This window comes from Triticum urartu, chromosome 3 (assembly GCF_003073215.2).
Source record: "Triticum urartu cultivar G1812 chromosome 3, Tu2.1, whole genome shotgun sequence".
NCBI lineage: Eukaryota > Viridiplantae > Streptophyta > Magnoliopsida > Poales > Poaceae > Triticum > Triticum urartu.
Genome location: NC_053024.1, coordinates 201,280,798 through 201,352,886, shown reverse-complemented (window position 1 = coordinate 201,352,886; position 72,089 = coordinate 201,280,798). Strand labels below are relative to the sequence as shown.

At 42.9% G+C, this 72,089-nt stretch overlaps 1 protein-coding gene and 1 long non-coding RNA gene across 2 annotated transcripts; both read right to left on the bottom strand.

Moving 5' to 3' along the window:
• Window positions 1–16,686: 16,686 nt before the first annotated feature.
• LOC125548263 lies at window positions 16,687–18,730 on the bottom strand. The gene is made up of 2 exons (XR_007300961.1): window positions 17,503–18,730; window positions 16,687–16,850 (listed from the first exon to the last, which is right to left on the bottom strand). It is a non-coding gene; the product is annotated as an uncharacterized LOC125548263 (long non-coding RNA).
• Window positions 18,731–40,474: 21,744 nt separating this feature from the next.
• LOC125543592 (histone-lysine N-methyltransferase SETD1B-like) lies at window positions 40,475–47,388 on the bottom strand. The gene is made up of 2 exons (XM_048706976.1): window positions 46,509–47,388; window positions 40,475–41,132 (listed from the first exon to the last, which is right to left on the bottom strand). Exons 1-2 carry the CDS (start codon window positions 47,263–47,265, stop codon window positions 41,047–41,049), a joined length of 843 nt encoding a protein of 280 aa, XP_048562933.1. The 5' UTR covers window positions 47,266–47,388; the 3' UTR covers window positions 40,475–41,046.
• Between the last annotated feature and the right edge of the window lie 24,701 nt (window positions 47,389–72,089).

The window sequence follows — 72,089 nt, the reverse complement described above, 5'->3', positions numbered from 1 at the left end:
GTGTCTCCTATTAAATCTTTGTTTTGCAATATGAATCTTGATAATGATGGGACTTAAGATGGTCCACCTTTACCTAGAAGGCGTTCCAAAAATTCGGAGTCTTTAGATCTTGATGCTAAAATTGTCAAAAGTGGGATTGAAGAGGTTAAAACTTTAAATAGTAATGAACCCACTATTTTTGTATTTCAAGGAATTTAATTATGATAATTGCTCTTTTATAGATTGTATTTCCTTGTTGCAATCCGTGCTAAATTCTCCTCATGCTTATAGTCAAAATAAAGCTTTCACTAAACATATCGTTGATGCTTTGATGCAATCTTATGGAGAAAAACTTGAGTTGGAAGTTTCTATCCCTAGAAAACTTTATGATGAGTGGGAACCTACAATAAAAATTAAAATTAAAGATCATGAGTGCTATGCCTTGTGTGATTTGGGTGATAGTGTTTCCACGATTCCAAAAGCTTTGTGTGATTTGCTAGGTTTTCGTGATTTTGATGATTGTTCTTTAAACTTGCACCTTACGGATTCCACTATTAAGAAACCTATGGGAAGAATTAATGATGTTCTTATTGTTGCAAATAGGAACTATGTGCCCATAGATTTCATTGTTCTTGATATAGATTGCAATCCTTCATGTCCTATTATTCTTGGTAGACCTTTTCTTAGAACGATTGGTGCAATTATTGATATGAAGGAAGGGAATATTAGATTCCAATTTCCGTTAAGGAAAGGCATGGAAAAATTCCCTAGAAAGAAAATTAAATTACCATATGAATCTATTATGAGAGCCACTTATGGATTTCCTACCAAAGATGGCAATACCTAGATCTATCTTCACTTTTATGCCTAGCTAGGGGCGTTAAACGATAGCGCTTGTTGGGAGGCAACCCAATTTTATTTTTATTCCTTTCTTTTTGCTCCTGTTTAGTAATAAATAATTTATCTAGACTCTGTTCTGGTTGTGTTTTTTGTGTTTAATTAGTGTTTGTGCCAAGTAGAACCGTTGGGAAGACTTGGGGAAAGTCTTTTTGATCTTGCTGTAGAAAACAGAAACTTTAGCGCTCACGAGAATCGCTGCCATTTTTATTTGGAAGGTTTTATTTAGTTAATTATTTTTTAATATGATTAATAGATAAATTACTCACCTCCAGCAATTTATTTTAGAATTTTTGGGGTTCCAGAACTTGCGTTAGCTACATATTACTACAGACTGTTATGTTTTTGACAGATTCTGTTTTTCTTGTGTTGTTTGCTTATTTTGATGAATCTATGGCTAGTAAAAGAGTTTATAAACCATAGGTAAGTTGGAATACATTAGTTTTAACACCATTATAAATAAAGAATTATTTCATTACAGTACCTTGAAGTGGTGTTTTGTTTTCTTTCGCTAACGGAGCTCATGAGATTTTCTATTTTGAGTTTTGTGTTGTGAAGTTTTCAAGTTTTGGGTAAAGATTTGATGGATTATGGAACAAAGAGTGGAAAGAGAATAATCTTGGGGATGCACATGGCACCCCAAGGTAAAATCCAAGGACACCAAAAAGCCTAAGCTTGGGGATGTCCCGGAAGGCATCCCCTCTTTCGTCTTCGTCTATCGGTAACTTTACTTGGAGCTATATTTTTATTCACCACATGATATGTGTTTTGCTTGGAGCGTCTTGTATGATTTGAGTCTTTGATTTTTAGTTTACCAAAATCATCCTTGATGTACACACCTTTTGAGAGAGACTCACATAATTTGAAATTTATTAGAATACTCTATGTGCTTCATTTATATCTTTTGAGCTATATAGTTTTTGCTCTAGTGCTTCACTTATATCTTTTAGAGCATGGTGGTGGATTTGTTTTATAGAAACTATTGTTCTCTCATGCTTCACTTATATTATTTTGAGAGTCCTTTCGAACAACATGGCAATAATAAAACTTTCATATAAGTGCATTGAATACTATGAGAAGTTTGATACTTGATAATTGTTTTGAGATATGGAGATGGTGATATTAGAGTCCTACTAGTTGAGTAGTTGTGAATTTGAGGAATACTTGTGTTGAAGCTTGTGATTCCCGTAGCATGCACGTATGGTGAACCATTATGTGATGAAGTCAGAGCATGATTTATTTATTGATCGTCTTCCTTATGAGTGGCGGTCGGGGACGAGCGATGGTCTTTTCCTACCAATCTATCCCCCTAGGAGCATGCGTGTAATACTTTGTTTCGATAACCAATAGATTTTTGCAATAAGTATGTGAGTTCTTTATGACTAATGTTGAGTCCATGGATTATACGCACTCTCACCCTTCCACCATTGCTAGCCTCTCTAGTATGGCGCAACTTTTGCGGGCCAATTCGCTCGGCCACCTGGAGCAGATCGAAAGCTATGCCCCTGGCCATCAAGTCAAGCTTGGAAGCTTAAACTACACGGCTGACATCCGCGAAGACTTGATCTTCGACGGGTTCGAGCCACGGCCAAGCGCGCCGCACTATCTCGAGGGGCATGATCTAGCTCTGCCCCCGGACAGTGTCCTGGAGGCTGCACACGCATCGGTTCCGACCCCTAACTCGGAGTCTATTGCGCCAATCGAGGATGAGCGGTTGGACATCACCTCGGGGGCTGCGATCCCAAAAGCGATCGAGCCGAACGCTAGCCCCGCACTCTGCACGACCCGTGACTCCGAGGATCCGGACTCCTTCCCAGACTCCGAACCTCCCGCGCCCCTACCAATCGAATCCGATTGGGCGCCGATAATGGAGTTCACCGCCGCAGACATCTTTCAGCATTCGCCTTTTGGCAACATCCTGAATTCTCTTAAGTCCCTCTCTTTATCAGGAGAGCCCTGGCCGGATTACGGTCAGCGAGGGTGGGATACGGACGATGAGGAAATTCAAAGCCCACCCACCACCCACTTTGTAGCCACTGTCGACGATTTAACCGACATGCTTGACTTCGGCTCCGAAGACATCGACGGCATGGACGACGATGTAGGAGACGAACAGGAACCAGCACCTGTAGGGCGCTGGAAGGCCACCTCGTCATATGACATATATATGGTGGATACTCCAAAAGATGGAGATGGCGATGGAACAGTGGGGGATGACGCCCCCAAGAAACAGCCAAAGCACCAGCGTCAGCGGCGCCGCTCTAAATCCCGCCAAAGCAAAAACGGTGATTCCGGCACGGGAGATAATACTACCCCGGATAGCGCTGAAGAACACCCACCTCAGCAAGATTCGGCACATGAAGATGGAGAAGCCAGCCCTCATGAGAGAGCGGCAGACCGAGAGGTCGAGGATGATAACCATACGCCTCCCTCCGAAGATGAGGCAAGCCTCGATGACGATGAATTCGTCATACCATCAGACCCCGCCGAACAAGAGCGTTTTAAACGCAGGCTTTTAGCCACGGCAAGCAGCCTCAAGAAAAAGCAGCAACAACTTAGAGCTGCCCAAGATTTGCTAGCTGTCAGATGGACTGAAGTCCTTGCGGTCGCAGAGTATGAACTCAGACGCCCCTCCAAGAGTTACCCGAAACGCAGGGCGCTACCCCGATCAGAGGAGGAAGCACCTACATCACCAGCGCATGACATGGCAGACTGGCTACCTCGCGGCCGCGACAGAGAGGCCTCTCGGCCCTCCACCCAAGCCATGCCCCGATGCCGCTCAACTAAGGCACGGGAAAATGCGCCAGACCTGCGAGACATACTGGAGGATAAGGCAAGACAAACAAGATCGATCTACGGATCGCGCAGGTGCCCTACGGCATGTGACAATGATCTTCACTTCGGATACAACAAATCCGGCCGGGCCGAACACAACAGACATAGCTCTTCCGAGCTGCGTCGTGATATAGCCCAGTACAGAGGCGCCGCACACCCGCTATGCTTCACGAATGAAGTAATGGATCATAAATCCCAGAGGGTTTCAAACCCGTAAACATCGAATCATATGATGGCACAACAGATCTGGCGGTATGGATCGAGGATTATCTCCTTCACATCCACATGGCACGCGGCGATGATCTACACGCCATCAAATACCTCCCGCTCAAACTTAAAGGACCGGCCCGGCATTGGCTTAACAGCTTGCCAGCAGGCTCAATCGGTTCTTGGGAGGACCTGGAAGCCGCATTCCTCAACAACTTCCAGGGCACTTACGTGCGACCACCGGATGCCGACGACTTAAGCCACATAATTCAGCAGCCAGAGGAATCGGCCAGACAATTCTGGACACGGTTCCTAACAAAGAAAAACCAGATAGTCGACTGTTCGGACGCAGAGGCCCTAGCAGCCTTCAAGCATAACATCCGCGGCGAGTGGCTTGCCCGGCACCTGGGACAGGAAAAGCCGAAATCCATGGCAGCCCTCATGACACTAATGACCCGCTTTTGCGCGGGAGAAGACAGCTGGCTAGCTCGTAGTAACAACTTATCAAAGAACCCTGGTAATTCGGATACCAAGGGCAAAAGTGGTAGGACACGTCGGAGTAATTCGGATACCTTTTACGCTCACTTTTATCATTAGTTACCTTGCTGTTTTTATAATTTCAGATTACAAAAATCTATATCTACTATCCATATACCACTTGTATCACAATCTCTTCGCCGAACTAGTGCACCTATACAATTTACCATTGTATTGGGTGTGTTGGGGACACAAGAGACTCTTTGTTATTTGGTTGCAGGGTTGTTTGAGAGAGACCATCTTCATCCTACGCCTCCTACGGATTGATAAACCTTAGGTCATCCACTTGAGGAAAATTTTCTACTGTCCTACAAACCTCTACACTTGGAGGCCGAACAACGTCTACAAGAAGAAGGTTGTGTAGTAGACATCAGTATTGAGTTGTAATTCTTGAGTTGTAAGTAAATAAAGTGTGATGATCATCATTATTAGAACATTGTCCCAAGTGAGGAAAGGATGATGGATACTATGATTTCCCCACAAGTCGGAATGAGACTCCGGACGAAAAAATAAAGATAAAAGAGGCCAAAAGAAAAAAAAAGAAAGAAGGCCCAAATAAAAAAATGAGAGAAAAAGAGAGAAGGGACAATGTTACTATCCTTTTTCCACACCAGTCCCTTCAAAATAGCACCATGTTCTTCATATAGAGAGTCTCCTATGATATCACTTTCATATACTAGTGGGAATTTTTCATTATAGAACTTGGCCTGTATATTTCAATGATGGCCTTCCTCAAAATGCCCTAGGTCTTCGTGAGCAAGAAAGTTGGATGCACACCCACTTAGTTTCTTTTCTTTAGCTTTCATATACTTATAGCTCTAGTGCATCCGTTGCATGGCAATCCCTACTCACTCACATTGATATCTATTGATGGGCATCTCCATAGCCCGTTGATATGTCTAGTTGATGTGAGACTATCTTCTCCCTTTTTTTTCTTCTCCACAACCACCATTCTATTCCACCATAGTGCTATATCCATGGCTCACACTCATATATTGCGTGAAGATTGAAAACATTTGAGAACATCAAAAGTATGAAACAATTGCTTGGCTTGTCATCGGGGTTGTGCATGATTTAAATATTTTATGTGGTGAAGATAGAGCATAGCCAGACTATATGATTTTGTAGGGATAACTTCCTTTGGCCATGTTATTTGGAGAAGACATGATTGCTTAGTTAGTATGCTTGAAGTATTATTATTTTTATGTCAATATTAAACTTTCTTGAATCTTTCGGATCTGAACATTCATGCCACAGTAAAGAAAAATTACATTGAAATATGTTAGAAAGCATTCCACATCAAAAATTCTTCTTTTATCATTTACCTACTCGAGGACGAGTAGGAATTAAGCTTGGGGATGCTTGATACGTCTGCAACATATCTATAATTTTTGATTGCTCCATGCTATTATATTATCTATTTTGGATGTTAATGGGCTTTATTTTACACTTTTATATCATTTTTGGGACTAACCTACTAACCGGAGGCCTAGCCCAAATTGCTGTTTTTTTTCCTATTTTAGGGTTTCGAAGAAAACGAATATCAAACAGAGTCCAAACGGAATGAAACCTTCGGGACCGTGATTTGCTTAACAAACGTGATCCAGGAGACTTGGAGTGGCCGTCAAGAAACAAGGGAGGAAGGCACGAGGTAGGGAGCGCGCCTACCCCCCTCTGCGCACCCTCCACCCTCGTGGGCCCTCTGTTGCTCCACCGATGTACTTCTTCATCCTCTATAAGTCCACGTACCCCCAAACATCCAGGAGCACCACGAAAACCTAATTCCACCGCCGCAACCTTCTGTACTCGAGAGATCCCATCTCGGGGCCTTTTCCGGAGCTCCGTCGGAGGGGGCATTGGTCACGGAGGGCCTCTACATCAACTCCATGGCCTCTTCGGCGATGTGTGAGTAGTTTACTTCAGACCTACGGGTCCATAGCTATTAGCTAGATGGCTTCTTCTCTCTCTTTGGATCTCAATACAAAGTTCTCCTCGATTCTCTTAGAGATCTATTTGATGTAATCTTCTTTTGCGGTGTGTTTGTCGAGATCCAATGAATTTTGGGTTTATGAGCCAGATTATCTGTGAACAATATTTGATTCTCCTCTAAATTCTTTTATGTATGATTGGTTTATCTTTCCAAGTTCTTTGAATTATCAGTTTGGTTTGGCCTACTAGATTGATCTTTATTGCAATGGGAGAAGTGCTTAGCTTTGGGTTCAATCTTGCGGTGTTCGATCCCAGTGACAGAAAGGGAACCGACACGTATTGTATTGTTGCCATCGAGGATAAAAAGATGGGGTTTATATCATATTGCATGAGTTTATCCCTCTACATCATGTCATCTTCCTTAAAGCATTACTCTATTATTATGAACTTAATACTCTAGATGCATGTTGGATAGCGGTCGATGTGTGGAGTAATATTAGTAGATGCAGAATCGTTTCGGTCTACTTGTCTCGGACGTGATGCCTATATACATGATCATACCTAGATATTCTCATAACTATGCTCAATTCTATCAATTGCTAGACAGTAATTTGTTTACCCACCGTAATACTTATGCTCTTGAGATAAGCCACTAGTGAAACCTATGGCCCCCGGGTCTATCTTCCATCATATTAATCTTCCAATACTTAGTTATTTCCTTTGCCTTTTATTTTACTTTGCATCTTTATCATAAAAATACCAAAAATATTATCTTATCATATCTATCAGATCTCACTCTCGTAAGTGACTGAGAAGGGCTTGACAACCCCTTTATCGCATTGGTTGCGAGGTTCTTATTTGTTTGTGTAGGTGTGTGGGACTTGAGCGTGATCTCCTACTGGATTGATACCTTGGTTCTCAAAAACTGAGGGAAATACTTACGCTACTTTGCTGCATTACCCTTTCCTCTTCAAGGGAAAACCAACGCAGTGCTCAAGAGGTAGCACGCTTTAGACCAATATGACCTAAACGGCAGTGCCACAAATAAGTTGCACTATCATTATTAGCTTTCCATCTTTTGGCATCAATATTATGAATATGTGTATCACTATGATCGAGATTCAACAAAAATAGACGACTCATCAAGGGTGGATGACCATAAAAGATATTACTCATACAAATAGAACAACAATTATTCTCTGATTTAAATGAATAACCATCTCGCATCAAACAAGATCCAGATATAATGTTCATGCTCAACGCTGGCACCAAATAACAATTATTCAGGTCTAAAACTAATCCCGAAGGTAGATGTAGAGGTAGCATGCCGACGACGATCACATCGACCATGGAACCATTTCCGACGTGCATCGTCACCTCGTCCTTAGACAATCTTCGTTTAATCTGTAGCCATTGTTTCGAGTTGCAAGTATGAGCAACAGAACCAGTATCAAATACCCAGGCGCTACTACGAGCATTAGTAAGGTACACATCAATAACATGTATATCAAATATACCTTTCACTTTGCTATCCTTCTTATCCGCCAAATACATGGGGGCAGTTCTGCTTCCAGTGACCAGTCGCTTTGCAGTAGAAGCACTCAGTTTCAAGCTTAGGTCCAGACTTGGGCTTCTTGCTGGGAGCAGCAACTTGCTTGCTATTCTTCTTGAAGTTCCCCTTCTTCCCTTTGCCCTTTTTCTTGAAACTAGTGGTCTTGTTAACCATCAACACTTGATGCTCCTTCTTGATTTCTACCTTCGCAGCCTTAAGCATTGCGAAGAGCTCATGAATTGTCATTTCCATCCCTTGCATATTATAGTTCATCACGAAGCTCTTGTATAGCTTGGTGGCAGTGACTGAAGAACTCTGTCAATGACACTATCATCCGGAAGATTAACTCCCAGCTGAGTCAAGTGGTTATGGTACCCAGATATTCTGAGTATGTGTTCACTGACAGAACAATTATCCTCCATCTTGCAGCTATAGAACTTGTTTGAGACTTCATATCTCTCAACTCGGGCATTTGCTTGAAATATTAACTTCAACTCCTGGAACATCTCATATGGTCCATGACGTTCAAAACGTCTTTGAAGTCCCGATTCTAAGCCGTAAAGCATGGCACACTGAACTATCAAGTAGTCATCAGATTTAGCTTGCCAGACGTTCATAACGTCCAGAGTTGCTCCTGCAACTGGCCTTGCACCTAGCGGTGCATCAAGGACGTAATTCTTCTGTGCAGCAATGAGGATAATCCTCAAGTTATGGACCCAGTCCGTGTAGTTGCTACCATCATCTTTCAACTTAGCTTTCTCTAGGAACGCATTAAAATTCAAGGGAACGGTAGCACTGGTAATTGATCTACAACATAGATATGCAAAAACTATCAGGAACTAAGTTCATGATAAATTTAAGTTCAATTAATCATATTACTAAAGAACTCCCACTTAGATAGACATCCCTCGAGTTATCTAAATGATCACGTGATCCATATCAACTAAACCATGTTCGGACATCATGTGAGATGGAGTAGTTTTCAATGGTGAACATCTCTATGTTGATCATATCTACTATATTATTTACGTTCGACCTTTCGGTCTTAGTGTTCCGAGGCCATGTCTGTATATGCCAGGCTCGCCAAGTTTAACCCGAGTATTCTTCATGTGCAAAACTGTCTTACACCCGTTGTATGTGAACGTAGAGCTTATCACACCCGATCATCACGTGGTGTCTCGGCACGACGAACTATCGCAACGGTGCATACTTAGGAAGAACACTTATACCTTGAAATTTAGTGAGGGATCATCTTATAATGCTACCGCCGTACTAAGAAAAATAAGATGCATAAAAGATAAACATCACATGCAATCAAAATATGTGACATGATATGGCCATCATCATATTGTGCCTTTGATCTCCATCTCCAAAGCACCGTCATGATCTCCATCGTCATCGGCTTGACACCTTGATCTCCATCGTAGCGTCGTTGTCATCTCGCCAACTATTTCTTCTACGACTATCGCTAACGCATAGTGATAAAGGAAAGCAATTACATGGCGATTGCATTTTCATACAATAAAGCGACAACCATAATGCTCTTGCCAGTTGCCGATAACTTTTACAAAACATGATCATCTCATACAATAACGTTTATCACATCATGTCTTGACCATATCACATCACAACATGCCCTGCAAAAACAAGTTAGACGTCCTCTACTTTGTTGTTGCAAGTTTTACGTGCTTGCTATGGGTTTCTAGTAAGAACCATTCTTACCTATGCATCAAAGCCACAACGGTTTTTGTCAAGTGTGTTGTTTTAACCTTCAACAAGGCCAGCCATAGTCAAATTTGATTCAACTAAAGTTGGAGAAACAGACACCCGCCAGCCACCTTTATGCAAAACTAGTTGCATGTCTGTCGGTGGAACCGGTCTCATGAACGTGGTCATGTAAGGTTGCTCTGGGCCGCTTCATCCAACAATACCACCGAATCAAAATAAGACGTTGGTGGTAATCAGTATGACTATGATCGCCCACAACTCTTTGTCTTCTACTCATGCATATCATCTACGCATAGACCTGGCTCGGATGCCACTGTTGGGGAACGTAGCACGCAATTTCAAAAAAAAATCCTACGATCACACGAGATCTATCTAGGAGATGCATAGCAACGAGAGGGGAAGAGTGTGTCCATGTACCCTCGTAGACCGAAAGCGGAAGCGTTAGGTTAACGCAGTTGATGTAGTCAAACGTCTTTGCAATCCAACCGATCAAGTACCGAACGCATGGCACCTCCGAGTTCAGCACACGTTCAACTCGATGACGTCCCTCGAACTCTTGATCCAGCAAAGTGTTGAGGCGGAGTTTTGTCAGCACGACGGCGTGGTGACGGTGATGGTGATGTGATCCGCACAAGGCTTCGCCTAAGCACTACGACAATATGATCGGAGGAGTAAACTGTGGAGGGGGGCACCGCACACAGCTAAGAAACAACTGTTGTGCTTTGGGGTGCCCCTGGCCCCGTATATAAAGGAGGAGAGGGAGGAGGCCGGCAAGGGGGCGTGCCATAAGGGGGGAACCGACTAGGACTCTGATACATCTCCAACGTATCTATAATTTTTGATTGTTCCATGATATTATATTATCAACCTTGGATGTTTTATATGCATTTATATGCTATTTTATATGATTTTTGGGACTAACCTATTAACCCAGAGCCCAGTGCCAGTTTCTGTTTTTCCCTTGTTTCAGTGTTTCGCAGAAAAGGAATATCAAACGGAATGAAACCTTCGGAAAAGTTATTTTTGGAAAGAAAGCAATACAGGAGACTTGGAGTGCACGTCAGGGGATCAACGAGGAGAGCACGAGGCAGGGGGCACGCCCACCCCCTGGGTGCGCCCTCCACCCTCGTGGGCCCCTCATGGCTCCCCTGATGTATGTCTTCCGCCTATATATATCCATATACCCTAAAACTATCAGGGAACACAATAGATCGGGAGTTCCGCCGCCAGAAGCCTCCGTAGCCACCGAAAGTCAGTCTAGACCCGTTCCGGCACCCTGCCGGAGGGGGAATCCCTCTTCGGTGGCCATCTTCATCATCCCGGCGCTCTCCATGATGAGGAGGGAGTAGTTCTCCCTCGGGGTTGAGGGTATGTACCAGTAGCTATGTGTTTGATCTCTCTCTCTCTCTCTCTCTCGTGTTCTTGAGGTGGCACGATCTTGATGTATTGCAAGCTTTTCTATTATAGTTGGATCTTATGATGTTTCTCCCCCTCTACTCTCTTGTAATGGATTGAGTTTTCCCTTTGAAGTTATCTTATCGGATTGAGTCTTTAAGGATTTGAGAACACTTGGTGTATGTCTTGCGCGGGATACCCGTGGTGACAATGGGGTATTCTATTGGTCCACTTGATGTATGTTTTGGTGATCAACTTGTGGGTTCCGCCCATGAACCTATGCATAGGGGTTGGCACACGTTTTCGTCTTGACTCTCCGGTAGAAACTTTGGGGCACTCTTTGAAGTACTTTTGTGTTGGTTGAATAGATGAATCTGAGATTGTGTGATGCATATCGTATAGTCATACCCACGGATACTTGAGGTGACATTGGAGTATCTAGGTGACATTAGGGTTTTGGTTGATTTGTGTCTTAAGTTGTTATTCTAGTATGAACTCTAGGGCTGTTTATGACACTTATAGGAATAGCCCAACGGATTGATTGGAAAGAATAACTTTGAGGTGGTTTCGTACCCTACCATAGTCTCTTCGTTTGTTCTCGGCTATTAGTGACTTTGGAGTGACTCTTTGTTGCATGTTGAGGGATAGTTATGTGGTCCAATTATGTTATTATTGTTGAGAGAACTTGCACTAGTGAAAGTATGAACCCTAGGCCTTGTTTCCTAGCATTGTAATACCTTTTACGCTCACTTTTATCATTAGTTACCTTGCTGTTTTTATAATTTCAGATTACAAAAATCTATATCTACTATCCATATACCACTTGTATCACAATCTCTTCGCCGAACTAGTGCACCTATACAATTTACCATTGTATTGGGTGTGTTGGGGACACAAGAGACTCTTTGTTATTTGGTTGCAGGGTTGTTTGAGAGAGACCATCTTCATCCTACGCCTCCTACGGATTGATAAACCTTAGGTCATCCACTTGAGGGAAATTTGCTACTGTCCTATAAACCTCTGCACTTAGAGGCCCAACAACGTCTACAAGAAGAAGGTTGTGTAGTAGACATCAAGCTCTTTTCTGGCGCCGTTGCCAGGGAGGTGAGTGCTTGAAGGTATATCTTTAGATCTTGCAATCGAGTCTTTTAGTTTCTTGTTTTATCACTAGTTTAGTTTATAAAAGAAAATAAAAAAATGGAATTAAGTTTGCCTCATATGCTTCATCTTTTTAATATCTTTCGTGAGTTTGATGGAAAGGAAAATTGTGCGAAAGTGCTAGAAGAAGAAGTCTACAAAATGTTTGGCACTAAATCTTTGAATGATGAGCATGATTGCAATGTTTTTAGTATGAATTGCTTGAATATCCATGATGCTAATGATATGCAAAGCCACAAGCTTGGGAAGCTATGTTTGACGAAGATGATATTTTTTGTCCCCCAAGTTTTGATGAGCAAATTTATTATGATGAAAACATGACTCCTATTTATGATGATTATATTGATGAAAGTGGATTTGGAGAGGTCATGACTTTATGAATCCACTATTTCGGAAGAGTTTCCAATTGATTATGAGAACAAAGTTGCTATCTATGATGATTATTGTGATGGCTTGTATGCTATAAAGAATAATGATATCCATGAAACTTGTCATCATGATTTTAGTTTTCAATTGGATTATGCCTCACATGATAATTATTTTGTTGAGTTTGCTCCCACTACTATTCAAGAGAAGAAATATGCTTATGTGGAGAGTAATAAAATTTCTATGCTTGTAGATCATGAAAAGAATGCTTTAGGTGCTGGTTATATTGTTGAATTCATTCATGATGCTACTGAAAATTATTATTAGGGAGGAACTTATGCTTGTAGGAATTGCAATAATATCAAGTTTCCTCTCTATGTGTTGAAAATCTTGAAGTTATGCTTGTTTTGCTTTCCTATGCTAGTTGATTATTGTTCCCATAAATTGTTTGCTCACAAAATCCCTATGCATAGGAAATGGGTTAGACTTAAATGTGTTAGCAATATTATTCATGATGCTCTCTTTATGTTTCAATTCTTATCTTTTATGTGAGCATCATTGAAATCATCATGCCTAGCTAGGGGCGTTAAACGATAGCGCTTGTTGGGAGGAAACCCAACTTTATTTTTGTTATTTTCTTTTTGTTACTGTTTAGTAATAAATAAATTATCTAGCATCTGTTTTGGTTGTGTTTTTTTGTGTTTAATTAGTGTTTGTTCCAAGTAGAACCATTGGGAAGACTTGGGGAAAGTCTTGTTGATCTTGCTGTAAAAAACAGAAACTTTAGCGCTCACGAGAATTGCTTCCATTTTTATTTGGAAAGTGCTATTTAGTTAATTATTTTTTAAGATGATTAATAGGTAAATTCCTCACGTCCATCAATTTATTTTAGATTTTTTGGGGTTCCATAAGTTTGTGTTAGTTATAGATTACTACAGACTGTTCTGTTTTTGACAGATTTTGTTTTTCGTGTGTTGTTTGCTTATTTTAATGAATCTATGAGTAGTATCGGAGGGTATGAACCATATATGAGTTGGAATACAGTAGATATTACACCAATATAAATAAAGAATTAATTAATTACAGTACCTTGAAATGGTGTTTTGTTTTCTTTCGCTAACGGAGCTCACGAAATTTTCTACTTTAAGTTTTGTGTTGTGAAGTTTTCAAGTTTTGGGTAAAGATTTGATGGATTATGGAATAAGGAGTGGCAAGAGCCTAAGCTTGAGGATTCCCAAGGCACCCCAAGGTAATATTCAAGGACAACCAAGAGCCTAAGTTTGGGGATGCCCCGGAAGGCATCCCCTCTTTCGTCTTCGTTCATCGGTAACTTTACTTGGAGCTATATTTTTATTCACCACATGATATGTGTTTTTCCTGGAGCATCAATTTATTTTATTTTGTTTTTCTTGATATTTAAATAAAGTATCAAGATCTGAAATTCTTAAATGTTAGAGATTCTTTATATAGTTGCATAATCATTCGACTACTCATTGATCTTCACTTATTTCTTTCGGAGTAGTTTGTCATTTGCTCTAGTGCTTCACTTATATCCTTTTAGAGCACGATGGTGGTTTTATTTTATAGAAATAGATGAACTCTCATGCTTCACTTATATTATTTTGAGAGTCCTAAACAACATGCTAATTTGCTTTGGTTATGAATTTAGTCCTAATATGATGGGCATCCAAGAGGGATATAATAAAAACTTTATATAGAGTGCATTGAATACTAAGAGAAGTTTGATAGTTGATAATTGTTTTGGGATATGGAGATAGTGATATTAAAGTTGTGCTAGTTGAGTAGTTGTTAATTTGAAGAATACTTGTGTTGAAGTTTGCAAGTCCCGTAGCATGCACGTATGGTAAACGTTGTGTAACAAATTTGAAACATGAGGTGTTATTTGATTGTCTTCCTTATGAGTGGCGGTCAGGGACGAGCGATGGTCTTTTCCTACCAATCTATCCCCCTAGGAGCATGCGCATAATACTTGGTTTTTGATGACTTATAGATTTTTGCAATAAGTATATGAGTTCTTTATGACTAATGTTGAGTCCATGGATTATACGCACTCTTACCCTTCCATCATTGCTAGCCTCTTCGGTACCGTGGATTGCCCTTTCTCACACTGAGAGTTGGTGCAAACTTCGCCGGTGCATCCAAACCCCGTGATATGATACGCTCTGTCACACATAAACCTCCTTATATCTTCCTCAAAATAGCCACCATACCTACCTATTATGGCATTTCCATAGCCATTCCGAGATATATTGCCATGCAACTTTCCACCGTTCCGTTTATTATGACACGCATCATCATTGTCATATTGCTTTGCATGATCATGTAGTTGACATCGTATTTGTGGCAAAGCCACCGTTCATAATTTTTCATACATGTCACACTTGATTCATCGCAATCCCGGTACACCGCCGGAGGCATTGATATAGAGTCATACTTTGTTCTAGTATCGAGTTGTAATCTTTGAGTTGTAAATAAATGGAAGTGTGATGATCATCATTAATAGAGCATTGTCCCAAAAAAAGGAAGGCCAAAAAAAGAAAGGCAAAAAGAAAGGAAAGGCAAAAAAGGGCCAAATAAAAAAAATAAAAAATAAAAGGGACAATGCTACTATCCTTATTTCCACACTTGTGCTTCAAAGTAGCACCGATCTTCATGATAGAGAGTCTCTTGTTTTGTCACTTTCATTTACTAGTGGGAAATTTTCATTATAGAACTTGGCTTGTATATTCCAACAATGGGCCTCCTCAAGTGCCCTAGGTCTTCGTGAGCAAGCAAGTTGGATGCACACCCACTTAGTTTCTTTTGTTGAGCTTTCATACATTTATAGCTCTAGTGCATCCGTTGCATGGCAATCCCTACTCCTTGCATTGACATCAATTGATGGGCATCTCCCTAGCCCATTGATTAGCCGCGTCGATGTGAGACTTTCTCCTTTTTGTCTTCTCCACATAACCCCCTCATTATATTCTACTAGTTGACCCGTTGCGCCAAATGGCGCAGAGACCTGTTGAAGACATGTTGTCGATGAAAATAGTTTCATGCTGCAAGAACCTTCAACTAAGGCCATGTTCGCGATGAAAATATTTTTCTTTACTAAGGACAGGCCATGTATATACAGTCAGTTTAGTTTTGGTCTGCTAAATCCATATGCGCCTTGAAAAAAAACATGGTTTAATTTGCAGAGCCTTATGTGTTTCAAGTATGAATAAGAACTACGAATCTTTTTGTGTGATTCAAACACATTTCTAGAGAGAGAGAGAGAAGCATACCCCTCTCTCATGATGATTATTATTAAAATGTATTAAATTGGAAATAGACAATTTCATTTACTTGAAGCACTCGAAGAAAGAGAACTTAGACATACTTTTACGCAATGTTCATTTAACCTGTGAAGGACTACGCAATGCTCATTTAACCTGTGAAGGACAAAAATATTTCACCGTCTCTGAATGATGAACTAAACTAAATAAGAAATATATACAGTAAATTCATTCAAAGTAGAAAAGGGATACATGGTGTTATCTTAGTAAAAGAAATTACATCATTAGAAGAGAAAAGGGAAGAAAACCAAACATGAGATTGAGTTTTGAAAATATTTGACTGTGCTAGTAGAAGTAGGTTTTAGCAACATTAGGGTAGCATGCATATTCTGTTATCTTATTCAGGTAACATAGAGCCAAATGGCGCAAGGTATATGACATACAACTTTACCGCGAAGATGCGATGTGATATCTTCCTTGACCTAATGTTCAAACATATTTGGAGATCAAACCCATAATTGGTGTCACCTGTCTTAATTAAAACCCAAAACACCTACCTTGTGCAACATGGCCTTTTACAATGGGAACAATTATTAGCACAAACAGAGTTCGGATATTACATGTTACATAAGACTTTAGCTTGAGAAAATGTCATGTTATAGGTGTATACATTTTCTACTTTTAATCACAGCAGCAAACAAGAACCTTCTTAAATGGCAAACTCCCTTATGCATATCTGTTTCAAAATTCAACTTGTGAACACAGGCAAAACATTTTATCAATGCACAATAAAATATTGAACACACATAATAGTCTGGTTGGGAATCCAAATGATTGACTTTGACACATCAGCATACACTCAAATCATAGAAAATTTGTTCTTTCCGGAAATGGAAACTAACATCAACAAGTTACATGCTCCATCCGCCCTTTGGACTGCTCTCTTCTCATGCCTCCCCTTCAATCACTCACCATATTAATAACACCTGAATACGAAAAACCACTTATGAATTATACAGGCATGCAAAATATTGTATACTGTGAAGCATAGCAATGCCACTAAGTAAGATGGGCACTCTCATATTTAAAAACAGAAAATATAATAAACTATGTATTAAAGAGATATGGTCTAGAATGGTCTAATATAAACCCATATATTTTCGGTAAAAAGTTTCCTTTTTGTGAACTATACTGTCTTTAAAAGATAGGTCAAATTGTTAAAAACCGACATGTAAACAACAAACACAAACTATAGCCAGTCACCAGTCAGCAAAGCCCTATTTTTTTGCAAGGCCAACATCACGGCAATCATCACTCATGGCCTGCCTTGGAGGCACGACGTGAAGGTTGCCAAAGGTCAGCGCTACTACGGGTGTTTCTATTCACATCATCAATAGTTCATGTATGCACCTATTAGGTAATTCCAAGTTTTCACTCAGATTTATCCTCTTCAAAGGATATGGGGTACACGGTAGCTGGACGGGGAGCTGCAGCCTAAGACAACCTGAATCAGCAAATATAGAAACTACCCTATAGTTCTAAAGATCTGAAATACAACTGCATGGACAAAGTTTTGCTGCGAAAGAATCGTATGTGTATATACAGGAGCGTGTTGTTGATTCCACAGAGAAAATTTACCATCAGCTAAGTTGGTCCTTTCGTTGTGCATGAACTCATACACAAGTATGTTCTTCCTGTCTTGCTGACTGTAACCAGTGAATGTTACCAGGTTCGAATGACGTATTCCAGAAAGCAATGCTACCTAACACAAGTAGACCTTCACAGCAGACTACTCCCTTCGCCCCAAAATAAGTGTCTCAACTCTAGTACAACTTTGTAACAGAGTTGAGACACTTATTTTAGGACGGAGGGCGCACATGTAAGCCAGCCAACTCATCAGGACAACATCGGTAAGAAAAGAAATGCATGAGCATATGGTACATTGTCATGCAACGATGCAATCATAGCATGATATGGCTGTTCAGTAGACCATTACAATAGACCACAAGAGGGGGTGTGCAGATACATAATGCAAAGGAAATTTCAAAAGGCAGGAACTGAAATTGCAGAAACATAAAAGAAGGATTACTACTAATCTAAGATAGTGAGGAAACAATTGTCATATGCTCAAAGCACATTAATAGGTCATTGGATAAAGAAAAAAAACAGAATAGTCAAACATATCAGGATCTTTTTCACAACAGGACCAAGCCATACTATAAAAGCATAAACAAGTAAACACATGAGAAGGTGCACATAAATTTAACTACTTGGCATAAAATAACATAAGTTCATCATCTAACAACAAGAGCCTACACCGGTATATAATTACAGAAGATACTATGTATGCAGATATGATGATATATAACCCTATTCGATTATTCAATTTGATGTGATGCTAAGAAGCACACATCTGAGCCGTCTATTTCTTTTCTCAAAGAAAATAACACCAGGATTATTTTTAGTAATAAGTGCAACAACAATCATGCCTCAGTTGATAAATAATAAAGGAGTACTTGGAATATATACAAACTTGACTCAAATAGCATTGTATTGTCCATTTTGAACATAAATCAAGCAAACCAACATGGGCTCTCCACAAAAACTGCACTATAATTCTTGAGATGGGCTGAAAGAAGAAGGCAAGTAACCTGCAACCAAATAAGAGGATGCCATAATTGCTAGTGAGGCCTGCCCCAAAACCTAAGTTGCGCTCTTCCCTACCCCTATTCTGTACATATAGTGGAAAAAGTGTCCAACCAGGAGCACATTCAAAATCTACAGCTCCTTGGAAGAAGGCCCTTCTCCATAGTAACTAAGCAAGCTTACAAAGGTCTTGTGATTTTATTTGAACAAGGCTATTATGTGGAAGACCTGTTCAAGAATTCATCCGATTAACCAGTTAACTTGCCAATTAATCCCTACTCATAGGGTCACCGAGTAGCCGATAAACCGAAAAATCATCCGATTAATTGATTAAATGGTCGATTAACTTGCCGATTAGCCGATTAATCCCCTACTCGCTAGCCAACCGAGCAGCTACCAGTTAACGATTTCCTCAACAATGTGTGGAAGTAAAACCATTCTAATAACTATGGAGCTGCAAAGGTATACTCCAAACAATGATGAGATAGAGTGACAATTCTGGTACAGAGCATAATGATAATGTTCATGAGATACATACAGTGAAAACTGTGGTATGGGAATGGCTAATTAGGATCCCTGGTCTTTAACAAATACCTAATATCCAAACTTCCAATTATTATGGAATGATGCATATGTGTATGTAATTAGCTGCACATACACTATATTCCTTCATTTGAAAACACTTGTCCTTAACCTATCAAGTTTTAGTTAATTAATCAGTCACATATAATTGTCAGCATATATTATAGGCAGATAGAAGTACGTGAACAAACTCTAGGACATGGCATCGTGCTTCTGTCAGGAGGATTCCCGGAGCAGGTGAGCAGCTACGGCAAGCTCCTCTGTAGTCGCCTTCACCTCCTCCATGTACACCTATGTGAAGAACAAGAGGCACAAATCATAAGCTTAACTAACATTTGGCATCTAGTACTGCTAAGAAACCACACCTGAAAGCTATCGTCCTCCCCTAAGCACTCCTCCTTGTGCATTTATACAAACAACTATCGTCCTCCCCTGAGCACTCCTCCTTATGCATTTATACAAACATCAAGCATAATTGGTTACTGATTCATTTCTAAAATAGAAGTGCACCAAAAAATAACTATTTGAAATTACAAATAGGGATAGGCCAATAGATGACCTCTTAATTCCATAGGAATCACAAAATCCCAAAAAATGGTACAATTATCAGTTTATAAATGTTCGCACCTTAAAGTTAACAATCTCCTCAAATTAGCATACAGGGCTAACATAAACTTAAGCAAGACTGTTCAAATGATCATGGTACATGGTGGATTTATCATAATTGATATTTGGCTGGAAGTGGGCTACGTTCTACAGATATTTTGAAGCTCATTTTCAGTAGTCAGATAAATCGACCTGCTACAGCCGCCTCCAGCCGCCCACCAACACCCACGGCAGGCCACCATGGACGACACGCACCTGATTCCACCAGGAAGCCAATCCTATACCATCGCTAGTGTGCACGCGCCTGAAGTGCACAGTGAGGCAGATCTTCCCTTCATGGTATATCTGCATCAATATCCCAACCACAACAAGAATCACTGCCAAGAATGATTATCACCCGACAACACTATTTTCAACAAGTTTCATGGTGGCAATTCACAGAACAATCCAACATAAATAAAGAAGCCGCAACCATAGTGTGAGAATTGGAAGGGAATACTGAAGCGAACATGGGCGCAAAGAAGTACACAACTGAACCGGAGACAATGAAAGTAGACCACTCCAAAACATTAAGAAACCTATAGTCGTTAATGTGGAAACTAAATCTCATTGAGGTGGAGATGAATCATAACCTGCAGATGAAAAGAAGAGCTCGCCTGCAGATTGGGACCCTCGATGTAGCCATGGAAGGCTAGCCATATGAAGTGGTGCTTTGATGCAAAAACTCAAGGCAACCGTAGCAAGGCCCCATCGAACAACGCCTCATTTCCTCTTACTCCACCTATTTCCCATAACTTAGATTCATAATCAAATATTCAGGTGCAATAACAATTTCTGTCCGGTTATAAGTTAAAACTAAGGAAATTAAATACTAATTAGAATCTGAGACACATCAAACCAAGGAAATCGATCTGCAAGATGCCCTTGCAGCACAAGACAACTCCTCCCTTAGCCAATCCATAGACAACAGCTCATTGGTCGCTACTTGTTGGCGCATTTAGACTTCTCATTTCCCTCTATGACAAAAAATCAACATGTGAACATAAGAATAAAAATAGGAGAAGGAACAAGTAGTACTCGAGATGTACAACAAGCGTGCGCTTATAAGCTATTATATGTCTGTATGAATGTGCGAAAAACATGGGGCTCTAAACTATAAATCAATTATTAACTAATAATGTTACTTTGGTGACTTCATTGCTTCACATGTCCTTATTTCAGCACAACATGTCATGCATATTTAGAAACCGCGACATATATATCAACCGCACTAATATGGCAAACAATTAGCTAACCCTGGCATATTTACCTTTCGCCCGTGGTTGTGATCTTTTCGCATTAATCTCCAATACTGAATCATCCACGATCTTAATGGATCCTTTAAAGGGGCCATGAGTGGATTCATACTTGAACATATGGGCCAATAAATGGGAGGAGGGGTGTTAACTTGAGCAGTGAAGGGAAGAATATAATGGCAGAATTAAATTTGTCAAATTCAGATGCAGTAGAACATCCCACTGGATGATCTCTGTCATTGCACCTAATAACAGAAAAAAGTAGGAACCCAATTGCGCAAAATTAGGTGTTAAGTAATTTTTCTATGCTCGAAATACAGTGCAACATGGTCTGATGCAATTTTGATACAAAGTAGTACAAAACTAACTACTGCAAAGCTATGAGTTCAACACCTAAACTTTGAGTTTTAGTTGCAGAAGTTCTCATAGCAAAAAATATGCAAATCATATAGCATTATTTCCTTACCATGTACTTAGCATCAATAAAAGAACTATTGACAGCCACAACTTCAATAACACCTCTACTGGAGCATTGATGCCTCTTCTCAAATCCTCAATGACTGGATGATCATTAATTTCTTCAATCCTCATAACTGAATATTTCTTGTGTCTGTATGTCACTTGACTCACTCCCTGGCCAGCACAGTAGCAACATTAGCAGGTCAACCGCAGCAAGCAACAAAGTCAGTATACAACAAAACATAGCTTTGTAGCTTCATAGAAGATACAAACATTATACAAATATTACAACAAAGCATCAACATGAGGCCATCAGCAGCCCAACACCCAGACAAAGCACCGAGCAACAAACCAGCAAGTACGCACACAACAAGCAAGCACACACGCAGCACAGCAAAAGCAAGCACACACACATCACACGTATAATAAGCAGGGCAAGAAGACCAGGAAGAGCAGTGATTCAGAGGAAGTTACCTCGCCGGGGACGGGATTCCTGGCAGCAGTGGTGGAGTTGACTCGGGGCGGCGATGGAGGTCACTCGAGGTGGCGCCCAAGGCGACTCCAGGCGGCAGCAGTGGCGTGGCCATGCAGGAACCCTCGATCCAATCCACCGCCCTGCTCTTGTCAATGGGGCGACGCATCATCACCTCCTACTGGTTGCAGCTCTTGTAATGGTGTGGCACCTGCGGCTGCTCTTCGATGGTGAGCCTCCTCCCATGATGGCCGAGCAAGGTGGGTGCAGAGGCAGCGGCTTGATAACCCAAAAGTATAAGGGATCGCAACAGCTTTTGAGGGTAGAGTATTCAACCCAAATTTATTGATTCGACACAAGGGGAGCCAAAGAATATTCTTAAGTATTAGCAGCTGAGTTGTCAATTCAACCACACCTGGAAACTTAGTATCTGCAGTAGAGTGTTTAGTAGCAAAGTAATATGATAGTGGTGGTAGCGGCAACAAAAGTAAAGACAGCAAAAGTAATGTTTTTGGTATTTTGTAGTGATTGTAACAGTGGCAGCAGGAAAGTCAATAAGCGTAAACCAGTATATGGAAAACTCGTAGGCACCGGATCAGTGATGGATAATTATGCCGGATGCGGTTCATCATGTAACAGTCATAACATAGGGTGACACAGAACTAGCTCCAATTCATCAATGTAATGTAGGCATGTATTCCGTATATAGTCATACGTGCTTATGGAAAAGAACTTGCATGACATCTTTTGTCCTACCCTCCTGTGGCAGCGGGGTCCTATTGGAAACTAAGGGATATTAAGGCCTCCTTTTAATAGAGAACCGGAACAAAGCATTAGCACATAGTGAATACATGAACTCCTCAAACTAAGGTCATCACCGGGAGTGGTCCCGATTATTGTCACTTCGGGGTTGCCGGATCATAACACATAGTAGGTGACTATAGACTTGCAAGATAGGATCAAGAACTCACATATATTCATGAAAACATAATAGGTTCAGATCTGAAATTATGGCACTTGGGCCCTAGTGATAAGCATTAAGCATAGCAAAGTCATAGCAATATCAATCTCAGAACATAGTGGATACTAGGGATCAAACCCTAACAAAACTAACTCGATTACATGATAAATCTCATCCAACCCATCACCGTCCAGCAAGCCTACGATGGAATTACTCACGCACGGCGGTGAGCATCATGAAATTGGTGATGGAGGATGGTTCATGATGACGACGACGACGAATCCCCCTCTCCGGAGCCCCGAACAAACTCCAGATCAGCCCTCCCGAGAGGTTTTAGGGCTTGGCGGCGGCTCCGTATCGTAAAACGCGATGATTTCTTCTCTCTGATTTTTTCTCTCCGAAAGCAAATATATAGAGTTGGAGTTGGCGTCGGAGGGTTTCCAGGGGGCCCACGAGGTAGGGGGCGCGTCCTAGGGGGGGCGCCCCCCACCCTCGTGAGAAGGGTGTGGGCCCCCTGGTCTTCATCTTTGGCGAGGATTTTTTATTGTTTTTTCTAAGATGTTCCATGGAGTTTCAGGTCATTCCGAGAATATTTGTTTTCTGCACATAAAACAACATCATGGAAATTATGCTGAAAACAGCGTTAGTCCGGGTAGTTCCATTCAAATCATACAAGTTAGAGTCCAAAACAAGGGCAAAAGTGTTTGGAAAAGTAGATACGACGGAGACGTGTCAACTCCCCCAAGCTTAAACACTTGCTTGTTCTCAAGCAATTCAGTTGACAAACTGAAAGAAAGAAAAACTTTTACAAACTCTGTTTGCTCTTGTTGTTGTAACTATGTCAAGCCAGCATTCAAGTTTTCAGCATAGATCATAACTAACCACATTTGCAATAATTCTCAGGTCTCATAACTACTCATATCAATAGCATAATCAACTAGCAATTCATAATAATAAATCTCGGATGACAACACTTTCTCAAAACAATCATAATATGATATAATAAGATGGTATCTCGCTAGCCCTTTCCGAGACCGCAAAATATAAATGCAGAGCACCTTTAAAGATCAAGGACTGACTAGACATTGTAATTCATGGTAAAAGAGATCCAATCATAGTCATACCCAATATAAATTAACAGTGATGAATGCAAATGACAGATGTGCTCTCCAGCTAGTGCTTTTTAATAAGAGGGTGATGACTCAACATAAAAGTAAATGGATAAGCCCTTCGTAGAGGGAAGCAGGGATTTGTAGAGGTGCCAGAGCTCAGTTTTGAAATAGAGATAAATTGTATTTTGAGCGGTATACTTTCATTTCCAACGTAACAACTAAGAGATGGCGATATCTTCCATGCTAAACACATTATAGGCGGTTCCCAAACAGAATGGTAAAGTTTATACTCCCCCTCCACCAACAAACATCAATCCATGGCTTGCTCGAAACAACGAGTGCCTCCAACATACATCAGGTCCCAGGGGGAGTTTTGTTTGCAATTAATTTTGATTTAGTTTGCATAAAGCATGGGACTGGGCATCCCGGTGACCAGCCATTTTCTCGTGAGTGGGAGCGGAGTCCACTCCTCTTGAGAATAACCCGCCTAACACGGAAGATAAGGACAGCCTTGGTTGATACATGAGCTATTCGAGCATACAAAATAGAATGTTTATTTGAAGGTTTAGAGTTTGGCACATACAAATTTACTTGGAACGGCAGGTAGATACCTCATATAGGAAGGTATAGTGGACTCATCTGGAATAACTTTGGGGTTTAAGGGATTGGATGCGCAAGCAGTATTCCCGCTTAGTACAGGTGAAGGCTAGCAAAAGACTGGGAAGCGACCAACTAGAGAGTGACAACAGGCATGTACATGCATTAAAATTAATAAACATTAGATGCAAGCATGAGTAGGATATAATCCACCATGAACATAAATATCGTGAAGGCTATGTTGATTTGTTTCAACTACATGCGTGAACATGTGCCAAGTCAAGTCACTTAAATCATTCAAAGGAGGATACCACCCCATCATACCACATCATAATCATCTCAATAGCATGTTGGCACACAAGGTAAACTATTATAACTCATAGCTAATCAAGCATGGCACAAGCAACTATGATCTCTAATTGTCATTGCAAACATGTTTATTCATAATAAGCTGAATCAAGAACGAGGGACTCATCATATTTACAAAAACAAAAGAGGTCGAGTTCATACCAGCTTTTCTCATCTCAGTCAGTCCATCATATATCATCATAATTGCCTTTCACTTGCACGACCGAACGATGTGAATAATAATAAGAGTGCACGTGCATTGGACTAAGCTGGAATCTGCGAGCATTCAGTAAACAGGAGAAGACAAGGCAATACGGGCTCTGGGTTAAATCAACAATAATGCATATAAGAGCCACTTCAGTAATTTAATTATGGTCTTCTCCTACTGACCCCCAAAGAAAAGAAAAGAAATAAAACTATTTACACGGGAAAGCTCCCAACAAGCAAAAGAAGAATGGGAAATATTTTTGGGTTTTCTTTTTAATTATTACTACTACAGCAGAAAAATAAACTACTACTATTTTTTTTGGTTTTTCTTAAGGTTTAACAAACACACAAGAAGAGAGTAGGAAAAATAAAATAACCTAGCATGGATATTACAGTGAAAAAGTATGAGCACCGACATCTAGAAATGAGTGTGTGTGAACATAAATGTAATGTCGGTGAGAAATACGTACTCCCCCAAGCTTAGGCTTTTGGCCTAAGTTGGTCTATGGCCATGGCTGGCCTGGCGGATATCCATAATAATAGTTGTTGGGGTCGTACTATGATGAGGAGGAATAGTTGGGATCATACTGTGATGAAGAAGAAGACTCTGACTGCCACTGGCTGACAGTCATTTCTGGATCCCAAGAATAAACAGATTGTCGTGGAGGTTCATCTTGTGGTTCCTGTTCCGGGGCTGGTGCAGGATTCTTGTAAGCTTGGACGGCAGCCCACGTAATGAGGTAGGGTCCTACAAAATTAAACAAATAAGGAGCAGGCAGGGTAATAGTCTCAGGATGATGTTTGTTAAAGAACAATTGATATTTAAGCTCTCCTGCCCTATTCTTAACAATAAAATCATGTGCCACCATACTTTTATGATCTAGATAAACACGGGGCAACACCTTTTCTTCCTTCTCAGCATGCCTAATAGGTATGTTAAAATGTGCAGCTAGGCGCGTGGCATAGACGCCTCCAAAGATGGGACCCTTAGTAAGGTTCATACTTAACCGTCTAGCAATAACACCGCCCAGACTAAAAGTGTTATCACTGTATAAACCATGGTGTAGAATAATTATATCAGGGATACTAAGGTTTCCACTGTTTCTGCGTCCAATTAAACAACGACTAGCAAATAATGCAAAGTAACGTAAAACAGGAAAATGTATGCTAGTGATTCATGCATCGGAAACCTTTCTAGTTTCTCCTACAGTGATAGTATCAATAAACCCAGCCACATCATCATGATGTGGTTCTTCTGTCTTGCCCTCAAAAAGGATTAAACAAATCCGACCGAAATCATAAAGTGACATCTCCTTATGCTCATCATATAAATGAAACTCCACCGTAGGTGGTGAGTTCCTAGAATGAAAATGAAAGTTTTGCACAAAAGTATTTGTGAGTAAGAGATACTGATCGCATTGGTCGTGGAGGAAAGCGGTGAGGCCTGCATTGTGAGCCAATTCATGAAAATCTTCATAGATACCGGCTGCTCTCAAGAAATCTTCAGAAGGCCATTCACACGCCCGAATCTCCGCGGTGCGCGGCAAATTATACTTAGGCTTCAGTGCCTTTTCCTTCGAGCTTTGGCTCGATGAGCCCCTCAAAAATATCCTCATTATTTTTCTAAAATAATTTGAAATTTTTAGTAACTTCAAATAAAAGTAAACCAAACTCAATAATATTTACAGCAACTACTCCTACAAGTGCCAAGAGCCTATATCAAGCATTAGAACTACTTGGAACCATATAAATTTGACATGCAAGCTCAAGAACATGGTCACCTATGCAGCACAAATTTGCAAAGAATAAAGCACTAGAACAAAAACTAATTGGACCAATGGAGGAGTCACATACCAAGGAACAATCTCCCCAAGCAGTTTTGCGAGAGGTGCTTTGAGCAAGGAGATCGAAAATCACAGCAAAAGTGGCTGGAACTCGTGCTTGAGTTGGTTTTTCGGGTTTGTGTGAGACAGAGGAAGAAGATGGGTGCTGGGATAAGTGGAGGAGGGCCACCGTGGGCCCACGAGGCAGGGGGCGCGCCCTAGAGGGGGCGCCCACCACCCTCGTGGCCAGGTGGAAGCTCCTCCCACGGTAATTTTTGCACAGTAAATCCTCAAATATTCCCGAAAAAATCATATTAAATTGGCATGTCATTCTGAGGACTTTTATTTTCGGGATATTTTTATGTTGCACGGATAAGTCAGGAAACAAACAAAAAATACTATTTTTACTTTATTTAATATAAATAACAGAAAGTATAGAGAGGGTACAGAAGGTTGTGCTTCTAGTTTCATCCATCTCATGCTCATCAAAAAGAATCCACTAACAAGGTTGATCAAGTCTTGTTAACAAACTCATTCCGATAATCATGAAACCGGAGAAATTTCGAATAACACTAAGTTACCTCAACGGGGATATGCACATCCCCAATAATAAGTATATCATATTTCTTCTTGACACTAGGAAGAGGAAATTCAAAACCTCCAAATATAATCGATGGAATTTTTCCAATAGAGTTGATACTATGAACTTGAGGTTGTTTCCTCGGAAAGTGTACCGTATGCTCATTACCATCAACATGAAAAGTGACATTGCCTTTGTTGCAATCAATAACAGCCCCTGCGTATTAAGAAAAGTTCTTCCAAGAATAATAGACATACTATCATCCTCAGGAATATCAAGAGTAACAAAGTCCGTTAAAATAGTAACGTTTGCAACCACAACAGGCACATCCTCACAGATACCGATAGGTATAGCAGTTGATTTATCAGCCATTTGCAAAGATATTTCAGTAGGTGTTAGCTTATTCAAGTCAAGTCTACGATATAAAGAGAGAGGCATAACACTAACACCGGCTCCAAGATAACATAAAGCAGTTTTAATATAATTTATTTTAATGGAGCAAGGTATAGTAGGTACTCCGGGGTCTCCAAGTTTCTTTGGTATTCCACCCTTAAAAGTATAATTAGCAAGCATGGTGGAAAACTTAGCTTCCGGTATCTTTCTTTTATTAGTAATGATATCCTTCATATATTTAGCATAAGGATTTGTTTTTGAGCACATCAGTTAATCGCATACGCAAAAAGATAGGCCTAATCATTTCAGCAAAGCGCTCAAAATCCTCATCATCCTTTTTCTTGGATGGTTTCGGAGGAAAAGGCATGGGTTTCTGAACCCAAGGTTCCCTTTCTTTACCATGTTTCCTAGCAACAAAGTCTCTTTTATCATAACGTTGATTCTTTGATTGTGGGTTATCAAGATCAACAACAGGTTCAATTTCTACATCATTATCATTACTAGGTTGAGCATCATCATGAACATCATCATTAATATTTTTACTAAGTTCATGTTCATTACCAGATTGTGTTTCAGCATCAGACATAGATATATCATTTGGATTATCAGGTGGTTCAGCAATAGGTTCACTAGAAGTTTGCAAAGTTCTATCATTTTTCTTCTTCTTCTTTTTAGAAGAACTAGGAACATCAATATTATTTCTTTGAGAATCTTGCTCGATTATCTTAGGGTGGCCTTTAGGATACAAAGGTTCCTGAGTCATTCTACCAGTTCTAGTAGCCACTCTAACAGCATAATCATTTTTCTTACTATTCATTTCATCAAGCACTTCTTTTTGAGCCTTAAGTACTTGTTCTACTTGAGTGGTAACCATAGAAGCATGTTTGCTAACAAGTTTAAGTTCACCTTTAATATTAGCCATATAATCACCCAAGCGTCTAATCATATAAGCATTTTCTTTTAATTGTCTACCAAAATAAGCATTGAAGTCGCCTTGCTTAAACATAAAGTTATCAAACTCATCCAAGCACCGACTAGCAATTTTAGTAGGAGGGACTTCAGCTTTATCATATCTATAGAGAGAATTTACCTTTACTCCCTGTGTCGGGATATCGGGATCAGCAGGTTCTTCAATAAATAAAGAATTAAGATCATATGTTTCTTCAACAGGCGGTATATTAAGACCATGTATTTCTTCAATAGGAGGTAAATTCTTAACGTCTTCAGCTTTAATACCTTTTTCTTTCATAGATTTCTTTGCCTCTTGCATATCTTCGGGACTGAGAAATAGAACACCTCTCTTCTTCGGAGTTGGTTTAAGAATAGACTCAGTAATTGGAGCAGGAGTTGGCTCAGGAGCTGGCTCAGGAGGTGCCCAATTATTTTCATTTGTCAACATATTATTCAATAGAATTTCAGCTTCATCCGGTGTTCTTTCCTTGAAAAGAGAACCAGCACAACTATTCAGGTAATCTCTGGAAGCATCGGTTAGTCCATTATAAAAGATATCAAGTATTTCGGATTTCTTAAGAGGATGATCAGGAAAAGCATTAAGTAGCTTGAGAAGCCTCCCCCAATCTTGTGGGAGACTCTCTTCTTCAATTTGCAAAAAGTTGTATATTTCCCTCAAAGCAGCTTGTTTCTTATGAGCAGGGAAATATTTAGCAGAGAATTAATAAATCATATCCTGGGGACTACGCACACAACCAGGATCAAGAGAATTAAACCATATCTTAGCATCACCCTTTAATGAGAACGGAAATATTTTGAGTATATAGAGGTAACACGATCTCTCATCATTAGTGAACAGGGCAGCTATATCATTTAACTTAGTAAGATGTGCCACAACAGTTTCAGATTCATAGCCATAAAATGGATCAGGTTCAACCAAAGTAATTATATCAGGATCAACAGAGAATTCATAATCCTTATCAGGGACACATATAGGTGAAGTAGCAAAAGCAGGGTCGGGTCTCATCTTATCTCTAAGTGATTCTTTGTTCCATTTAATTAATAACCTCTTAAGATCATATCTATCTTTGCAAGCTAAAATAGTGGCAGAAGATTCCATATCAAAAAGATAGCCCTCAGGAATAACAGGCATATTTTCATCATCACTTTCATCATCGTATTCAGATTCAATAATTTCTTTTTCTCTAGCCCTAGCAATTTGTTCATCAAGAAATTCACCAAGGGGCACAGTAGTATCAGGCATAGAAGCAGTTTCATCATAAGTATCATGCATAGCAGAAGCGGAATCCTCAATAACATACGACATATCAGAACGAATAGCAGAAGCAGGTGTAGGTGTCGCTAACTTACTCATAACAGAAGGTGAATCAAGTGTAGAGCTAGATGACAGTTCCTTACCTCCCCTCGTAGTTGAGGGATAGATCTTGGTTTTTGGATCTCTCAAGTTCTTCATAGTGTCCAGCAGATATAAATCCCAAGTGACTCAAAGAATAGAGCTATGCTCCCCGGCAACAGTGCCAGAAATTAGTCTTGATAACCCACAAGTATAGGGGATCGCAACAGCTTTCGAGGGTAGAGTATTCAACCCAAATTTATTGATTCGACACAAGGGGAGCCAAAGAATATTCTCAAGTATTAGCAGCTGAGTTGTCAATTCAACCACACCTGGAAACTTAGTATCTGCAGCAGAGTGTTTAGTAGCAAAGTAATATGATAGTGCTGGTAGCGGCAACAAAAGTAAAGACAGCAAAAGTAATGTTTTTGGTATTTTGTAGTGATTGTAACAGTAGCAGCGGGAAAGTAAATAAGCGTAAACCAGTATATGGAAAACTCGTAGGCACCAGATCAGTGATGGATAATTATGCCGGATGCGGTTCATCATGTAACAGTCATAACATAGGGTAACACAGAACTAGCTCCAATTCATCAATGTAATGTAGGCATGTATTCCGTATATAGTCATACGTGCTTATGGAAAAGAACTTGCATGACATCTTTTGTCCTACCCTCCCGTGGCAGCGGAGTCCTATTGGAAACTAAGGGATATTAAGGCCTCCTTTTAATAGAGAACCGGAACAAAGCATTAGCACATAGTGAATATATGAACTCCTCAAACTAAGGTCATCACCGGGAGTGGTCCCGATTATTGTCACTTCGGGGTTGCCGGAGCATAACACATAGTAGGTGACTATAGACTTGCAAGGTAGGATCAAGAACTCACATATATTCATGAAAACATAATAGGTTCAGATCTGAAATCATGGCACTCGGGCCCTAGTGACAAGCATTAAGCATAGCAAAGTCATAGAAACATCAATCTCAGAACATAATGGATACTAGGGATCAAACCCTAACAAAACTAACCCGATTACATGATAAATCTCAACCAACCCATCACCGTCCAGCAAGCCTACGATGGAATTACTCACGCACGGCGGTGAGCATCATGAAATTGGTGATGGAGGATGGTTGATGATGATGACGGCGACGAATCCCCCTCTCCGGAGCCCCAAACGGACTCCAGATCAGCCCTCCCGAGAGGTTTTAGGGCTTGGCGGTGGCTCCGTATCGTAAAACATGATGATTTCTTCTCTCTGATTTTTTTCTCTCCGAAAGCAAATATATAGAGTTGGAGTTGGCATCGGAGGGTTTCTAGGGGGCCCACGAGGTAGGGGGGCGTGCCCTAGGGGGGGCGTCCCCCACCCTCGTGAGAAGGATGTGGGGCCCCTGGTCTTCATCTTTGGAGAGGATTTTTTATTGTTTTTTCTAAGATGTTCCGTGGAGTTTCAGGTCATTCCGAGAATATTTGTTTTCTGCACATAAAACAACATCATGGCAATTCTGCTGAAAACAACATTAGTCCGGGTTAGTTCTATTCAAATCATACAAGTTAGAGTCCAAAACAAGGGCAAAAGTGTTTGGAAAAGTAGATACGACGGAGACGTATCACAGCTACGCTCACGGTGCAGTAGAGGCAAGCCGATCTGCCTCCTTGGCTGGCGTCCGCGCCTCTCCTCCTTCTCCGGCCGGTGACGCCCAGCTGATCTCCTCCTTCCGCGGCTTCCTCGCGACCTGGGGTGGATAAGGACCTCGGGGAGGTGGTGGATCTCATCAAATGCGGTGGCGGAGCTCCTGGGGCTGCGGGAAGGAGGGAGAGGGGAGGGGCGCGAGCGCCTGTGTTGACGAGGAAGTGAGGAGGGAGGATTGTGGCAGCTGCGGGTTGGGGGCTAGCCGGCTAGGGCTCTTTCGGCCGTGCGCTCCCTCCATCGCCCCCTGACCTTCTTGATTTCCTCTGCTCCGCCTTTGCCTTCCTCTCCTCTCCCGAGGACTCGCCACGGCTCTCTAGCCCTGCCCTTTGAACTGGTGCGTGAACGGACGAGGCGAAGTCTGGGTGGGCTGGAAGAGGCGGGGCTCGGGGTGGAGCATGTGAGGACGGAGGAGGAAGAGCTCGTACCAGGGATGGAGGACGGATGCGGGTGGGGCGGCGACTAGGGTTCGTGCGGCTGAGACGAGTGAGGGAGGAAGGAGGCGGGGGCGTGCGACTGTGGGGTTTGGGCGACCAATGGGCTTCTCGGAATGAATGACCAATCGTACCGTTTCACCCCGCACCCAGCCAACACATCGCGACCCCATCGGCGAATCGGCCCACTCGTCATACACGCGTGAAAGAAACAACAAGGTGAAACACACAGTGAATATCTAACGGATGAGGAGAGCCGAGTGTTGGGGAACGTAGCATAAATTCAAAATTTTCCTACGTGTCACCAAGATCTATCTATGGAGTCATCTAGCAACGAGGGAGGAGTGGATCTACATACCCTTGTATATCGCGCGCGGAAGCGTTCAAGAGAACGGGGTTGATGGAGTCGTACTCGTCGTGATCCAAATCACCGATGATCCTAGCGCTGAACGGACGGCACCTCCGCGTTCAACACACGTACGGAGCAGCGACGTCTCCTCCTTCTTGATCCAGCAAGGGGGGAGGAGAGTTTGATGGAGATCCAACAACACGACGGCGTGGTGGTGGAATTAGCGGGATTCCAACAGGGCTTCGCCAAGCGCTGCGGGAGGAGGGAGATGTGTCATGGGAGGGAGAGGGAGGCGCCAGGGCTTAGGTATGGTTGTCCTCCCTTCCCCCCACTATATATAGGGCCAAGGGAGAGGGGGAGGGCGCAGCCTTGCCCCTTCCTCCAAGGAAGGGTGCGGCCAAGGGGGGGAGGAGTCCATCCTCCCCAAGGCACCTCGGAGGTGCCTTCCCCCTTTAGGACTCTCCCTTTTCCTCTACTCTTGGCGCATGGGCCTCTTGGGGCTGGTGCCCTTGGCCCATATAGGCCAAGGCGCACCCCCTACAGCCCATGTGGCCCCCCGGGGCAGGTGGCCCCACCCGTTGGACCCCCGGGACCCTTCCGGTGGTCCCGGTACAATACCGGTGACCCCGAAACTTGTCCCGATGGCCGAAATAGCACTTCCTATATATAATTCTTTACCTCCGGACCCTTCCGGAACTCCTCGTGACGTCCGGGATCTCATCCGGGACTCCAAACAACTTTCGGGTTACCGCATACTAATATCTCTATAACCCTAGCGTCACCGAACCTTAAGTGTGTAGACCCTACGGGTTCGGGAGACATGCAGACATGACCGAGATGACTCTCCGGTAAATAACCAACAGCGGGATCTGGATACCCATGTTGGCTCCCACATGTTCCACGATGATCTCATCGGATGAACCACGATGTCAAGGACTTAATCAATCCCGTATACAATTCCCTTTGTCTATCGGTACGACACTTGCCCGAGATTCGATCGTCGGTATCCCGATACCTTGTTCAATCTCGTTACCGGCAAGTCTCTTTACTCGTTCCGTAACACATCATCCCGTGATCAACTCCTTGATCACATTGTGCACATTATGATGATGTCCTACCGAGTGGGCCCAGAGATACCTCTCCGTTTACACGGAGTGACAAATCCCAGTCTCGATTCGTGCCAACCCAACAGACACTTTCGGAGGTACCCGTAGTGTACCTTTATAGCCACCCAGTTACGTTGTGACGTTTGGCACACCCAAAGTATTCCTACGGTATCCGGGAGTTGCACAATCTCATGGTCTAAGGAAATGATACTTGACATTAGAAAAAGCTTTAGCATACGAACTACACGATCTTTGTGCTAGGCTTAGGATTGGGTCTTGTCCATCACATCATTCTCCTAATGATGTGATCCCGTTATCAACGACATCCAATGTCCATGGTCAGGAAACCGTAACCATCTATTGATCAACGAGCTAGTCAACTAGAGGCTTACTAGGGACATGGTGTTGTCTATGTATCCACACATGTATCTGAGTTTCCTATCAATACAATTATAGCATGGATAATAAACGATTATCATGAACAAGGAAATATAATAATAACCAATTTATTATTGCCTCTAGGGCATATTTCCAACACCGAGGTGGGATTTTTACCCTGATCTGACGGCCACGAATGGCCCAATCGGGGGAGCCTCCTGGAGGTGAGTTGGCTAGCCTCTGTTATGTTTTAAATTCCACCCGTAGTGCTATATCCATGGCTCACGCTCATGTATTGCATGAAAGTTGAAAAAAGTTTGAGATTACTAAAGTATGAAACAATTGCTTGGCTTGTCATCGGGGTTGTGCATGATGAGAGCATTCTTGTGTGATGAAAATGGAGCATGACCAAACTATATGATTTTGTAGGGATGAACTTTCTTTGGCCATGTTATTTTGAGAAGACATGATTGCTTAGTTAGTATGCTTGAAGTATTATTATTTTTATGTCAATATTAAACTTTTGTCTTGAATCTTATGGATCTGAAAATTCTTGCTACAATAAAGAGAAATACATGATGAATATGTTAGGTAGCATTCCACACCAAAAATTCTGTTTTTATCATTTACCTACTCGAGGACGAGCAGGAATTAAGCTTGGGGATGCTGATACGTCTCCAACGTATCTATAATTTTTGATTGTTCCATGCTATTATATTATGAACCTTGGATGTTTTATATGCATTTATATGCTATTTTATATGATTTTTGGGACTAACCTATTAACCCAGAGCCCAGTGCCAGTTTCTGTTTTTTCCTTGTTTTAGTGTTTCGCAGAAAACGAATATCAAACGGAGTCCCAACAGAATGAAACTTTGGAGAAGTTACTTTTGGAAAGAAAGCAATACAGGAGACTTGGAGTGCACGTCAGGGGATCAACAAGGAGAGCATGGGGCAGGGGGCGCGCCACCCCCCTGCGCGCCCTCCACCCTCGTGGGCCCCTCATGGCTCCCCTGATGTATTTCTTCCGCCTATATATATCCATATACCCTAAAACTATCGGAGAACACAATAGATCGGGAGTTCCACTGCCAGAAGCCTCCGTAGCCACTGAAAGCCAATCTAGACCCGTTCTGGCACCCTGTCGGAGGGGGAATCCCTCTCCGGTGGCCATCTTCATCATCCCAGCGCTCTCCATGACAAGGAGGGAGTAGTTCTCCCTCGGGGTTGAGGGTATGTACCAGTAGCTATGTGTTTGATCTCTCTCTCTCTCTCTCTCTCATGTTCTCGAGGTGGCACGATCTTGATGTATCGCGAGCTTTGCTATTATAGTTGGATCTTATGATGTTTCTCCCCCTCTACTCTCTTGTAATGGATTGAATTTTCCCTTTGAAGTTATCTTATCAGATTGAGTCTTTAAGGATTTGAGAACACTTGATGTATGTCTTGCGTGGGATACCCGTGGTGACAATGGGGTATTCTATTGATCCACTTGATGTATGTTTTGGTGATCAACTTGCGGGTTCCGCCCATGAACCTATGCATAGGGGTTGGCACACGTTTTCGTCTTGACTCTCCGGTAGAAACTTTGGGGCACTCTTTGAAGTACTTTTGTGTTGGTTGAATAGATGAATCTGAGATTGTGTGATGCATATCGTATAATCATACCCACGGATACTTGAGGTGACATTGGAGTATCTAGGTGACATTAGGGTTTTGGTTGATTTGTGTCTTAAGGTGTTATTCTAGTACGAACTATAGGGGTGTTTGTGACACTTATAGGAATAGCCCAACGGATTGATTGGAAAGAATAACTTTGAGGTGGTTTCTTACCCTACCAAAATCTCTTCGTTTGTTCTCCGCTATTGGTGACTTTGGAGTGACTCGTTGTTGCATGTTGAGGGATAGTTATGTGATCCAATTATGTTATTATTGTTGAGAGAACTTGCACTAGTGAAAGTATGAACCCTAGGCCTTGTTTCAACGCATTGCAATACCGTTTGTGCTCACTTTTATCATTAGTTACCTTGCTGTTTTCATATTTTCAGATACAAATACCTTTATCTACTATCCATATACCACTTGTATCACCATCTCTTCACCAAACTAGTGCACCTATACAATTTACCATTGTATTGGGTGTGTTGGGGACACAAGAGACTCTTTGTTATTTGGTTGCAGGGTTGTTTGAGAGAGACCATCTTCATCCTACGCCTCCTACGGATTGATAAACCTTAGGTCATCCACTTGAGGGACATTTGCTACTGTCCTACAACCTCTGCACTTGGAGGCCCAACAACGTCTACAGGAAGAAGGTTGTGTAGTAGACATCAGACTCCCAATCCTAGTCGCCCCCCCCCTTTCCTTTCTTTCGGAGGAGGAAAGGGGAAGGAGAGGGAGAGGGAGAGGGAGAAGGAAAGGGGGTCGCGCCCTCTCCCCCTTGTCCAATACGGACTCCCTTGGGGGGCGCCACCCCTTGCGGGCTCCTCTCTCTCTCCCATATGGCCCATGTAGGCCCATTACTTCCCCCGGGGGGTTCCAGTAACCTCCCGGTACTCCAAAAAATACCCGAACCACTCCGAAACCATTCCGGTGTCCAAATACCATCGTCCAATATATCAATCTCTACCTCACGAGCATTTCGAGACTCGTCGTCATGCCCGTGATCTCATCCGGGACTCCGAACAATCTTCGGTCACCAAAACACATAACTCATAATACAAATCATCATCGAACGTTAAGCGTGCGGACCCTTTGGGTTCGAGAACTATGTAGACATGACTGAGACACATCTCCAGTCAATAACCAACAGTGGAACCTGGATGCTCATATTGGTTCCTGCATATTCTACGAAGATCTTTATCGGTCAAACCGCAATGACAACATACGTCATTCTCTTTGTCATCGGTATGTTACTTGCCCGAGATTCGATCGTCGGTATCCTCATACCTAGTTCAATCTCGTTACCGGCAAGTCTCTTTACTCGTTGCGTAATGCATCATCCCGTAACTAACTTCATTAGTCACATTGCTTGCAAGGCTTATCATGATGTGCATTAGCGAGAGGGCCCAGAGATACCTCTCCGATACTCGGAGTGACAAATCCTAATCTCGATCTATGACAACTCAACAAACACCTTCGCAAACACTTGTAGAGCATCTTTATAATCACCCAGTTACGTTGTGATGTTTGATAGCACACAAGGTGTTCCTCCGGTATTCGGGAGTTGCATAATCTTATAGTCAAAGGAACATGTATAAGTTATGAAGAAATCAATAGCAATAAAACTTAACGATCATTATGCTAAGCTAACAGATGGGTCTTGTCCATCACATCATTATCTAATGATGTGATCCCGTTCATCAAATGACAACACATGTCCATGGTCGGGAAACTTAACCATCTTTGATTAACGAGCTAGTCAAGTAGAGGCATACTAGGGACACTCTGTTTTGTCTATGTATTCACACATGTATCAAGTTTCCGGTTAATACAATTGTAGCATGAATAATAAACATTTATCATGATATAAGGAAATATAAATAACAACTTTATTATTTCCTCTAGGTCATATTTCCTTCATGTGACGCTCCCAATCCCTAGCCTGTAACGCGTCAAACCAAACAATGCAAGCAAGGGAGCATTAGTAGGTGATCCAGCGTCTCCGGTTCCTGCAGGCATAATGGATAGCAAGGCTAATGCGGGAGGCTCCTAGATGCAATGAGGTCTGACATCCAGTGCCGATTCTTGACGACCATCCATGCAAAGAATTTTAGCTGGGGTGGCACGCAACAGCTCCTAATCTCCTTGGCACCTGTCATGTCCGTAAGCTCGAAGAAGAAGGCGCGATAATCTATTCTCTCCGAGTAGCACCCTGATTTGGGCCACTTCCACTGGAAGGAGTCCGGCCCCTCACACATTCTCACCTATTGATGTTGAATTTCGTTCCAAAGCAAGCAGAACTGGACAATCATGTCGCAAGAAAATTGGGCCTTAATGTGCACGATCCAGCTGTTCCATCATAGGCCCTCGCTTACTGTGCATGTAGTGGGGATGTTCAAAGGTATCGAAAAAGAGTTTCCCCCTGCTTTATATATAAATAAACCAACACCGATCACATAGCAGCGCTAGGGCGAGCAGCACACCAAGCCAAAACGAGAAATAAAGAAGAAAAAGGAACAAATGCCAATAACGGCAGCATGACAAAGCGCGGATGGCCCGCCACTGTTGCGCCCTTCGAATTCGTCCCACCACCGCCCAAGGCTCTGCACCGCAGCGTACCAAGCATCACTTCTAAGAAGGAATGCGACGCCGATGATGCTGCTGCTCGGACGTGTCCTAGGGTTTCCCTTGGCACGCGGAGGCGAGTGGGGGCTAAGCACCACACACACCCTTCAGGAAGGAATGGCAGCACCCGTAGGCGTCACCGCGTCGGTGCCGGAAGAACCGACATGGATTTCTCCCGCGCCCCAAACTCCACTGTCAACTGATCCGGAGCCAACCATCAAACTTGCCATCCACCAGCATGCGCTACTGCGGTCTTGATGCCCCCCATGCCGCCGCACTGAGATCACCACCACGAGGCCGAGAGGACGAAGAGAGGTGCGCTAGGACTTGGGAACGGCAGCACTTGAGGCCTGCGGGAGGGTACCACCTCCACCGCCATCGTGGCTGCCGTCCGGACACGGCAGCGGGCATACCATGCCACCACTGGCCGACCAGGCCCAAAATGGGCCCGCAAAGCCCCGGCCGCCACGCTGCAGCAGGCTGGCGACAGCGCCGCCACCACCCACTAGCCCAACACCGCTCCTCCGCCTCCCAGAAGCACGCTGATGACACGCCCCGCCGTAGGCCCGCCGAGACACAGATGGGGCCCAAAGGGCCCAGATCTGGGCCGAGTGGGCGCCGCCAACGGCAGCACGGCCACCCAGTGGATCTCCCACGGCCGCGACAGGTCGCCCCGTTGCCGCACCGGACCGCCACCACCTAGGTGCACCCCCAGCGCCGCTCCACCCCGCCTCGGTGCGTCATTGAGAGGGGAAAGGCCGGGGGCCGCTGGCGGTGGCGCCGGACGCCAGCGAGGACGGCGGGAAGGAAGGAGTAGGGGAGGGCTTGAGAGGGGGAGGAGCCGGGGACGTGGCCGGTCGCCCGCCGGGGCGACGCGATCGCGAGAGGGGTGGAGAGACCGGATCTTAAGGCAGTTAAGAAGTGCATGTTCAAGAGGTACCGCATCAACAATGTCACGTGCCAGCTAAACGTCAAGACCCCCTCGATCCACCGGTCTACCCAAAAAACCGTCGTCTTGCCATTGCCAATTCTGCAAGTAGATTAACTCCATCTGTTCAAGAAAAAAAGGAAGATAAGCGTTGTCGCTATTAGTATGTCATCAAGATTGAAAAGCTCTTGTTTTCATGCAAGTTCAAATCATAGAACATGCACTGTTTTGGAATAAACATGTGCACTCCTACTATGACTAAACAACAACAGTACAAGAGTATGCTTTAATTCAAATTGGGACCAGGTATATGGGATGGAAGACTAGTCCCTCAATTGCCAAATATAAGATGTTCTAATTTGTTTCGGTATTGGATGTATATAGACACATTTTAGTGTGTACGTTCACTCATTGTAGTCCATATTAAAGTATCCAAAACATCTTGTATTTGTGAATAGAGATTATTTGATATACTCATAGTTACATATTATACTACTAGTACAGAACACACTTCTAGGACAGCAGAGAAATGCATCCTGACAAGAGCTACACGGATGAGCATTTATGCTATGACAATATAATGAGGTTTGCAAGTTTATAGAAACATGTTATAACCGGTGGACATGGGCTTATGGTGAATGGCTATGATCCTGTGAGGTATAACTGCAAGCTCGCTATTAAGGTTCCAAAACAAATATACATTGTTCTATCTTCTTGCATGAAAAAATGAACTTGAAACTGAAGTGTTTCTACCCTTCAACCCAGGTGACGGAGTCAATTGTGGCAGATCTCGGGTAGGGGGTCCCGAACTAGTAGTCTAGATGCGATGGTAACATAGACAAGGGACTTTACCCAGGTTCGGACTCTCCAATGAGATAAAACCCTACGTCTTGCTTGTGTTGTATTGATTTGGGATGAAGTACAAAGTACATGTTGCTTCAACGGTTGCATTTTTAGTTTCCCTTTGGGTGAAGAACCATCAGCACGAACTGTCTCTTTTATAGGAGTAAAGATTGGGACCTAAATGTGTCTTTGTAAAGTGTTGAGACTAACTTAACATTAACCAGGTAGAATTAAAACCTCCAACATGTTTCACTCAACATACATAGTAGTTGACAACATAAAACTGGTGTTACATGATTGTAATTCTCGTAGAAACATTATGTATGAATCTATTCCGCTATATCTGTCACTCTTCCTGTCTCTTCTATCATAAGTACGACACCTGAATAACACCTTCAGGATTTTTTTTCCTGTTTTCTTCGCCTTTACTCACAATCATGCCTAGCAAATGCACATTCAAATTGCTGGCCGGGATAAATTTAATGATCTAGAATGACCACACGTGCCACTGGGTGACATGTGTGAACTGTAAAAAAAGGAAAGCTAGTACCCACAAACCTATGACAACCATGTACGTATGCATGTTTTTCTTTACAGCGCCAGCGCTATTAACATAGTGCTTTTTTTCTGGAAAAGTGCGTGCAAGAATGGGACACATACAATCGACAAGAATAAATTCTGTACAAGGTTATTTGGAGGAAAGGAAGAAAAAATTGTGGTAATCTGCACACGGTGGTGTTGGTTTTGGAACTGATCATAAACTATCATGCACCCTGGATCAAGAGCCGAGCCGAGAGGCAGATGACAGCGCCACTGCCTGCGCCCACACCTTGAGCCTTGCCTTCACATCCTTGGGATCATCTCCTGTTCCAAAGTACAAGAAGCATGCATGCATTCATCTGTTAGTCTCACATGATAAAATAGAAGAGAAAGCGAGAAAACTTCGCAACACAGCAGGATCTAATAACAGTTTTGCTAGAACTCATCTAGATGAGATTTAATTTGGTCTCATTCATATTTTATAGCCATTGGATGTGATGCTATAAGATGCGTGTGTGCTGACGTGGGTTGTATCCATTCTTGTTTTTTAGGTGAATGAGACCAAATTACGTCTCATCTAGATGAGTTCTAGGTACTCCCATCTAATAATATGGTTTTTCTACAAATGATAGTTTAGAAACTAGCTCATGTTTGGCACCAACAATTATCATAGTTTTATAAATGGTAGTATTCCCAACAGTGGCCCGATTGGCTAATCTTCGTGCTGGAGACCATATCAGAAAAGATATGTATGGTTCAGCTGATGACTTTTTTGGCGCGCTTGGCATGTTCCTAAGCAGCTATGTCACATCATTGTTTTGTATCAAAAAAATTTGTCAAGGGAATCCGGAGAAAGGGAAGATGGTGCTAGAGCCGTACACTAATGCTAGGACGTCCGGACCGGATGTTGCACCATCAAGGGATGGTTGGCTGAAACTTAAGTGTGATGGGAGTTAAGTAGTGTAGACTAGCCAAGCGAGCCGCGGCATGGTCCTACGCGATTAAATGGCCTCCATTCGGTTCACGTCTTGCAGAGAGTTCCACACCTTTTCTCAAAAAAAAAAAGAGCTTCACACATGTGATAGTCCCCTGGAAGCGGAGCTGGAGGCGTGTAGAGAGGAGAGCTCCTAATTAGCGCCCGCGCCAGTTTTCCTCCTAACACACATAGCATTCCAACTGGGCCGCCCCATTTGCAAAGCACTATAGCGTTGGCGAGGGACTGTGTCGTCTGGAATAATATTGTAGCGATTTTAGTCACTGTGCCATCATGAGGTACTGTAGCGGTTCAAAAAAAGTTGGCTCATTTGAAAAAGAAATCACGAATTTTATAAACTTCATGAATATTAGAAATTGTTCACGAGTTTGGGAAAAAGTTCGTGAAAATTGAAAAAAATATATCACATATTTCAAAAAATGTTCATGAATTTGAGGAAAGTTCATGGATTTGGAAAAAACTCACAGACTTTTAGAAAAAATCACAAATTACAAAAAATGTTCATGAATATGAGAAGAGCATTCACTAATTTGGAAAATGTTCATAAATTCTAAAATATTCATAGATTTCAAATGTGTTTGCGAATTTAGAAAAGGGTTCATGGATTTGAAAACTAGTCATGAAAATGGAAAACAACTCTTAAATTTGCAAAATGTTAGAAATTTAAAAAACATGGAAAATTGAAAATTTTCATGAGTTTGGAAAAAATTCAATAATTTTAGAAAAGATTCCGACTTCAAAAAATTTATTATTTGAGAAAAGTTTATGAATTTGAAAAAGTTCCAAATTTTAGAAAGTTCACGGCTTGAAAAATTTCATAAATTGAACAAGTTTGCAAAAATGAAAAAAGTTCATAACTTGAAAAAAGCTCATGAATGTTTGAAAAGGTTCATTAATTTAAGAAAGTTTCACAAATTTACAAAAAAAATCTGAATTTGAAAATTTTCACGCATCAAAAAAGAAAGATGGAAATAGAATGAAAAGGAAAAGGAAAAATAAAATAAAAACGAAAACTGAGTAAAAACAATGCCAAAAAAACGCAAGAAAAAACGCCCAGAAAATCCTGGAAAAACACCCTACATGGGCCGACTTGTTTGCCACATAGTGTGGGAGGAGCATGCACCAGGTAGTAAAATTGCCTATAATTGGCGCTTAGGACGCTAAATAGGATCTGGGTGTAGAGAGGGGGCTTCATCTCGCATTGCAAAGAACCCGCTACCCATCATAGTGGAGATGAACTTCTCTCATGCGGTTTCTATGATCAAGGACGACACATGGATCAATCGAACATATGGCACTGGTGAGTGAGATCAAATATGTGATGAGTGAGGAAAGGAACTTGTGTTTAGTTTAGTCAGCCCATCACAAAATACGGTAAGACGGTAAGTCATAGCCTTGTTGCCTATGGACGAGCTACGCCGCGCACTGCAGTGTGGTTGGGGTCCGAGCATTGGCTGGATGTAGCGACTAGTTGATGTGTTGGGCCTCTGCCCGGATTGTAAAATTATGAATAGGTTTCTTTATCTTTTCATCTACAAAAAAGGTTTCATTATCTTTTCTCTCCTACTAATATATGATACATATGCTTGTACATATTCTAAACGAAGTCACTCTATCTAGCATATTATATATGATGTATGTGTCAAACCATTAGCTAGTGCTTTGCACGTTCTTTGAAGTTGGTGGCATACAAGATGCCGACAAACTAGCGGTGACACATAGCGTCGTGTCGTCCTACAAGTGTCCTTGTTATCATTGGCAGCAAGTCGAGGGAACCAGCTAGCAAACGTGGCGAGCGAACACTAGCGAGCACAAAGCAGCCGGTCCTCCAGGGCAGTGCACGACGCACATACACATGCGTCCGTCGCCATCCATCGCCCGTCGGAAACTCAGTGCAAACGGCATGCATGCACCACCGTTCATCGCCACGAATCAACGAAGATGAGGGAGGAACGGTCGTGTCACTGAAATAAATTCTGTGCACGCCTACGTGTGTAGGTGCTTTCGTTCGAAAAGACTTGTGAATGAACCGAAATGCGCACGCGGGGCACTCACCTATCAAGTCCTGCCGCCCATTCGTTTCAAGCCGATTCGTGCAGTAGTTCAATCCCGCACGAAGGCATCATCAAAAAGAAAACTTCAACTAAATAATATAGTAGTCCAAGTTCTAAGTATACGTACAAATACCCTTGAGCCTACAAAAAAATAATAAAACCATGTGCCAGACGCCTACCCAGCCGCTGTCTACCCAAAAAAATTAGGGTTTCTCTGCCTCTCGCCGGCGTTGGCGTCGGTCCGCCCCGTCTACCGTGGCTTTAGGGCCATGAGGACGGAGTGGATCCCGGCCCTTGCCGGTGGGAGGGCTCCGGTTTTTTTTTTTAGATTTGTTAGGGTTTGTGTCCTACTCGGGAATGCGAGACGGCGGCGACTCTCTGAGGATGGAATAAAGGTCTCCCCGCCTAGTCCCCATTCCGGTGATGCATCTAGCATCGTCGGTGGACGTGTGGAGGTGTGTCTCCGGTGGATCTGTCTCTAGTGGATTTGCTCGGATTTGTTCGTCGTTCGTCTTTGTTCTTGTGTCTTCAGGTTGGATCCTTCTTATCTACACTCTTCATCGACGACGGTTGCTGTTCTGGTGCGTTGGTTCTACGGGGCCTTAGCACGATGATTTCCCGACTGTCTACTATAACAAAGTTTGCCCGGCTCCGGCGAGTGAGGGGCGATGACAGCGGCGCGCCTTCGGCTCGCTTCAGTGCTTGTAGTCGTCGCTAGGCGGTCTACGGATCTGGATGTATTTTTTTATTATTTCTAGTGTTCGTTGTACTACCATGATTGAAGATGAATAGATTGAAAGTTTATCCCGCAAAAAAAACTTCAAAGAAAAATAACGGTGATACCTACGGTTGTTGCATCTAAAACGGTCAAGTTTCAACCAGTTTCTGATATATAATTTCAAGCAATTTTTTCTGTCAATCGTAGAAACAAAATAATTTATTTTTATCGACAACTCATACTAAGTTTCAATGCTGAAACTTAACATATTTTTAAATTTTGACAAAATATATTCAAAATGAACATTATTGAAAGCGCTGGTCACATGAAATACAAATATGAAAACAGAATTTAATTTGAATTTTGTGTTTAGAAGATATAAAACTTTGAAAATAAAAGACCAAAATAAAAAGCGGGCAGCCGGACATGCATGCCCCTCGCACTTGCGTGCCACAAATCCTCATCCGTGAATGATCGCGTGATATACTCGTTTCTATTTAAAGGGGGCTACTTGAGGGCTAGGCTCCGCTTCGGGGCAACTTCAAAGCCGCTCATCAATTGGACAACATTAAATATCCATGAACAAGTACGAATATGTTCATGTACAGTAAGAGAGGCGGATATCCAACCATATTCATTAAATGTTTGCCTCTTGTCCAATAAAGCGAGGAGGTGGAAGGAAGAAGGGCAAAAAAAATGGGTTTGTGATGGGGTTTAAGGTTGAGTTGGCTTGTCTGCAGCATGTCCGGACTCCTCAACCCTTACACAAGTTTAAAGGCAGTTCGTGGGATTTCGAACTTCTGGACGTCTTCGGACTGATGTAGAAAATACTTTAAAGGGGGCATTGAATGATCAAAAGTGTCCGGACCATACGGAAAAGACATTTGAGGGTGTTTTGGTAAACCATGTTGGAGTTGCCCTTACCTTCCACGTTACCTAGATCAGCGAGTGCTCAATAAACGAGGGCTTCAGCGGTGTCGAGTGGTGTCATTTTACTTTTTTTGTCTTGCCTTGTTCTTTTTTACACTCCCTCTGTCCTATACTAATTGACGCTGAAACAAATGTATGTAGCAGATAGACATATCTGTTTGCGTTGGTTGATGTTCTATTTATAAAGCAGAGCTAAAGTCTAATTTTGATCAATAACTTATAAATCATGCACCATGGCACAGCCGCACTGCTATACAGTGCCCGATAAGTGAGGCAAACCGGCTAGCTAAAAGTAAAAGTAGGCAAACCGGCGGCAAAAGATGATTTCACTTTTTTACGACAATAATCGGTTTCTATTCAATGCCGCGCACTTATATGTTATGTATATGAGAGACGACATGCGGCTTATGAGAGGTGAAAGCCCCGTGTGTCCAATTCAGCTCCACAGGAGCATTTGTTCATGTTTGTCATTTTTTTTTTTGCAAATGTAAAAGGAAATAAAAATTAGACATGCACATGTCCAAATGTTATATGCAAATGTTTGGATGAAAGCCCAACCATTTTGCCCTATGTAAAACAATAAGTTGAGTATCGAATTTTTGGCCTTTTTATATCACTGAACTTTTTTGGGGCAAAGAAGGACTGTTCTGTTTGGGGCGAAAATTGTCAAACCCGATTTATTAGACACTAACATGAACGCAAGTACAAAAGAAAATCAGAATTACTCCCTCTGAAAACTAATATAAAAATGTTTAGAGTACTAGAGTAATGATCTAAACGCTTTTATATTAGTTTACGAAGGGGGTATAATTTAGCGTTTGGGAAGCCAAAACGACGTGCCCCGAAAGCCCCGGCTAGAGTTGATATGGAATGGACGTGTGACGAACTAGCCGATCGATCTCACACAGACGGATGTGTCAAGGAGTAACAACGCTATGGAAAATTAATTAGGAAGCTGGTGGTAGTGGCTGTGGTTAATGATTTACGATGATGAGGGGACTAACCGGGGCTGGAGATGCGCCAGCTGCTGCCGGAGGCCGGGGAGTTGCCGCCGCTGCTGGCGGTGTCGACGTTGGGGACCGTGTAGGAGGGGATCTCCACCGTCCAGTCGCACGGCAGGTCGAAGCCGAGGTCCTTGCAAGCGCGCACCTCCTCCATGTCCATGGCCACGCCGCCCCGCGCAGGGGACTCGCCGCCCTTCCCGACCACCACCGTCGCCTCATCGCCGCGCTCGCCCAGCTGCTGCCGCTGCTTCCTCATCTGCCACGCGCGATCGAGCCACACCTCCCGCATCATCCGCTGGCGCCGGTAGTGCTGCCGGCGCCTGTCGTGGGGGGCGCCCGGCCACCACCCCGCCTCTGTCTCGCTGGCGTAGTCCTTGGAGTAGCGCCACGGCGACTGCGACGGCGCCCCGCGCTCCGGCGTGCCCGGTAGCGAAGCCGAGGAGGGAGGCTTCAGATCTCTTGGGCTATCGTACGGGTGCCACGGCTGGCTCTCGTACTCGCCGTTGAGACCATGGGACCTCACCTCGTCCTCATCCTCCTCATCGACGTCTGCCGACCCGTCTTCCTCATCGTCGGCGTCACCGCCGTCGGAGCCTTCGACGGTGAGGAGGGACATGCGCTTCCTGATGTCCCAGTCGTCGTCGTCCTCCTCCTCCTCCTCCTCGAGGAACTCATCTTCTTCGTCGTGCTCGATGAGATCCCGGAGCCTGGGAAGAGGGAACGTCGTTGTCCTTGCCGACTTGGACGGCGACGCCATTTCGATCCAGGCGAGGGAGAGGAGAGGACTTGGCGGGCAAGACCCTGACAGGTAAACGCGTTTGTTTGCTTGCTCTCTTGTTTCGTTAGGTGTGGAAGGAGGATATGCTAGTAATGTGCTCACTGGCCGCGACGTCGATCGGGTGATGGATAGGTTTTTATATGTGGACTCAACCACAGCGCGACCGTGCCCGCCGATGCGTTCGCGCGCGACCGTCACCATCCTTCCTCCCCGGAAGGTCAAGATGAAGCGGCAACCCAAGTATGGCGCTACTCACTTTGGCAGACTTCAAACGATGTATAAGTTGGTTTTTCAGCTTCTTTGGAAAAACTGTTGCATTTTTTTCTTTCTCGAAAAGTTATTAAAAGTACTCAACTTTTAAAGTTCTCATGAATATTAAAAATGCTTTTCAATTTAAAATCATATTCTTGTTTTCAATATATGTTATCAAAATTAAAATGTGTTCCAAACTTTTATTAAATACCCATATTTTCATAAAATGTGATTAATTTAAAATAAATCTATGTATATTTTCAAAAAGTTCCTCTAATTAAAAAAAGTTCAAATATTTGAAAAATGCTTGAGAATTTTAAAAAAAATATTCGTGTATTCCAAAATTGATCACTAAATTAAAAAAATGTTATTACTTCTTGAAAACTATTCTTCAATTTAATAGAACAGTGTTAAATTTTAAAACATGTTTGTATATTCCAGAATTGGTGTTTTCTAATGAAATTCTATTTCAACATTTTTTAAAATTAAAAATAATAATATGAAATAAGGGAAAAAGAAAAGAAAATATAAATAAAAAAAGAATAGCAAAAAGGAAAATCAAACCAAACAAAAAGAAGGAACCAAAAATTGGAAACTATGACCACAAAAAAGAAACTAAAAAAGGGGCTATAGTCCGACCAGAAAAAAGGAGCCTTGTAACAACCCAACCCGAAATCGGTCAAGTCTCTGTGTAGCTGTATCATCCCAAGAATGCTGGCACACACAGTACATTGATGAAAAGATTTAAAGTTCAATCACACCTGAATTTATTACACGATTCTCATATCGAGTCTTTATTACATTATAATAAATTTGGCCGAAGGCCAACTCATGAAAAATAAACTAAATAAAGCTGCGGAAGCGTAGACGATAAGCGAGTCCATTCGACTCCATAGGGCAATTACCGAGCGTAGATCGTAGCCTCACTCCTGGTCGGAAAACTCCTTTGCAACATGAGACGTTGCAGCCGTGTAGGTCAGCATTTTGAATATGCCGACAAGTCATAGAGAGAACAACAAATAATAATGCTAACACTATATGCAATTGGCTGTGGGGCTCTAAATTTTATATTTTTGCAAAAAAGCCATTTTTTTCCTACAACAAGGGACTTGCTTGCAATTACTACAAAATGTTGGTTGTTAATGAGATGGTTCCGCCAACCAGTGTCTCATACCCGAAATTGTTAATAACCCAACAATTAATTAATTATGTTCAATGTTGAGATTTCCGAAATACTCCAATTTCCAGAGGCTCATTTGTCCGTAACCGGAGACACGGTTAATCGATTAGGTTGTTACTCTGCAGAGTCTTGTGCACTTTACCCGCAAGATTCGTTCCCTCCTTTATGTCCTCGCACTGCCTGGTGTTTGAAGACGGGACAAACGAAACAGGGTCTTCCGTAGAGTTTCTCTGGGCACTGCCGGTGCCCATCCATGTCCTACCGTTCTTCTACATCTACTGGCATCGTCCGTCCAGAGTCACGCCTAAGGTCAACCCAGCCAGAGCCCATAATGGTTTGCGGCTGCACAGGTAAGCTTCCGGTCAGGGGGTATCCATCCGTCTCTTCGTGGCTGGGTGAAGCTTTCCGCAAGATGTCATGGCGCTTCTCCATGCATCCCGGCCATCCGTTGGTTGCTCCAGGGTGCCCGTCAACCGTCCTCCACCCAGTAGTGAATTTGAAATCCATCTTGAGCTTGAAGTCATGGGGTTGTCATCATCTTGACTCTCACATCTCCCTTATGAATCTCTCAACCAACCCCGTCTACGAGCATAGAAAAATAAACTACATCGTCCCGGGCAATGGTAACAAGGGAATTGGGTTCATCCTACCTCATGATACTACTCAAGAACATAACTTAAAATTCTCCTACTGCATGCATGATGGGGAGGAATAATTCTAATGCAAAAAAATCATAGGTATTGTAAAACATGATCCAATGACTTTCCTGGCTGACGGTCTTCGAAAGCTAGCGACTCGTAATAGCAGGCCTCGCACTCCGGGAATTCTATCGAGTCAAACAATAGCACAAATAAGTATTCCACTAAATAACATAACAATAAGCTAAAGGAAATCACACAAGCACTCAAACCAAAACCAAAGAAAACTCGAGGAAAACAAAATCAAGGTTTTCATCACTTCAAGCAACAACAAAGAAATAGTTTTAGCCTACTAAAACTTTTCTTAACAGACCAAAATAAGGGTTTTGCTAACTAACATAAAGGAAAACAGCATATAAACTAGGTGCAAAAAGAATCACATCAATAGCTATTATAGAACTCCTATTATGCCTAAAACAAAACTAATAAGAAAATAAAATAAAACTTTTATTTTGCTGTTAATAAATGTTCACCCTCTGTAACTACAGAAAGTAATTCAAAATAAATTATAACAGGGGTAAATTAGAATTCTATAATAACTAGAACAGCAGGAAGCAGTAGCAAGATAAATAAAACTAGAAAAGCTTGATTTCGACTAAAACTAATTTTAATACAATCTACAAATACCCCAACAAGTTCCTACTACTAGGCTAGGTCAAAACTAAGCAGTGGCAAAAAGAATCACCTAAAAATATTAATTCTAGCTCAAATTATAGTAGAAATACTAATCTGACTAAAACTAATATAAAACAATTTTTAAAAACTAAAACATGGCCGCAACTATTTTCTACAAAAACTATAGGAAATTTCCAAACTAGAGCAAAAAGAATCAACTAAAAATCATAAATAACCTAAAAGTTATAGATTTTACAAGAACAGAACTACTCTGTTTTAAAAACAGAAACTAAAATTAAAACTAAAAACAAAACAGGCGCTACTGGGCCTATCTAACGCTCAGGCGAAAACTAAATAAAACGCGCCCACAGCTAAACAGAATAACCGAACGGTTCGATCAATTGGAATAAACCGTAACTAAACCGGGAAAAGACCGAACTAAAACTGATCTAAACAAATAAAGCTAACCCTTCGTGTGATCTAATCTATGTCGTACATGTTGGGGAACGTAGTAATTTCAAAAAAATTCCTACGCACACGCAAGATCATGGTGATGCATAGCAACGAGAGGGGAGAGTGTGATCTACGTATCCTTGTAGACCGACAGCGGAAGCGTTAGCACAACGCGGTTGATGTAGTCGTACGTCTTCACGGCCCGACCGATCAAGCACCAAAACTACGGCACCTTCGAGTTTTAGCACACGTTCAGCTCGATGACGATCCCCGGACTCCGATCCAGCAAAGTGTCGGGGAAGAGTTCCGTCAGCACGACGGTGTGGTGACGATCTTGATGTATTACCGTCGCAGGGCTTCGCCTAAGCACTGCTACAATATTATCGAGGATTATGGTGGAAGGGGGCACCGCACACGGCTTAGAATATGATCACGTGGATCAACTTGTGTGTCTAGGGGTGCCCCCTACCCCCGTATATAAAGGAGCAAGGGGAGGAGGCCGGCCGGCCCCTATTGGCGCGCCAGGAGGAGTCCTCCTCCTAGTAGGAGTAGGACTCCTACTAGGAGGGGGAAGGAAGTGGGGAGGGAGAAGGAAAGGGGGGCGCCGCCCCCCTCTCCTAGTCCAATTCGGACCAGGGGGGAGGAGGCGCGCGGCCCACCCTGGCTGCCCCTCTCTCTCTCCACTAAGGCCCATATGGCCCATTACTTCTCCCGGTAGGGTTCCGGTAACCCTCCGGCTCTCCGGTTTTCTCCGAAATCACCCGGAACACTTCCGGTGTCCGAATATAGCCGTCCAATATATCAATCTTTATGTCTCGACCATTTCGAGACTCCTCGTTATGTCCGTGATCATATCCGGGACTCCGAACTAAATTCGGTACATCAAAACTCATAAACTCATAATATAACTGTCATCGAAACCTTAAGCGTGCGGACCCTACGGGTTCGAGAACAATGTAGACATGACCGAGACACGTCTCCGGTCAATAACCAATAGCGGAACCTGGATGCTTATATTGGCTCCTACACATTCTACGAAGATCTTTATCGGTCAGACCGCATAACAACATACGTTGTTCCCTTTGTCATCGGTATTTTACTTGCCCGAGATTCGATCGTCGGTATCTCAATACCTAGTTCAATCTCGTTACCGGCAAGTCTCTTTACTCGTTTCATAATACATCATCTCGCAACTAACTCATTAATTGCAATGCTTGCAAGGCTTATGTGATGTGCATTACCAAGAGGGCCCAGAGATACCTCTCCGACAATCGGAGTGACAAATCCTAATCTCGAAATACGCCAACCCTGTTGGGGAACGTAGTAATTTCAAAAAATTTCCTACGCACACGCAAGATCATGGTGATGCATAGCAACGAGGGGGAGAGTCTGATCTACATACCCTTGTAGATCGCAATGGAAGCGTTGACACAACGTAGAGGAAGTAGTCGTACGTCTTCTTCCCGATCCGACCGATCCAAGCACCGTTACTCCGGCACCTCCGAGTTCTTAGCACACGTACAGCTCGATGACGATCTCCGGGCTCCGATCCAGCAAAGCTTCGGGGAGGAGTTCCGTCAGCACGACGGCGTGGTGACGATCTTGATGTATTACCGACGCAGGGCTTCGCATAAGCACTACAACGATATGATCGAGGTGGAATATGGTGGCAGGGGGCACCGCACACGGCTAAGGAACGATCTCAATGATCAACTTGTGTGTCTATGGGGTGCCCCTTGCCTCAGTATATAAAGGATGGAGGAGGAGGAGGCCGGCCAAGGCCATTGGTGCGGCCAGGATGGGAGTCCTACTAGGACTCCAAGTCCTAGTAGGAGTCCATCAAGAGGGGAGGAAGGGAGAAGGAAGTGGAGGAGTAGGAAAGGTGGCCGGCCCCCTTTTCCCTAGTCCAATTCGGACTAGAGGGGAGGGGGGGCGCAGCAGGCCTTTTCTCCTCTTCCCACTAAAGCCCATCAAGGCCCAATACTTCTCCCAGCGAATTCCCGTAACTCTCCGGTACTCCGAAAAATACCCGAATCACTCGGAACCTTTCCGAAGTCCGAATATAGTCGTCCAATATATCGATCTTTACGTCTCGACCATTTCGAGACTCCTCGTCATGTCCCCGATCTCATGTGGGACTCCGAACTCCTTCGGTACATCAAAACTCATAAACTCATAATATAACTGTCATCGAAACCTTAAGCGTGCGGACCCTACGGTTCGAGAACAATGTAGACATAGACACGTCTCCGGTCAATAACCAATAGCGGGACCTGGATGCCCATATTGGCTCCTGCATATTCTACGAAGATCTTTATCGGTCAGACCGCATAACAACATACGTTGTTCCCTTTGTCATCGGTATGCTACTTGCCCGAGATTCGATCGTCGGGATCCAATACCTAGTTCAATCTCGTTACCGGCAAGTCTCTTTACTCGTTCCATAATACATCATCTTGCAACTAACTCATTAGTTGCAATGCTTGCAAGGCTTATGTGATGTGCATTACCGAGAGGGCCCAGAGATACCTCTCCGACAATCGGAGTGACAAATCCTAATCTCGAAATACGCCAACCCAACATCTACCTTTGGAGACACCTGTAATGCTCCTTTATAATCACCCAGTTACGTTGTGACGTTTGGTAGCACCCAAAGTGTTCCTCCGGAAAACGGGAGTTGCATAATCTCATAGTCATAGGAACATGTATAAGTCATGAAGAAAGCAATAGCAACATACTAAACGATCGGGTGCTAAGCTAATGGAATGGGTCATGTCAATCAGATCATTCAACTAATGATGTGACCTCGTTAATCAAATAACAACTCTTTGTCTATGGTTAGGAAACATAACCATCTTTGATTAACGAGCTAGTCAAGTAGAGGCATACTAGTGACACTCTGTTTGTCTATGTATTCACACATGTATTATGTTTCCGGTTAATACAATTCTAGCATGAATAATAAACATTTATCATGAAATAAGGAAATAAATAATAACTTTATTATTGCCTCTAGGGCATATTTCCTTCAGTCTCCCACTTGCACTAGAGTCAATAATCTAGATCACATCACCATGTGATTAACATCGATAGTTCACATCATCATGTGATTAACACCCATAGTTCACATCGCCATGTGACCAACACCCAAAGGATTTACTAGATTTAGTAATCTAGTTCACATCGCTATGTGAATAACACCCAGGGAGTACTAATGTGTTATCATGTTTTGCTTGTGAGAGAATCTTAGTCAACGGGTCTGCCACATTCAGATCCGCATGTATTTTGCAAATTTCTATGTCAACAATGCTCTGCATGGAGCTACTCTAGCTAATTTCTCCCACTTTCAATATGTATCTAGACCGAGACTTAGAGTCATCTAGATTAGTGTCAAAACTTGCATCGGCGTAACCCTTTACGACGAACCTTTTTTTTCACTTCCATAATCGAGAAACATATCCTTATTCCATTAAGGATAATTTTGACCGCTGTCCAGTGATCTACTCTTAGATCACTATTGTATTCCCTTGCTTAACACAATGTAGGGTATACAATAGATCTGGTACACAGCATGGCATACTTTATAGAACCTATGGCTGAGGCATAGGGAATGACTTTCATTCTCTTTCTATCTTCTGCCATGGTCGGGCTTTGAGTTTTACTCAACTTCACACCTTGTAACACGGGCAAGAAACCTTTTCTTTGACCGTTCCATTTTGAACTATATCAAAATCTTGTCAAGGTATGTACTCATTGAAAAAACTTATCAAGTGTCTTGATCTATCTCTATAGATCTTGATACTCAATATGTAAGCAGCTTCACCGAAGTCTTTCTTTGAAAAACTCCTTTCAAACACTCCTTTATGCTTTGCAGAATAATTCTACATTATTTCCGACCAACAATATGTCATTCACATATACTTATCAGAAATGTTGTAGTGCTCCCACTCACTTTCTTGTAAATACAGGCTTCACCGCAAGTCTGTATAAAACTATATGCTTTGATCAACTTATCAAAGCGTATATTCCAACTCCGAGATTCTTGCACCAGCCCATAGATGGATCACTGGAGCTTGCATATTTAGTTAACACCTTTAGGATCGACAAAACCTTCTAGTTGCATCGTATACAACTCTTCTTTAGTAATTCCATTAAGGAATGCAGTTTTGTTTATCCATTTGCCAGATTTCATAAAATGCGGCAATTGTTAACATGATTCGGACAGACTTAAGCATAGATACGAGTGAGAAAAACTCATCGTAGTCAACACCTTGAACTTGTCGAAAACCTTTTGCGACAATTCTAGCTTTGTAGATAGTAACACTACTATCAGCGTTCGTCTTCCTCTTGAAGATCCATTTATTTTCTATGGCTTGCCGATCATCGGGCAAATCCATCAAAGTCCATACTTTGTTCTCATACATGGATCATATCTCAGATTTCATGGCCTCAAACCATTTCGCGGAATCTGGGCTCATCATCGCTTCCTCATAGTTCGTAGGTTCATCATGATCTAGTAGCATGACTTCCAGAAAAGGATTACCGTACCACTCTAGCGCGGATCTTACTCTGGTTGATCTACGAGGTTCAGTAGTATCTTGTTCTGAAGTTTCATGATCATCATCATTAGCTTCCTCACTAACTGGTGTAGGTGTCACAGAAACAGTTTTCTGTGATGTACTACTTTCCAATAAGGGAGCAGGTACAGTTACCTCATCAAGTTCTACTTTCCTCCCACTCACTTCTTTCGAGAGAAACTCCTTCTCCAGAAAGTTTCCGAATTTTAGCAACAAAAGTCTTGCCTTCGGATCTGTGATAGAAGGTGTATCCAATAGTTTCCTTTGGATATCCTATGAAGACGCACTTCTCCGATTTGAGTTTGAGCTTATCAGGATGAAACTTTTTCATATAAGCATCGCAACCTCAAACTTTAAGAAACGACAGCTTAGGTTTCTTGCCAAACCATAGTTCACACGGTGTCGTCTCAACGGATTTAGATGGTGCCCTATTTAACGTGAATGCAGCTGCCTCTAATGCATAACCCCAAAACGATAGTGGTAGATCGGTAAGAGACATCATAGATTGCACTATATCCAATAAAGTACGATTATGGCGTTCGGACATACCATTATGCTGTGGTGTTCCATGTGGCATGAGTTTGTGAAACTATTCCACATTGTTTTAATTGAAGACCAAACTCGTAACTCAAATATTTTACCTCTGCGATCATATCGTTGAAACTTTTATTTTCTTGTCACGATGATTTTCCACTTCACTCTGAAATTCTTTGAACTGTTCAAATGTTTCAGACTTATGTTTCATCAAGTAGATATCCCCATATCTGCTCAAATCATCTGTGAAGGTCAGAAAATAATGATACCTGCTGCAAGCCTTAATATTCACCGGACCACATACATCAGTATGTATGATCTCCAACAAATCTGTTGCTTGCTTCATTGTTCCGGAAAACGGCGTTTTAGTCATATTTCCCAAAAGGCATGGTTCGCAAGCATCAAGTGATTCATAATCAAGTGATTCCAAAATCCCATCAGCATGGAGTTTCTTCATGCGCTTTACACCAATATGACCTAAACGGCAGTGCTACAAATAAGTTGCACTATCATTATTAACTTTGCATCTTTTGGTTTCAATATTATGATTATGTGTATCACTACGATCGAGATCCAACGAACTATTTTCATTGGGTGTGTAACCATATAAGGTTTTATTCATGTAAACAGAACAACAATTTATTCTTTTACTTAAATGAATAACCGTATTACAATAAACATGATCAAATCATATTCATGCTCAACGCAAACACCAAATAACACTTATTCAGGTTCAACACACTAATCCCGAAAGTATAGGGAGTGTGCGATGATGATCATATCAATCTTGGAACCACTTCCAACACACATCGTCACTTCACCCTTAACTAGTCTCTGTTTATTCTGCAACTCCCGTTTCGAGTTACTAATCTTAGCAACTGAACTAGTATCAAATACTGAGGGGTTGCTATAAACACTAGTAAAGTACACATCAATAACATGTATATCAAATATACTTATGTTCACTTTGCCATCCTTCTTATCTGCCAATCACTTGGGGTAGTTCCGCTTCCAGTGACCAGTCCCTTTGCAGTAGAAACACTTAGTCTCAGGCTTAGGACCAGACTTGGGCTTCTTCACTTGAGCAGCAACTTGCTTACTGTTCTTCTTGAAGTTCCCCTTCTTCCCTCTGCCCTTTTCTTGAAACTAGTGGTCTCGTCTACCATCAACACTTGATGTTTTTCTCGATTTCTACCTTCGTCAATTTCCGCATTACGAAGAGCTTGGGAATCGTTTCTGTTATCCCTTGCATATCATAGTTCATCACGAAGTTCTACTAACTTGGTGATGGTGACTAGAGAATTCTGTCAATCACTATCTTATCTGGAAGATTAACTCCCACTTGATTCAAGCGATTGTAGTACTCAGACAATCTGGGCACATGCTCACTAGTTGAGCGATTCTCCTCCATCTTTTAGCTATAGAACTTGTTGGAGACTTCATATCTCTCAACTCGGGTATTTGCTTGAAATATTAACTTCAATTCCTGGAACATCTCATATGGTCCATGACGTTCAAAACGTCTTTGAAGTCCTGATTCTAAGCCGTTAAGCATGGTGCACTAAACTATCAAGTAGTCATCATATTGAGCTAGCCAAACGTTCATAACGTCTGCATCTGCTCCTGCAATAGGTCTGTCACCTAGCGGTGCATCAAGGACATAATTCTTCTGTGCAGCAATGAGGATAAACCTCAGATCACGGATCCAATCCGCATCATTGCTACTAACATCTTTCAACACAATTTTTCTCTAGGAACATATCAAAATAAACATATGAAAGCAACAACGCAAGCTATTGATCTACAACATAATTTGCAAAATACTACCAGGACTAAGTTCATGATAAATTTAAGTTCAATTAATCAGATTACTAAAGAACTCCCACTTAGATAGACATCCCTCTAATCTTCTAAGTGATTACGTGATCCAAATCAACTAAGCCATAACCGATCATCACGTGAGATGGAGTGGTTTTCAATGGTGAACATTGTTTATGTTGATCATATCTACTATATGATTCACGCTCGACCTTTCGGTCTCCGTGTTCCGAGGCCATATCTGCATATGCTAGGCTCGTCAAGTTTAACCTGAGTATTCTGCTTGTGCAAAAACTGGCTTGCACCCGTTGTAGATGGACGTAGAGCTTATCACACCCGATCATCACGTGGTGTCTGGGCACGACGAACTTTGGCAACGGTGCATACTCAGGGAGAACACTTCTTGATAATTTAGTGAGAGATCATCTTATAATGCTACCGTCAATCAAAGCAAGATAAGATGCATAAAAAGATAAACATCACATGCAATCAATGTAAGTGATATGATATGGCCATCATCATCTTGTGCTTGTGATCTCCATCTCTGAAGCATCGTCATGATCACCATCGTCACCGGCGCGACACCTTGATCTCCATCGTAGCATCGTTGTCGTCTCGCCAATCTTATGCTTCCACGACTATCACTACCGTTTAGTAATAAAGTAAAGCATTACATCGCGATTGCATTGCATACAATAAAGCGACAACCATATGGCTCCTGCCAGTTCCCGATAACTCGGTTACAAAATATGATCATCTCATACAATAAAATTCAGCATCATGCCTTGACCATATCACATCACAACATGCCCTGCAAAAACAAGTTAGACGTCCTCTACTTTGTTGTTGCAAGTTTTACGTGGCTGCTACGGGCTTAAGTAAGAACCAATCTCACCTACGCATCAAAACCACAACGATAGTTTGTCAAATAGACTCTGTTTTAACCTTCGCAAGGACCGGGCGTAGCCACACTCGGTTCAACTAAAGTTGGAGAGACAGTCGCCCGCAAGCCATCTATGTGCAAAGCACGTCGAGGGAACCGGTCTCGCGTAAGCGTACGCGTAAGGTTGGTCCGGGTCGTCTCGTCCAACAATACCGCCGAACCAAAGTATGACATGCTGGTAGGCAGTATGACTTGTATCGTCCACAACTCACTTGTGTTCTACTCATGCAAATAACATCAAACCATAAAACCTAGGCTCGGATGCCACTGTTGGGGAACGTAGTAATTTCAAAAAATTTCCTACACACACGCAAGATCATGGTGATGCATAGCAACGAGGGGGAGAGTCTGATCTACATACCCTTGTAGATCGCAACGGAAGCGTTGACACAACGTAGAGGAAGTAGTCGTACGTCTTCTTCCCGATCCGACCGATCCAAGCACCGTTACTCCGGCACCTCCGAGTTCTTAGCACACGTACAGCTCGATGACGATCCCCGGGCTCCGATCCAGCAAAGCTTCGGGGAGGAGTTCCGTCAGCACGACGGCGTGGTGACGATCTTGATGTATTACCGACGCAGGGCTTCGCATAAGCACTACAACGATATGATCGAGGTGGAATATGGTGGCAGGGGGCACCGCACACGGCTAAGGAACGATCTCAATGATCAACTTGTGTGTCTATGGGGTGCCCCTTGCCTCAGTATATAAAGGATGGAGGAGGAGGAGGCCGGCCAAGGCCATTGGTGCGGCCAGGATGGGAGTCCTACTAGGACTCCAAGTCCTAGTAGGAGTCCATCAAGAGGGGAGGAAGGGAGAAGGAAGTGGAGGAGTAGGAAAGGTGGCCGGCCCCCTTTTCCCTAGTCCAATTCGGACTAGAGGGGAGGGGGGGCGCAGCAGCCTTTTTCCTCTTCCCACTAAAGCCCATCAAGGCCCATTACTTCTCCCGTAACTCTACCGGTACTCCGAAAAATACCCGAATCACTCGGAACCTTTCCGATGTCCGAATATAGTCGTCCAATATATCGATCTTTACGTCTCGACCATTTCGAGACTCCTCGTCATGTCCCCGATCTCATCCGGGACTCCGAACTCCTTCGGTACATCAAAACTCATAAACTCATAATATATCTGTCATCGAAACCTTAAGCGTGCGGACCCTACGGGTTCGAGAACAATGTAGACATGACCGAGACACGTCTCCGGTCAATAACCAATAGCGGAACCTGGATGCTCATATTGGCTCCCACATATTCTACGAAGATCTTTATCGGTCAGACCGCATAACAACATACGTTGTTCCCTTTGTCATCGGTATGTTACTTGCCCGAGATTCGATCGTCGGTATCTCAATACCTAGTTCAATCTCGTTACCGGCAAGTCTCTTTACTCGTTTCCGTAATACATCATCTTGCAACTAACTCATTAGTTGCAATGCTTGCAAGGCTTATGTGATGTGCATTACCGAGAGGGCCCAGAGATACCTCTCCGACAATCGGAGTGACAAATCCTAATCTCGAAATACGCCAACCCAACATGTACCTTTGGAGACACCTGTAGAGCTCCTTTATAATCACCCAGTTTACGTTGTGACGTTTGGTAGCCACAAAGTGTTCCTCCGGCAAACGGGAGTTGCATAATCTCATAGTCATAGGAACATGTATAAGTCATGAAGAAAGCAATAGCAACATACTAAACGATCGGGTGCTAAGCTAATGGAATGGGTCATGTCAATCAGATCATTCACCTAATGATGTGATCTCGTTAATCAAATAACAACTCTTTGTTTATGGTTAGGAAACATAACCATCTTGAAACGAGCTAGTCAAGTAGAGGCATACTAGTGACACTCTGTTTGTCTATGTATTCACACATGTATTATGTTTCCGGTTAATACAATTCTAGCATGAATAATAAACATTTATCATGATATAAGGAAATAAATAATAACTTATTATTGCCTCTAGGGCATATTTCCTTTCAACCCAACATGTACCTTTGGAGACACCTGTAGAGCTCCTTTATAATCACCCAGTTATGTTGTGACGTTTGGTAGCACACAAAGTGTTCCTCCGGCAAACGGGAGTTGCATAATCTCATAGTCATAGGAACATGTATAAGTCATGAAGAAAGCAATAGCAACATACTAAACGATCGTGCTAAGCTAATGGAATGGGTCATGTCAATCACATCATTCTCCTAATGATGTGATCCCGTTAATCAAATGACAACTCATGTCATGGTTAGGAAACATAACCATCTTTGATAACGAGCTAGTCAAGTAGAGGCATACTAGTGACACTCTGTTTGTCTATGTATTCACACATGTACTAAGTTTCCGGTAATACAATTCTAGCATGAATAATAAACAATTTATCATGATATAAGGAAATATAAATAACAACTTTATTATTGCCTCTTAGAGCATATTTCCTTCAGTCATCGCCGAGCAGACGGGGCACGCGCAGTTGATACGAGCACATCCACTCCGAACGGAGATGCAGCGCTCGCGCGAACGCGGCGCTCCTGGTCCGGGGCGAATCTACGAAGACGTGGGTGCAGCTGGCGGAGTGTGCAGAGGCGTGGGGTCTCACGCGAGTCGAGGTACGGTACGCGAGCAGGCACGAGCGCAACAAGCTCCGGGTGACTCTAAACTCCGGCGACGGCGGGTGATGCTCAAAGCGCGGCGACTCCGGGATTCCTGCGAATGAGAGGATGTCAAAGAGGTGTGGGTATGAAGAGGGGGTTCGCGGTCAAGGTGAGAGGTCGTAAGGGTGATGCTCACCGCGCGGGTGGTAGCGGCAGAGAACCGAGGCGGCCGGCGGGGAGATGCGTTCGGCGAGGTAGCGCGAGCTGTGGTCGGTTTTGGGCTAGGGTTTTAGGGGGTCGGGAGAGGAAGGGCGTAGGTATTTATAGGACATAAACTTGCGCGAGGGGAAGGCTTCGGAGCGTGATCCCCGGAAGATCGCGGCGACGGGCGTGCTCCGGTTGTGCTCCGGCTTGGCAAGGCGTGGAGAAGGGGAAAGAAAGGAGCAGGCCCCGCTGGTCAGAGGGAGAGAGGAGGTGGAGAAGGCGGTCGCGCTGGGCTGGAGGGGTCGGTTTCGTGGCTGTGGGCCGTCGGCCTGGCCAGTTCGAGGGCTTCTCTCTTTTTTTAGAATAAGGCAGAGGAAAAAAACTAAAATAAGAGAAAATCTATAATATTTTTATATAGACATATATATATAAAATAACAGAAAAATAAATCCTACAACGTGAACATTTTTCCAGAGGCAAAACAGAAACTAAAAAAACATTTTCTGAAATTCCAAATAAAATCAAATTTGAATTCAAACTTTTTGGCAATATTTTCTTCTGACATTTTTCTTTGGAGTGTCATGTTTACTCCTCTCATACTTTTGCTCAAGTATTTGTCAGGTATTTTTTGAAATAAATTTCAATGCCAAATCAAGTTCAAATTCACAAAAAAAAAACTCAACTGCCTCTGAAATTTCCAAATGCCACTCAATTCAAACAAAATGCATAGATGCTTAGCTAATAATTGTAAAACATTCCAAATTGAAAATTTGGGATGTTACAAACCTACCCACCTTAAGATGAATCTCGCCCTCGAGATTCGGGTTGGCTAGCAAATAGGTGCGGGTGGTCTCGACGGAGATCTTCTTCTCGCTCCCAGGATGGCTTCCTCCTCGGAGTGGTGGCTCCACAGAACCTTGCAAAACTTGAAGATCTTGCTGCGGGTAACTCTGTTCGCAGTCTCGAGAATTCTGACGGGTTTCTCTCATAAGTCAGATCACTGGCGAAGTGATAGCCTCTAGGGGCACTGTGTCTCTCAAAGGAATATCGGCCATCTTCGGCACATGGCATTTCTTCAGCTGGGATACATGAAAGACATCATGAACTCCTGACAATCCTTCCTGGCAATTCCAGCTTATACGCAACTTCTCCTCTGCGTTCGAGGATTTTGTAGGGGCCAATGAACCTGGGTGCTAATTTTCCTTTAACCCCAAATCTCTTGATTCCGAAGTGGGGACACACGGAGATATGCTCGTCTCCAACTTCATACGTTATCTCCTTGCGTTTACTGTCGGCATAACTCTTCTGTCTCGACTGGGCTATCTTGAGTCTATCTCGAATCAGCTTGACTTTCTCTTCGGAGTCTCTGATAAGATCGGGACCAAAAAGTTTTCGGTCTCCAACACCATCCCACAGCAATGGTGTTCTGCACCTCCTTCCGTATAGAGCTTCGAAAGGGGCCATCTTCAGACTGGTCTGATAGCTGTTGTTGTACGAGAACTCTGCGTATGGCATTGTCATCCCTAGCTAGACCCATAGTCTAGCGCACAGGCTCTCAACATGTCCTCCAGAATCTGGTTGACTCTCTCGGTCTGTCCATCTGTCTGCGGATGAAAAGCTGTACTGAACTCCAGCCTCGTACCCAAAGTTTCATGCAACTGATTCCAAAACTTTGAGGTAAATTGTGTTCCTCTATCTGACACGATACTCCTCGGAACTCCATGCAGACATACGATCCTGGTCATGTATATCTTGGCTAACTTAGCGCTGGTATATATGTGGTCTTCACGGGAATGAAATGAGCTACCTTGGTCAAGCGATCAACTACCACTACCCAGATAGAATCATAACCTGAACGGGTCCTGGGTAATCCTGTGATAAAATCCATTCCAAGTTTTTCCCATTTCCACTCGGGAATCGGCAAGTGGTTGAAGTAACCCTGCCGGCTTCTGATGTTCCGCCTTTACTCGCTGACAAACATCGCATACTGCTACGTACTCGGCAATATCCTTCTTCATACCTGTCCACCAGAAACTTTCCTTCAAGTCCAGATACATCTTGGTGTTGCCTGGGTGAATCGAGTACGGTGAGTCATGGGCCTCCTGAAGAATTAACTTCCTGACCTCTGGGTCATTAGGCACATAGATACGATCCTCAAACCATAAAGTTCCGTGTTCATCCTCACGAAAACCTTTAGCCTTTCCGTTACTCATCTTTTCCTTTATCTCTGCAATTTCCTTGTCCGTCTTCTGCTTCACGGATCTCTTTCGGTCAAAGTGGACTTGAATATCCAAGGTGGGATGATCCTCTTGGTACTAGCAAAGAGCGTAGCATCTGAAAGTGCAACTCCCTAGGTGGTTTTGGTAATTCATAACAACATATAGCTCATTGAGCTAATGCTATTCCAAGATGAATTATTTCAGGAAAGCTCAATGATTGGCATGGCATGGATGTGAAAGTGGAACCCTCAAAATGCTAAGGACAAAGGATTGGCTCAAGCTCAAAAGCTCAAGACTCTTCATTTTATATTTTAGTGATCCAAGATCACATTGAGTCTGTAGGAAAAGCCAATACTATCAAGGAGGGATGAGGTGTTGCTTAATGAGCCTCTTGCTCATGTGCTTAGTGATATGCTCCAAAACCCTCAACTACTTTCCATATCCACATATGACCTAAACCCAAGCCAAACTCGGTCCTACCGATTCTTTCTATCCGGCGCCACCGAGTTTCACTTGTCATAGCCACTGCCAAACCCTAGCAATTCGGTCTACCGATAGGGATCTCGGTCTCACCGAGATGGGGTGCAAACTCTCTGTTTCCCTTTCGTAACTTTTCGGTCTCACCGAAAGAGCGAATCGGTCCCACCGAGATTGCAATGTAAACTTCAGTGTTTCCCCTTTGTAACTTTTCGGTCTCACCGAAAGAGCAAATCGGTCCCACCGAGTTTGCCTGACCAACTCTCTGGTTAGCTTATTACCAAATTCGGTCTCACCGAGTTTGTGTAATCGGTCTCACCGAGATTACGTTATGCCCAAACCCTAACCATATCGGTCCTACCGAGTTGCATGTCAGTCCCACCGAAAATCTCTAACGGTCACTAGGTTTACATTTTCGGTCCGACCGAGTTTGTTGATTCGGTCCCACCGAGATTGGAAAACTGTGTGTAACGGTTGGATTTTGTGTGGAGGCTATATATACCCCTCCACCTCCTCTTCATTCGAAGAGAGAGCCATCAGAACACATACACCATTCCAACTCATATGTTCTGAGAGAGAACCACCTACTCATGTGTTGAGACCAAGATATTCCATTCCTACCATATGAATCTTGATCTCTAGCCTCTCCAAGTTGCTTTCCACTCAAATCTTCTTTCCACAAAATCCAAATCCTATGAGAGAGAGTTGAGTGTTGGGAGACTATCATTTGAAGCACAAGGAGCAAGGAGTTCATTACCTGCACACCATTTGTTACTTCTTGGAGAGTGGTGTCTCCTAGGATTGGCTAGGTGTCACTTGGGAGCCTCCGACAAGATTGTGGAGTTGAACCAAGGAGTTTGTAAGGGCAAGGAGATCGCCTACTTCGTGAAGATCTACCGCTAGTGAGGCAAGTCCTGTGTGGGCGATGGCCATGGTGGGATAGACAAGGTTGCTTCTTCGTGGACCCTTTGTGGGTGGTTGCTTCTTCGTGGACCCTTCGTGGGTGGAGCCCTGTGTGGACTCGCGCAACCGTTACCCTTTGTGGGTGGAGCCCTCCGTGGACTCTCGCAACCGTTACCCTTTGTGGGTTGAAGTCTCCATCAACGTGGATGTAGGATAGCACCACCTATCCGAACCACGGGAAAAACATCCGTGTCTCCAATTGCGTTTGAATTCTCCAAACCCTTCCCTTTACATTCTTGCAAGTTGCATGCTTTACTTTCTGCTGCCAATATACTCTTTGCATGCTTGCTTGAATTGTGTGATGATTGCTTGACTTGTCCTAAAATAGCTAAAATCTGCCAAGAACTAAAATTGGGAAAAGGTTAAGTTTTTATTTGGTCAAGTAGTCTAATCACCCCCCTCTAGACATACTTTCGATCCTACAAGTGGTATCAGAGCTTTGGTCTCCATTTGCTTTGATCTCCATAGCTTTTGGTGGTCATAGCCTTGGTTTCACAACCTAGGAGAGTATGGCGTCTAGCGAGGGAAATTATCACCGTAGAGGTCCCTACTTTGATGGTACTAATTTTGCTAGTTGGAAGCATAAAATGAAAATGCATATTCTTGGACATAACCCCGCCGTTTGGGCTATTGTGTGTGTTGGTTTGAAAGGTGACTTCTTTGATGGGAGAGAACCAAACCGTGAAGCTACCGCGGATGAGTTGAAGATGTTGCAATACAATTCTCAAGCTTGTGATATTCTCTTCAACGGATTGTGCCCCGAAGAATTCAAAAAAATCAGCCGTCTTGAGAATGCGAAGGAAATTTGGGACACTTTGATTGATATGCACGAAGGTACCGACTCCGTCAAGGAATCCAAGTTGGATGTGCTTCATAGCCAACTTGACAAGTTCAAGATGAAGGATGGTGAAGGTGTCGCTGAAATGTACTCTAGGCTTGCTCTCATCACAAATGAGATTGCCGGCTTAGGAAGTGAAGAGATGACCGATAGATTCATCATCAAGAAGATTCTAAGAGCCTTGGATGGAAAATATGATACCGTGTGCACATTGATCCAAATGATACCCAATTACAAAGATCTCAAGCCAACGGAGGTGATTGGAAGAATTGTTGCTCATGAGATGTCACCTAAGGATAAAGAGGAACTTCACAAAAAATCAAGTGGTGCCTATAAAGCCTCATGTGAAGCCCCTACATCATCAAGTGAGAAACAAGACTTCAATGAACAATTAAGCTTAATGGTGAAGAACTTCAACAAGTTCTACAAGAGTAGAAGCAAAGATAGAAGCTTCAAGTCAAGGTCCTACAATGACAAAAGATCTTCTAGTCGAGAGCGAAACTGCTACAGTTGTGGAAGACCCGGACACTATTCCAATGAGTGTACGGCTCCCTACAAGAGAAGAGAATATTCTCCAAAAAGAAGAAGCAAAGAATCACCACCAAGAGAGAGAAGGAGTAGAGATGATCGTTATGAACGAAGATACTCACGGAGAAGCAAGGATTCGGAAAGGAAGGAAAAATCATCAAGGAGCTACACAAGACGAAGACATCAAGCTCATGTTGGTGAATGGGTATCCGGCTCCGACTCCGACAGCCACTCCGAGAGAAGTTATCACTCCGACTCCGAAGATACTCAAGATGAAGGTGTTGCCGGTCTAGCACTTGTGTCAACCAACTCCTACGACATATTTGACTCACCAAATGAAGCAATTGGAAGATGCTTCATGGCCAAAGGTCCTAAGGTAACACACCCCGAGTAGGTTGATTTCAATAGTGATGAAGATGACTTGTTAGGTGATGATTTGCTTATTGACAACACTAGTGATGAATACTATGATGAAATGTCAATTAATCATGCTAATCAAGATAAAACGAATGACAATGATAAGGAAAAGATTGAGGCTCTAACTAAAGAACTAAACACTCTTAAGTTAGCTCATGAAACTATCTTCGAAGATCATCGAGAACTTTTAAGAGCTCATGAGAAATTACGCTTTGAAAAGCTCAATCTTGAGCAAGAGCATGAGTTCTTAAAAGCAATCAATGATGATCTCCGTAAGAAAAGTTCTTCTTACATTGCCAAGCGTTTACTCTTATCCACTTACATGCCTCAAGTCAAGTCTAGTAACAAGAACAAGAAAGATTCTTCCTCTAGCAGTAACAATGATCATGCTAAATCCAATATTGTTGCTTCTAGTAGTTCTCTTGATTCCACTAATGACTCTCTTAGCCAAGTTACACTTGAGCAAGAAAATAGCTTATTGAAGGGAATTATAGAGAAAGGAGTGTACAAAAGCCTTGCCGGGAGCAAGCAATTCGAGGAAATTGTGCGCAAGCAAGGAATGCACCGGAAGAATCAAGGCGTTGGTTTTGAACGAAAGTTCAATGCCAATGGAGTTGAGTGGGAAGAAGATCAATACCCCAAGACAAAGTTTGTTCCTCAACAAGAGAAGTATGATACTTCTTTCAAGGGGACACAAGCTCAAGATGATCTTCCACCACAAGACTACAAGCAAAAAGGCAAGGACAAGCTTCAAGAGGAAATTGACGCATTTGAAGAAGCTCCTAAGACCTTAGTCAAGTGGATTCCCAAGACTACTTCAAGTTCCACTTCATCAAGTACGACTACAACTCCAAGGATTCCCATCAAGATGATGTGGATCCAAAAGAAGAAGAACTAGAGAGTCCTTGAGGGTGACTCCGCCAACATACTTCACTCTTATCATTTTGGCAAGAACAAGTGCAATCAACTTCCACATCCTGCACTAGTTCAAGGAGTCACAAACCCTCTTGTTGGTAAGACAAGGGACAAGGTAACCTAAAAGTTTTCATGGACATCATCTTGTGTGTGCATCACTCTATGTCTATGGATATCCTTGTTTGTTCCTTGTGGGACTAACCCATGTAGGTATTGAAAGTGCAATTCACTCAAATGGATAGCTCCAAGTGATCTACATCAACATTGAGCATCCACATCTTCAACATCTACATGAAGTCATCATCGACGAAACCCAAGGTTAGTTCATCCCTCCAAGGGGGGATATCACATCTAGGGGGAGCTTTACTCTAAGACTTGAGCTAAAGCAACTCTAAAGATGTGAACACAACAATGCTTTATGTAAAAGTGGTAACCCTACTTGAGCTTAAACGATGAGTATGACCTATGATCAAGTGTTCTCACTTGACTCCTAAGTCAATATACTCATATATAGATGACCTTGTCATCGCAAATTGCTTTATAGATGCTAGAATTGGTTGTGCATGCCTTGCCACATATTTCATTTGCCATCTTATTGTGTGAGCATGCTGGTTGCATATTTTACTCATTCGAGGACATCCACTTGTTGTTTTGATCGTTTGGGTTTATTTCCTTTGCCAAGTGGATGGACAAGAATGCCTAAGAACCTCCTCTAGCTATCTATGCTTTTCTCGTCTCAAACTCTATTCATGCTACATCACAAAATTTGATCAAGTCAGATTCGAACCACTCTGTGTGAGGAGCGCTCGGAGTCCCCGATTCGTCATAGACTTAAACTTCCAAAACCTCTTTATGATTCTCGGTCTGACCGATACCCCACTTTCGGTCCTACCAAGATCATTAAGTTGATCTAGGTTTTCGATCTCGGTGCAACCGATTTGAAAATTTCGGTCACACCGAGTTTCAGTAACTGCATGAAGTTATGAATCTCGGTGCCACCGAGTTGTTCCACTCGGTCACACCGACAGGGTCGGGCTATATATAGTCACGGGCAAAATTTGGAAATTTCTCCGAACCCCTTCGCCTGCGCGATAGCCTGCTCTGCCAACGTGGTGTCCGGATCGTCTTCTCGCCGCCAGCCGCCTCTAGTCGCTGGTATCCGTCGCCGTCAACGGGAATTCTGCCCCGCCGTTGCCGCCGTAGCGAGTCTCCGCCGAGCTAGGGTATGGACTCGATCTTTGTGCTATTCTCCAATCCAATTCTCAGCACATTGTGATCATCATGATTCTTGCCACGATTGAAACACTCCTATCCAGTCAATACGCCCGTAGATTAGCTTTGATTCGAAAATTTTAGGGTTAGGTTTCCGCCGAAACCATCTCGGACCCACCGAGTTGAAAAACTCGGTCCCACCGATTTGGCTTATGCCATTGCACAAGTGAGACTCGGTCTGACCGAGAATTACTTATCGGTGTGACCGATTTTGGAACTCTGTGAAACCCTAGCAGTCTCGGTGCCACCGAACTGTGACTCGGTCCAACCGAGTTCACTAGTTTAGGTTCCAAAACTGCTTCGGTATCACCGAGTTTAAAAATCGGTAGATCCGAGATGATTTCAGTGGGAAACTAAAACTAAATTTTTGGATCATTCTTTTGCAAAAATCTCTGCATTTTGTGATGCTCATCTATTCTACCTCATCTATAAACTATTCACAGGGTCAGCAGTCAGAGCTTGCAGCATGTCTGATCAGAGTGACAGCCAGAACTTGTCAGAGCAGCAAGTGCAGATGAGTGAGGGCACTAGTCCCTCCAGCTCTTCAGATGATGGCAGCAGAAGTACCCCAAGCAATCTGCCAAAAGCTGTCACTAGACAAAGGAAGAAGAGAACTTCTGATTCTGAAGATGAAGATTATGTGGCAGAGGAAGAGGCCACATCAAAGAGAGTTGAGCCAGCTCAAGGCACAAAGCCAGGACTGAAGATCAAAAGGCCAGCAGGCAGGCAGCCTATGTCAAAGGCTAGGGCTTCAACTGAAAAGCCTGCACCCAAAGAGCCAGTTGTTGCTGAAGGCAAGAAGAGGAAGGAAAGGGTCAAGAAGACCGTAGCCAGAGTGCTAGGAAAGGCTTCCATCATGGAAGAGGAAGAGGAAGAAGAGGTAGCTACACCGGCACCTAAGGCACCCAAGCTGATGGGTGATGCCATAAGATCAGGGGCTACTGCATCTAAGCCCAAAGCTGCCTCCAAGCCAAAACCAAAGAGGAATACAAGGAGCATTCCTGCAGCTGAGAAGAACAAGGCCCCAGTGCCTGAGACTGTTGCTGAAGAAGAGGATGAAGAGCAAGTTCTTAGAAAGCTCAAGCCCAAGATCCCAGACCACAACGATGCTCATCCTGTGGCTGAGGACATGAAGCTCAGGAGAGATTCAGGGCTGAGGAAGTGGAGAGAAGCAGACCCGTATGCTTCAAGGAGAAGGATTGCTGTGGATTACAGATTTCACACCAAGGAACAGCAGGACTTCTATGAGACAGTGCTGCTAGATAAGAAGCCCATTGTTTGTGACATGAGATGGGTCGACTGGACCTACATGAAGGAAAATGAGGAACACTACCCCTGGAGTGTATGACAGCTTTAGTGCTTGTGGAGTTGCTGACTTTGTTGGGCAGAAGCTCACAAAGTGGAACGAGGAGCTTATCATGCAATTCTACTCCACGACACACTTTTATCCAGATGGGAGGATAACTTGGATGTCTGAGGGTACGAGGTACCAATCTACAGTTGCTGAATGGGCTCAACTGATCAATGCCCCAGAGGAGCAAGCAGATGACTTGGACATTTATGCCAAGAAGAAGATGGACCACAACTCAATGTCCAACATGTACAAAAAATTCCAAATGAAGCTCTTGACACTTTCAAATTTGGCTCAGTGCACTATCTTCTGTCAGGGCTGCCAACAATCAATTGGATATTGAGGCACACTCTCTTGCCCAAGTCTGGAGATCACAAGATGATCAGAGGCCATGCAATCAACTTGCTTCACGTCTTTGATGTGCCACAGAAGTTCAAGGTCATGAGCCTCATAGTAGAGACTATCAAGAGGACTACAGCAGATCAGAAGAGGAGCTGTGGATATGCACCTCAAATTCAGGAGCTCATCAACTCTAAGATGGGCACGGGCATATATTTATTGGACAAGGAACACCTGCCCATCCGTCCAGATTTTGAGGACAATCAAGTTGTCATGACTGAGAATGAGCCATCGTCTGCCCAAGCACAAGCAAAGAAGGAGAAGGCAAGGAAGGAGAAAGCTGCCAAGATGCCAACTCAAGAGGAGGCATCTGAGTATTTCTTGAAAACTAAACAAGAGCAGCTTGGTTACCTGATTGCATCCACCCTGCGGATTGAGAAAGGACTAGCCACCCTAACTCAGAACCAGGCAAGCTTAGAGAGGATCATGGAACAAAAGTTCTATGACTTGGATGTCAAGGTGACAGAGATTCAGACTGCAGTGGAGCAGCTCCAGGATGACATGCAGGAGAGGAGAGGCAGGACTACCACTGATGCCTTTGCCAGAGTGCCACGAGGTCCGAGGTCGTCTGCCGTGCCAGTTGCTGCCACCAGAGCCACCACCTCAGCACCAGCTACAGCCTCAGTTCCACCAGCTCCAGCATCTACTTTAGCTCCAACTCCAGCGTCTACTTCAGCATCTACAGAAGCCTTCGTCCTTGGAGTGATCCGGACTCCACCACCACCAGAAGATCAAGCTTGAGCGTCGATCTAGCACTATGCATTTTCTAGGAACTTTTTGGTAACTTGTTGCCAAAGGGGGAGAAGATGTATAGATCATAGGCTTCGAGAGAGAGAGAGAGTTGTTTTTTTCTCTCTTGCTTTATTTGGTGGTTTTTCGAACTTGTTTGCTTTTGAGTGCTTGAGATACTATGTCATTGCTTGTGAGACATTGATGATCATGTGTTTGATCATAAGCTACACTTAATGCTTTCTTAATGCTATTATCTTATCTATCTTATGTGATCATTCACTATTCTTGGTGATGAGTGCATGTATTTCATTCTTATCATCTTAAGCGCTCCACCAAGATGTATGTGACATGGAAGAGTAACCCATGACTCTAACTCCTTGTGCATTTGCAGTCCAAAGCAAATTTTAAATATGCACAAACTTAGGGGGAGCTCTTACTTATCACATACTTCTCAAAGCGACGATATATTTCATGCTTATTATCATTTGTCGAAGCTTTGATCTATATGTTGTCATCAATTACCAAAAAGGGGGAGATTGAAAGTGCAACTATCCCTAGGTGGTTTTGGTAATTCATAACAACATATAGCTCATTGAGCTAATGCTATTCCAAGATGATTATTTCAGGAAAGCTCAATGATTGGCATGGCATGGATGTGAAAGTGGAACCCTCAAAATGCTAAGGACAAAGGATTGGCTCAAGCTCAAAAGCTCAAGACTCTTCATTTTATATTTTAGTGATCCAAGATCACATTGAGTCTTTAGGAAAAGCCAATACTATCAAGGAGGGATGAGGTGTTGCTTAATGAGCCTCTTGCTTCATGTGCTTA

What these genes read in the sequence shown, in the direction of transcription:
- LOC125543592 (XM_048706976.1), bottom strand. Translation starts at nt 47,265, where the DNA reads ATGGCGTCGCCGTCCAAGTCGGCAAGGACAACGACGTTCCCTCTTCCC. An exon ending in CTGGCGCATCTCCAGCCCCG is followed by an intron (nt 41,133 to 46,508) that starts GTTAGTCCCCTC and finishes ACTTTGGAACAG; the next exon opens with GAGATGATCCCAAGGATGTG.